Raw genomic sequence first — 72,089 nt, 5'->3', positions numbered from 1 at the left:
TCTGAGGCAGCTCCCCGCACCTGTACGCACAGCACTGGCCAGTTCTCCTCTCGCCGCCTCCAAGGACTACCGTTCTCTGGCTGTTGAAGCAGACAGGGTTTTCCTGGCCAACCGGCAACAGTTTGTGCATGCCCTGCTACCCCACCAGACCGCCCCACCACCACCTGTGTACGACTATATGGACACCGCGGCTGCGGTGACAGCCCGCCGCCAACCTGACGACGGGCTCTGTTATTACCATGCCAGGTTTGGGGCAAAAGCAAAACAGTGTCGCAAACCCTGCAGTTACAGGGTTCAGGGAAACGCCAAGGCCGGCGCTCGTTAACGGCTATGGGCGCCGGCCGTGACTGCAAGCTGTTGTTCATCAGAGACTCCTTGTCGGGCCGACGGCTGCTGGTTGACTCTGGCGCTCAACGCAGCATACTACCAGCACAAGCTGTGGACACGATGGCCGACAGTCAGGGCCCCCAGATGGACGCCGCCAACGGCACGTCCATTCGGACGTACGGTATCAGACATGTGGACGTGTGTTTTGGCGGCCGACGTTTCGGCTGGGACTTTGTGATGGCTGCTGTATCCACCCCGCTCCTAGGTGCGGATTTCCTCTGTGCTTTCAACCTGCTGGTGGATGTTAAAAACTGTCGCGTGATTGATGCCGTCTCTTTTGCGTCATACCCCTGCACGCTTGGGGGCGCTGGAGCGCTGTGCCTCGCTAACACACTCTCCACCGGGGATCCATACCAACGCCTGCTCGCAAATTTCCCCGAGCTCACCACACCCACCTTCTCCTCGGCGGTGGCCAAGCACGGCGTGGAACATCATATCACCACAGTGGGCCCCCCAGTTTACGCCCGGGCCCGACGCCTCGACTCGGCCAAGCTCGCAATAGCCAGGGAGGAGTTTTCGACTATGGAGCGCCTCGGCATTGTCCGCCGTTCTGACAGCCCGTGGGCTTCCCCTCTTCACATGGTTACTAAGGCCGACGGGGGTTGGCGCCCGTGCGGGGACTACCGTCGCCTAAACAATGCCACGACCCCCGACCGGTACCCCATACCGCACATACAAGATTTCTCTACCCATCTGGCGGGCGCTGCCATCTATTCCAAAATTGACTTAGTGCGGGGGTATCACCAAGTGCCGGTCCACCCACTGGATGTCCCAAAAACGGCTGTCATCACACCCTTTGGGCTCTTTGAGTTTTTACGTATGCCTTTCGGCCTTAAAGGGGCGGCGCAGACGTTTCAGCGCCTTATGGATTCTGTGCTCCGCGACATGCCATTTTTGTTTGTGTACTTAGACGACATCCTCGTGGCCAGCGCGTCGGCGGAGGAACACATGACGCACCTCACACAGCTGTTCGACAGGCTCAGCGAACACGGCCTCATCATCAACCCAGCTAAGTGTCAGTTCGGGGAGTCGTCCATCACCTTCCTCGGGCACCACATCACTCCACAGGGGGCCGTTCCCCTCCCTGCCAGGGTTGAGGCTGTCACCATGTTCCCCCGCCCCCGCACTGTACAGTCGCTGCAGGAATTCCTGGGCATGGTGAACTTTTATAACCGTTTCCTGCCCCGTGCCGCCCACATCATGCGTCCCCTGTATGAGGCCCTGCGGGGTAAGAAGTCTAAGGACGAGCTGGACTGGTCTTCGGGGATGGACGAGGCTTTTGTGGCCGCCAAGACCGCGCTGGCCAACGCTGCGCTGCTAGCTCACCCGTCGCCTGCCGCCCCCATAGCCCTTACAACGGATGCCTCCGACTACGCCGTGGGGGCCGTGTGTGAGCAGTGGGTGGGGGGGGGCTGGCAGCCGTTGGCGTTCTTCAGTAAACAACTCCGTGAGAGCGAGCGCAAATACAGCACCTTTGATAGGGAACTACTGGGTCTCTTCCTCGCAACCAGACACTTTAGGTTCCTATTGGAGGGCCGACAGTTCACCGCTTTCGTGGACCACAAACCGCTGACGTTCTGTATGGCCAAAACCTCAGAACCGTGGTCTGGGCGTCAGCAGCGCCATCTCGCGGCGGTTTCCGAGTTTACCACGGACATACAACACGTGTCGGGCAAGGATAACTTCGTCGCCGACTGCCTTTCACGGGCAGTTGTTAACGCCGTTCACTTGGGACTCGACTACGCCGCTATGGCAGCGGACCAAGCCAAGGACGCGACCGTTCAAGACTACCGGTCGACCCCTACGGCGCTACGGCTGGAGGAAGTGACGTTCGACGCGGCCAACACCACCCTCCTCTGTGACATCTCCACCGGTCAACCGCGCCCCCTGGTGCCTACTTCCTGGCGGCGCCGAGTTTTCGACACCGTCCATGGCCTTTCCCACCCGGGAGTGAAGGCCTCGACCAAGCTGGTGAGCGTCAAGTTCGTTTGGCCTGGGCTCCGTAAGGATGTTAGAGCCTGGGCCGGCTCGTGTGTGGCGTGCCAACGCGCCAAGGTGCACCGCCATACCAAGGCCCCTTTGGCGCCGTTTGTGGTTCCAGAGAGGCGGTTTGACCACGTCAATGTTGACCTGGTGGGTCCCCTGCCCCCCTCCCGTGGTTATACGTTCCTCCTCACTATTGTGGACAGGGCCACCAGGTGGCCAGAGGCTATTCCCTTGTCCTCCACGACGGCAGCAGAGGTAGCGCGGGCGTTCATCGGCTGCTGGGTGGCCCGTTTCGGCACGCCTGGTGACATCACGAGCGACCGGGGCTCCCAGTTTACCTCGGAGCTCTGGACGGCGGTCGCTGAGCACCTGGGGATGAAGATCCACCGCACTACGGCGTACAACCCGCAGAGCAACGGACTTTGTGAGCGGTTCCATCGGGACATGAAAGCCGCTCTGCGGGCAAGCCTCACTGGCTGCGACTGGATGGACCGGCTCCCGTGGGTCATGCTCGGCCTGCGTTCGGCCCCGAAGGAAGACCTCCAGACCTCCTCCGCTGAGCTGGTGTATGGCCAGCCCCTGCGGGTTCCGGGGGAGTTTCTTCCGGATGCTACGGCTCCCTGGTCGGCCGCCTCTCACCTCAGTGCGTCCCGGAGCGCTGCCGGTGCCTTCGCTCCCGTTCCGATGTCTCAACACTGCCTCCCCCGGTCCTACGTCCCCAAGGATCTGCCATCAGCGAGGTATGTCTTCATTAGGCACGACAGCCATCGGTCCCCGCTGCAGCCCCCATACGACGGGCCCTTCCGCGTCCTGGAGGCGGGGGATAAGAACTTTGTGGTGGACATGGAGGGCAGGCCGGAGCGGGTCGCTATAGACCGTCTCAAGCCCGCTCACTTGGACATTGGGGAGCCAATGCAATTGGCCCTACCCCCGCGGCGGGGGCGCCCTCCTAGGTCGGTCCCGGCACCTGCCTCTGTTCCTGCTTCGGCCCCGCCTATGGCCCGGGTTTCGGCCCCATCTGTTTCCCCTCCTGTGAAGCGCAGCCGTTATGGCCGCAGGGTCCGCCCTCCGACTCGTCACCTGTTTTCCCCGTGACTTTGCACTATGTCATTGACTGTTCTGTTGTAGAGTCTATTTTTATGTTCATGACTTGCACTTTTGCTGTTTTGCATTGTTTTGTTTAGGTGAATTCTGGGGGGGCCTGTGTGGTGACCCACATCTATATATCGAGAGACATTCACCTAAGAGGAAGGTGTACCTTTAAGGGAAGAGGCGAGGGGTCAGATAATGCACTTCCGCTTCCGGTTCACAGTCAGTTGAGTGTCGTTGTCGAACGTATGACATGTAAAGTTGGAGCTAGTAAACTACTTCGACTACGTCTACTCTCACGTCTCCTGTCTCGTTGTTTTCTAACTCCACAAAACTGAGCAAGGAGCGGAGACGCTTGCAGTTTGCTTGAATGCACCAAAGAGAAAGGAAAAACACTGACCGCAGAAACAATAATATTTACGAGCCTGTCAGTGGCGAAAACAAGCGGTTTCCTTTGACATGGATGTCCAATCCCATGGGATTATATTATATAATGTTAGCCGTTTAGCGGTTGCCTACATTTGCTTTCACAAGGCACTTCCCCCTCCATTTCTTTCGACATCACATCTCGCACCCAGCCACAAACCATTTTGTTTTATGCTTCTAAGGTGGATTGCTCCCTCTGGGTTGGGGATGAGTTTTTGCCCCAAGTCAAGGAATTCAAGTATCTTGGGGTCTTGTTCACGAGTGAGGGTAGGATGGAGCGGGAGTCTGACAGACGGATTGGTGAAGCATCAGCAGAAATGCGGACGTTGTATCGAACCGTTGTGGCGAAGAAGGAGTTTAGCCGGAAGGCAGAGCTCTCAATTTACACGTCAATCTTCGTTCCAATCCTCACCTATGGTCATGAGCTTTGGGTAGTGATCGAAAGGGTGAGATCGCAGATACAAGCAGCTGACATGAGTTTCCTCCGTAGGGTGTCTTGGCTCAGCTTTAGTACAGGGTTCGAATTACAAACTCAGCTTCGTGGGGGTCTCCAAAAACAGGGCAAAAAAAAAAATGTACGCATGCACTCAATTCATGCCCACACAGCGATGGGACTTTTTTGTATTACAGTGATGACTGGATATTATATAGGCCTATATATAAAATATATAACAATATTTTTATTTTACCCAAAACAAAACAAAAAACAGTTGCCATGTTAAAATCAACGATAATTAGTTGCTTACTTCCAGAGTCGAGATCACTAACACTCACTCACACACGTAAATGGCAAATGCATGGCACAGCGGCCAGTGACAAGGAAGTCCAACGTATCCATCTGTGGTCCCACAGATGGATACGTTGTTAGTAGTTGTACTAACATTAGAGCCCAGGCGAACCTATAGGAAGGCATAACTTTAGTTTATATAAACGCACATTGACGTATACTAGACACTGCTAACTAAACGGGAAATTCAAAATTAATCTGAAAGAGTGTTAGCTAGCCATGCTTTTCTGTAGAAAATGCAAAAAGACTTGATCAAGCCTTACCTCATTAACGTCAATGGTTGTAACAATAGGAACTATTGTTAGGGACCATTGTTTAGTTCCTTGTTTACACAGGGGTCGTTTAGGTTGTTGCACCTGGAATAACGGACCGAGCATGATGCATAACCTTACGTGCCGAAGTTATTATTAAAGTTTATAGCCCCGTGGGGTTGAAACGAGTTGTAACGTCTCATTAGTAGAAGGTAACAACACACTTTAACATGGTGGCAGCGGCGGACGACTCGGTTTGAAGTTTGGTGCGGAAAAGTTTCTAGGAGCGGGAGAGCGGTTAGTGTTCCTAAGCAACGTTCAGTATATGTTAGCATTAGCTGCTAGCGTGAGACTGCCGTGTGACATGGATGGGCTTAAACCACCGCAAACGTTATGTCTGGACTCAAGCAACCTTTCGAGGACATGGAAGGCCTGGAGGGACGAGTTTGCTCTGTATGTGGATTTAGCCATGGCTGACGCCGATGACAAACAGAGGGTGAAACTGTTCAGCTATCTTGTCGGGGAGAGCGGCAGGAAACTTATGGACACGTTACTGGGCGACACACCGAAGGATGCATGGACGTTAGATGACGTTATCGAGAAGTTTGATGATCACTGCGACCCCAGCGTTAACGAGACTGTGGAACGTTATCGTTTTTTTTACAAGAAACCAGGGCACCAGTGAAAATATAGACCATTATGTCATGGAACTGAGAGTGTTGGCAAGAACATGCAACTTTGGGACAGTGAGAGACTCGCTCATTCGGGATCGGATTGTGTGTGGAGGTAACAACACAATCGTAAGAGAAAGACTGCTCCGAGAGAAAAACTTGACACTGGACACATGTTTGCAGCTGTGCAGAGCCGCTGAGCTCTCAAAGGACAATGTGAAAACCATCTCGGGATCGATGGTGGAAGAGGTACATGCAGTGCAAGGAGCACAGTAACGGAAACAGACGAGCAACACTGTGGAGTGCAGATATTGTGGAAAAACGCATGAGAAAAGTAAACAAAAGTGCCCAGCGTTTGGGAAGAAGTGCACAAAGTGTGGAAGAGAGAACCACTTTGCAGCAAAATGCAGAGTAAAACCGGAACTAAGGAAAAAGAAATATGTGAGTAAAATAACAACTGAACCTGAGAGTGATGAATATGAAGATATTATCACCTGTGTAAAAGAAACTGAGAAAATGAAGAAAACTCACCTTCTCTATGCTGGCATGCTTCTAGGCAAGGACATGATCAAATTCCAAATAGACTGTGGTGCCAGTTGCAATATCATCCCAATTAACCTGCTGAATCCAGATGCCAAATTAGAACACACGAAGAGTGTACTAGTAATGTACAATTAAACCAAATTAAAACCACTGGGAAAATGTAAAGTGAAAATAAGAAACCCGAGAAACAACAAGCTATATCGCTTAGAGTTCCAGGTGGTGAATGCAGCTGGTACAGTGCCTCTGCTGGGTAGGAGAGCCAGTGAGGCCATGAAATTGATAAAAGTGCAATATGAAAACATCATGACAATAGACAGTATTGTCACAACAGAAACAACAACAGGACAGTGGATAATGGGACAAATTAAAGATGAGTATGCTGATGTGTTCATTGGCGATGGCTGCCTCGAGGGAAAATACAAAATAGAGGTGGACAGCACAGTGAAACCAGTACAGCTGCCAAAGAGGCGGGTCCCAGTCGCCATGATGAAACCACTGAAGGACGAGCTACAGGACCTACAGCAAAGAGGGATCATAACACCTGTGGAATGCAGTACAGATTGGATCAGTGCAATGGTGGTGGTACAGAAACCAAGTGGGAAACCAAGAGTGTGTATCGATCCCAAGCCTTTGAACAAAGCTCTAAAGCGCAGTCACTTCCCACTGCCAACCATTGAGGACATTTTACCGGACTTGTCAAAAGCAAAAGTGTTCACAGTGTGTGATGTCAAGAGTGGATTCTGGCATGTGCAGCTGGAGGAGGAGTCCAGCTATTTAACAACATTTGCCACTCCATTCGGACGTTACAGGTGGCTGAGGATGCCAATGGGGATAAGTCCGGCCCCAGAAATCTTTCAGAGAAAGCTCACACAAGCGCTGGACGGTGTACCGGGCTTGTACATTATAGCTGACGATGTACTGATCACAGGCCAAGGGGAAACACAGGAGGAAGATGAGCGTGACCATGATGGAAAACTGAGACTGTTTCTTGAAAGATGCAGACAAAAGAACATCAAGCTGAACAAAGACAAATTCAAGCTGAGACAAAAGGAGACCACATACATTGGACACCGCCTGACGGCTGATGGACTCAGGGCGGATCCAGAGAAAGTGCTTGCCGTTGAGAAGATGCCGGCACCGACTGATGTGAAAGGAGTGCAAAGGCTGCTAGGTATGGTAAATTATCTAGCCAAGTTTTGTCCCCACCTCTCAGACCAGTGCATAGTGTTGAGAGATTTGACACACAAAAACAGGGAGTGGAACTGGACAGCACAGCATGAGGAGGCTTTCCTCAAATTGAAAGAGACTATAGCAAAGGTCCCAGTACTGAAATATTACAACCCAGATGAGGAACTCACAGTGCAGTGTGACGCTTCAGACACAGGTTTAGGCGCAGCGCTCATGCAGATGGGTAAGCCAATAGCATTTGCAAGCAGAGCACTCACTCAAACAGAGCGTGGGTATGCACAAATAGAAAAGGAGTTCTTAGCAATGGTTTTTAGCATGGAAAGATTTCACCAGTACACATACGGCTGAAAAGTGACGGTGCAAAGTGATCACAAGCCGTTGGAAACAATAGTGAGAAAACCTCTACTAAGTGCACCCAAAAGGCTGCAGGGAATGATGCTGCGCATACAAAAGTATGATCTAGATGTAGTATATGTGCCAGGTAGAGACATGCTGCTAGCAGACACTCTGAGCAGAGCTTATCTTCCTGAGAGTGCACCGGATGCAGAACTAGAGACTGTCAACATGGCACAACACTTACCTATCGCAGCAGACAGGCTACATGATATACGATCTGCCACAAAAGAGGATGAAACACTGCAGCTTCTCATCAAAATGATGCAGCAAGGATGGCCTGACGATAAGTCAAAAACACCAAGGGAAATCAAGCCCTACTTCTCATTCCAGGAGGAGTTAAGCCACCAAGATGGAATAGTGTTCAGGAGTGAGCGTGCTGTCATCCCTGATGCATTGAGGAAAGACATCACTTGCCGCCTACACGCATCACATCTGGGTGTGGAAGGATGCCTACGGAGGGCTAGGGAGTGTGTCTATTGGCAGGGCATGAACGACCAAATAAAATCATATATAGCAAAGTGTGACATCTGCAGATCAATGGACATTAAACAACAAAAAGAAACACTAATGTCACATGATGTGCCAAGCAGGCCGTGGGCAAAGGTGGGCACGGATCTGTTCATGTTTGAAAACAAAGACTACCTCATAATTGTTGATTTTTTCTCAAATTTTTGGGAAATAGATTACCTGGCAGATACCAAGTCAACCACAGTGATACGGAAGCTGAAAGCTCATTTTGCCCGCCAAGGTATCCCAGATATTGTAATCTCGGACAATGGCCCACAGTATTCGTCACAAGAATTCCAGAAGTTCAGTCGACTGTGGGGATTTCAACATAAAACCTCATCACCAGGTTACCCGCAAAGCAACGGCAAAGCTGAGTCAGCTGTTAAGACAGCAAAAAGACTCTTGCTCAAAGCCAAGGCTGCTGGACGGGATCCTTATCTCGCCCTTCTGGACCACCGCAACACACCATCACAGGGTACTGATACCACACCAGCACAGCGGCTGCTCAGTCGCTGTACCAAAACACTACTTCCAACCAAGGCAAGCCTGTTACAGCCGAAAGTTGTGCAGGTGAAACAGGATTTACAAAATAACCAACAACGGCAGAGGGCATACTACGACAGGTCGGCTAAAGACTTGGACACGCTTGCCCCAGGTGAATGTGTGAGAGTTCAGCCTCTCGCACCCCACACTGGCTGGAGAGTGGGCAAGGTGCTGAGGCCGGTCGATAGGAGATCCTATGAGGTCCAGCTGCACACGGGTGGTGTCATCAGGAGAAATCGCAGACACCTCAGGCATGCACCAGGGGCAATCTTCACTGACACTATGGACATGGAGATCAGCAGCCCCAGTCAGCCAGAGAGTGTTGAACCCGGACATTCAGAGAGTGTTCCTTCTCGCAGTGTCTTAGCAGGAAACAAAACCAAGGACACTGGTGACAGGGCCAACCCTGTTACCACCAGATCAGGCCGCTCTGTTGTGCAGCCGCAGCGATACAAAGACTTTGTGACCTCACATAGATGAATGGATCTGTAGCACTAATGGACTTTGGGGGGGGCATGAATGAAAAAGAAAAAAAAGTGAATCACAAATGTTGTGCAAATGTATTAAAGGTTCTAAAAAAAAAAAGAAGAAACTGAAAAGAGAAAGGATGTAACAATAGGAACTATTGTCAGGAACCATTGTTTAGTTCCTTGTTTACACAGGGGTCGTTTAGGTTGTTGCACCTGGAATAACGGACCGAGCATGATGCATAACCTTACGTGCCGAAGTTATTATTAAAGTTTATAGCCCCGTGGGGTTGAAACGAGTTGTAACGTCTCATTAGTAGAAGGTAACAACACACTTTTACAGTGATGACTGGATATTATATAGGCCTATTATATATAAAATATATAACAATATTTTTATTTTACCCAAAACAAAACAAAAAACAGTTGCCATGTTAAAATCAACGATAATTAGTTGCTTACTTCCAGAGTCGAGATCACTAACACTCACTCACACACGTAAATGGCAAATGCATGGCACAGCGGCCAGTGACAAGGAAGTCCAACGTATCCATCTGTGGTCCCACAGATGGACAGATGGATACGTTGTTAGTAGTTGTACTAACATTAGAGCCCAGGCGAACCTATAGGAAGGCATAACTTTAGTTTATATAAACGCACATTAACGTATACTAAACACTACTAACTAAACGGGAAATTCAAAATTAATCTGAAAGAGTGTTAGCTAGCCATGCTTTTCTGTAGAAAATGCAAAAAGACTTGATCAAGCCTTACGTCATTAACGTCAATGGTTTTAACAATAGGAACTATTGTTAGGAACCATTGTTTAGTTCCTTGTTTACACAGGGGTCGTTTAGGTTGTTGCACCTGGAATAACGGACCGAGCATGATGCATAACCTTACGTGCCGAAGTTATTATTAAAGTTTATAGCCCCGTGGGGTTGAAACGAGTTGTAACGTCTCATTAGTAGAAGGTAACAACACACTTTAACATGGTGGCAGCGGCGGACGACTCGGTTTGAAGTTTGGTGCGGAAAAGTTTCTAGGAGCGGGAGAGCGGTTAGTGTTCCTAAGCAACGTTCAGTATATGTTAGCATTAGCTGCTAGCGTGAGACTGCCGTGTGACATGGATGGGCTTAAACCACCGCAAACGTTATGTCTGGACTCAAGCAACCTTTCGAGGACATGGAAGGCCTGGAGGGACGAGCTTGCTCTATGTGGATTTAGCCATGGCTGACGCCGATGACAAACAGAGGGTGAAACTGTTCAGCTATCTTGTCGGGGAGAGCGGCAGGAAACTTATGGACACGTTACTGGGCGACACACCGAAAGATGCATGGAAGTTAGATGACGTTATCAAGAAGTTTGATGATCACTGCGACCCCAGCGTTAACGAGACTGTGGAACGTTATCGTTTTTTTTTTACAAGAAACCAGGGCACCAGTGAAAATATAGACCATTATGTCATGGAACTGAGAGTGTTGGCAAGAACATGCAACTTTGGGACAGTGAGAGACTCGCTCATTCGGGATCGGATTGTGTGTGGAGGTAACAACACAATCGTAAGAGAAAGACTGCTCCGAGAGAAAAACTTGACACTGGACACATGTTTGCAGCTGTGCAGAGCCGCTGAGCTCTCAAAGGACAATGTGAAAACCATCTCGGGATCGATGGTGGAAGAGGTACATGCAGTGCAAGGAGCACAGTATCGGAAACAGACGAGCGACACTGTGGAGTGCAGATATTGTGGAAAAACGCATGAGAAAAGTAAACAAAAGTGCCCAGCGTTTGGGAAGAGGTGCACAAAGTGTGGAAGAGTGAACCACTTTGCAGCAAAATGCAGAGTAAAACCGGAACTAAGGAAAAAGAAATATGTGAGTAAAATAACAACTGAACCTGAGAGTGATGAATATGAAGATATTATCACCTGTGTAAAAGAAACTGAGAAAATGAAGAAAACTCACCTTCTCTATGCTGGCATGCTTCTAGGCAAGGACATGATCAAATTCCAAATAGACTGTGGTGCCAGTTGCAATATCATCCCAATTAACCTGCTGAATCCAGATGCCAAATTAGAACACACGAAGAGTGTACTAGTAATGTACAATTAAACCAAATTAAAACCACTGGGAAAATGTAAAGTGAAAATAAGAAACCCGAGAAACAACAAGCTATATCGCTTAGAGTTCCAGGTGGTGAATGCAGCTGGTACAGTGCCTCTGCTGGGTAGGAGAGCCAGTGAGGCCATGAAATTGATAAAAGTGCAATATGAAAACATCATGACAATAGACAGTATTGTCACAACAGAAACAACAACAGGACAGTGGATAATGGGACAAATTAAAGATGAGTATGCTGATGTGTTCATTGGCGATGGCTGCCTCGAGGGAAAATACAAAATAGAGGTGGACAGCACAGTGAAACCAGTACAGCTGCCAAAGAGGCGGGTCCCAGTCGCCATGATGAAACCACTGAAGGACGAGCTACAGGACCTACAGCAAAGAGGGATCATAACACCTGTGGAATGCAGTACAGATTGGATCAGTGCAATGGTGGTGGTACAGAAACCAAGTGGGAAACCAAGAGTGTGTATCGATCCCAAGCCTTTGAACAAAGCTCTAAAGCGCAGTCACTTCCCACTGCCAACCATTGAGGACATTTTACCGGACTTGTCAAAAGCAAAAGTGTTCACAGTGTGTGATGTCAAGAGTGGATTCTGGCATGTGCAGCTGGAGGAGGAGTCCAGCTATTTAACAACATTGCCACTCCATTCGGACGTTACAGGTGGCTGAGGATGCCTAAGGGGATAAGTCCGGCCCCAGAAATCTTTCAGAGAAAGCTCACACAAGCGCTGGACGGTGTACCGGGCTTGTACATTATAGCTGACGATGTACTGATCACAGGCCAAGGGGAAACACAGGAGGAAGATGAGCATGACCATGATGGAAAACTGAGACTGTTTCTTGAAAGATGCAGACAAAAGAACATCAAGCTGAACAAAGACAAATTCAAGCTGAGACAAAAGGAGACCACATACATTGGACACCGCCTGACGGCTGATGGACTCAGGGCGGATCCAGAGAAAGTGCTTGCCGTTGAGAAGATGCCGGCACCGACTGATGTGAAAGGAGTGCAAAGGCTGCTAGGTATGGTAAATTATCTAGCCAAGTTTTGTCCCCACCTCTCAGACCAGTGCATAGTGTTGAGAGATTTGACACACAAAAACAGGGAGTGGAACTGGACAGCACAGCACGAGGAGGCTTTCCTCAAATTGAAAGAGACTATAGCAAAGGTCCCAGTACTGAAATATTACAACCCAGATGAGGAACTCACAATGCAGTGTTACACTTCAGACACAGGCTTATGCGCAGCGCTCATGCAGATGGGTAAGCCAATAGCATTTGCAAGCAGAACACTCAGTCAAACAGAGCGTGGGTATGCACAAATAGAAAAGGAGTTCTTAGCAATGGTTTTTAGCATGGAAAGATTTCATCAGTACACATACGGCCGAAAAGTGACGGTGCAAAGTGATCACAAGCCGTTGGAAACAATAGTGAGAAAACCTCTACTAAGTGCACCCAAAAGGCTGCAGGGAATGATGCTGCGCATACAAAAGTATGATCTAGATGTAGTATATGTGCCAGGTAGAGACATGCTGCTAGCAGACACTCTGAGCAGAGCTTATCTTCCTGAGAGTGCACCGGATGCAGAACTAGAGACTGTCAACATGGCACAACACTTACCTATCGCAGCAGACAGGCTACATGATATACGATCTGCCACAAAAGAGGATGAAACACTGCAGCTTCTCATCAAAATGATGCAGCAAGGATGGCCTGACGATAAGTCAAAAACACCAAGGGAAATCAAGCCCTACTTCTCATTCCAAGAGGAGTTAAGCCACCAAGATGGAATAGTGTTCAGGAGTGAGCGTGCTGTCATCCCTGATGCATTGAGGAAAGACATCACTTGCCGCCTACACGCATCACATCTGGGTGTGGAAGGATGCCTACGGAGGGCTAGGGAGTGTGTCTATTGGCAGGGCATGAACGACCCCTGTGTAAACAAGGAACTAAACAATGGTTCCTAACAATAGTTCCTATTGTTACAGTGGTGGTCGAGTCCTCTTCAGAAATGTTGCTAGCAGCAGCTGAGCTAACGTTAACGTCGCTGACTTTTTCTGAATCAGCAACTTTTTTAGCTTTTGAGCTGTTAAAACCAAAGTCCAGCAGGCTTGCAGCGAGCTTTCTTTTTGGTGGCCGAGGAGGACGCATGGTGAAAAATATTGCACATTACCTGATGTGACTAGCTAAGACAACATTAAGACAACATTAATAACGTTCCATCTCCGCACCTTGGCGCCCTTGTCAACGTTTCAAGCATACCGAGTTTCCCAAAACCAAGGTTGCTTTACGCTATCCTACAGCGCCCCACAGTGTCTCGGTGGTGAAGTGCAGCCAAATGTCCTATTCACAGACGAATAATGGTGTGTAGTTCTTTTCGAAAACATATTTATTTAAAACAATTTATTTCACTAACATAAAGAATCCTAATAACATTGAAAGATACATTATCTGTGATCAAATAATGCTTTTTAAAATATTTTGTTAGAGACCCCCACAGATCTAGAGTTTTACAGCTTTCAAGGGAGCTAATGCCTCCTTCATGGGAGCTCAGCTCCCATTGGCTCCCGAAGTTATTCGAACACAGGCTTTAGAGATAGGGTGAGGAGCTCGGATATCCGGAGGGAGCTTGGAGTAGAGCCGCTGCTCCTTCGCATCGAAAGGAGCCAGTTGAGATGGTTCGGGCATCTGATTAGGATGCCTCCTGGGCACCTTCCTTTGGAAGTTTACCGGGCACGGCCAACTGAGAGGAGACCCCGGGGTAGACCCAGAACTTGCTGGTGGGACTACATGTCCAATCTGGCCTGGGAACGCTTTGGGATCCCCCAGGAGGAGCTGGAGGGCGTTGCTGGGGAGAGGGACGCCTGGAGTGCCCTACTTAGCTTGCTGCCACGGCGACCCGACCCCGAAAAAGCAGCTGAAGATGAGAGATGAGAGGGCCTCTAAGCCTTATATCATTTCGAATCTGCTGCAGTGTACGGGCTTGGTGAAAACACCAGATAATTGACGATATCTGGGTAACGTTAACTTAATTTACATTGTTGCTGGTATTGTTGGTAGGAAGCGCCAGTCACTTAACAAATCGTCCATCTCGTCAGGATCTTTTCTACCGACGAGCTTGATTTTTGAAGCACATCTTTCTCTAGGTTGTAAAGTTTTAAAATAACGTTAAATCTGTTCAGTGTCTTTGTTACCGGAAGTTAACAAGTCGCCATTACTGCGGTGGCGTTTCCCTACAATACGCGCTCGTTTGAATGCAAGCTGTGCTAAGAAGTGTACAATTTTCTACTTTTATCTTTTTAACATTATTCAGCGTTACATTTGACAACGATGTCTAGGAGGTCGGGAAGAAGCTGTGCAGTTCTCGGCTGCTCCAACAGTAAACTTCAAGTTTGGAAAAAGACTGAATGTGAAATACACAAGCCTTTACTTCATGAAGATTGCCCTTGTCTGAGACCATACAGTTTACATAGTTTCCCTGGCCGTGCAGAGGACCAAGATATTCGCCAGAAGTGGATTAAGAATACCAACAGAAAGGACGTTGTTCCCAATAAAAACAGCAGGGTAGGTTTTGGTTAACAGTCGACAATCTATAGTCAACTCACAATGACTAACGTTAGCATGCAGCTTCCTAGCCTAACATGGCGAAACACGTCTTTAAGCTAACACTGCTTAGCTTACGTTAAGTTAGCTAACGTTAGTGGGCTGCGGTGGTCGCACATAATTTTAAACACATAAACACACACTTTGTCAGTGCACGCTGTGCCTGTGAAGTCTTGGGTCACAGCATATTTGACCTTGTAAAGTAGCCCTGCTGTATGGCTGCAGTACTTCCCTCTGTTGGCCATACAGTCACAGTTCACACCTACAACTTTGCCATCCTTTCTCTGCAGTTAATTCAACATTATGATGGTTGTTAATGGACTGAGTATCGGGAGTGACGTGCAGTCAGGGGAGGCAGGGTAGGCAGTGCCTCACCCAGGCTAATAAGAAAAAAAATAAATGATAGTAATTTTTTTAAATTTATGTTAACTTTAATTTGTTAAGATTGTTGTAAAAAATAATTTTTAAAAAATCATGTAGAACTTGTTGTTTTATCAATAAAAGGCATGCCCAATTCAGGATGGCTTGCTCCCAAAGCTAGCATTCATGAATGCAGGGAGGGAGCAAACAGTATTTGACCCAAACAATATTTGAAACATAAAATTATTGACTAATACTACTTAACTATTTGGGTTGGGGATGAGTTGTTATTTCAACTGAAAGTTCAAGTATCCCGGGGTCTTGTTCACGAGTGAGGGTAGGATGGAGCGGGAGCTTGACAGGCGGATCGGTTCAGCATCAGCAGTAATGTGGACGTTGTGCCGGACCGTTGTGGTGAAGAGGGAGCTGAGCCGGAAGGCAAAGCTCTCAATTTATTAGTCAGTCTTCGTTCCAACCCTCACTTATGGTCACGAGCTTTGGGTAGTGACCGAAAGGGTGAGATCGCGGATACAAGCGGCTGAAATGAGTTTCCTCCGTAGGGTGTCTGGGCTCATAGAGATAGGGTGAGGAGCTCGGACATCCGGAGGGAGCTTGCCGCTGCTCTTCGTGTCGAAAGGAGCCAGCTGAGGTGGTTCGGGCGTATATATGTCTATGGGTTCGGGCATCTGATCAGGATGCCTCCTGGGCGCCTTGGGAGGTTTACCGGGCACAGCCAACTAGGAGACCCCTGGGTAGACCCAGAACTCGCTAGAAGGACAACATGTCCACTCTGGCCTGGGAACGCCTTGGGATCCCCCAGGAGGAGCTGGAGGGCGTTGCTGGGGAGAGGGACGTCTGGAGTGCCCTACTTAGCTTGCTTGCCACCGCGACCCGACCTCAGAGAAGCGGCTGATGAATGAATGAACTACTTAACTAGATGCATCTTAATTTATTTTTCCCTCCTCCTCCTCCTAATTTGCTTTTATTGATTGTAAAACGCTTCTTGCATTTATTTATTTTTAACAAATGAATTCCCTAGCAATTTGTTTTCCTCTTATTGTTCTTTAAACGTGTGTATATGTTGCTGTTGATAAAGTTTAACTAACTATCGTCAATAAAGTTGAAAACAAAAAAAACAGCGACGCACGATGACGCAACGGGTCCCAACTCATGTTTCTTTGCGGAAGGGGGAAGTTCCCGGTAATTCGTGCTTCCACTTACAGGCCTACTTCTGAAAGGAGCGGCGTATAAAACAAACAAAACACCCGTGTAAATTCCGAAGTCTAGGACATGAACGGTAGCTGAAGAGTTTTAAAGGACACTTATCGAGGATAAACTGAAACAGCGGGAAGAGTTGTCGCCCGCCGTCGACGATGACGGATTCAAATCTGCCGGTGAATTGTGTCACGGAACTCAAACATGACCAAGTACAAAAAGTGAGTATGTAACTTCATACCGTCGGGATTTAAACATTGTGAAGACTTCTGAATATTTAACATTGAACGTCCGTCTGTTTCACAAGTTCAGCTGTGAGATTGAGGCCTCGGGTGGCACAATGGAGACTCCATAAAGAAGCATCCATGTGATGTCATTGTTGGGTCATTGCGGTGAATCCGGTGTGTCAAATACTTTCCGGGAGGCGCGGGCGTGACTTAATCAAAATGGCATAAAGTATCCCTGACCTCTAAATGCAACCGTGCTCGGCGCCCCTATCTAGCGTGAATTAACCATTTCCGTTGTTTGCTTAGCTCGTTGTCAGTTTATACGCCTACTAGCATTGGTATTAAAACCATGTGTCATAGAGAGGTTTCGTGCAGGTTTTCTTTGCAACCTAACAATACACCGACAGCTTTCACTAATTAACGCACCTTCAATTGAGCAGGGTGAGACTAATTACTGAAATAAGTTGTGTAATGTTGGGTTGCGGTAATCTGATATAGAGCGATGTGAGAAACTTGTGTCGACCAATGTAGTCTCTAGTAGTTTTTCTGTGGGATGCCCCAGTCCAGGGACCTGTATCACAAAGCAGGACAATGAAGTTTGCCAGATAACTGCAATGAGTCAAACCCCAGAATAGCTCTTTTGACTTGAGTACTCAGCAAAGTTATCTCCAGTTATTTTCATTAATCCTGCTTTGTGATTACAGGTCCCTGATTTCAGCTCGAACGCCAATAGAAACATAAACTCCATGTTGGTACAGCGCGGCACACAGTTGCCTTGTTATGGCCTCTGTATGATAATGGACAAAAAGAGTCATGGCACATCGTTGAGTGCCATTAGTATACTAGAGGTTTAGTGGTAGTAAGGGGCGTGAGGGTGCAGGACTGTGATGGAGCAGACCACTAAATCTGTGAGCATCGATCATTATAGAAATTTGTGAATAGAATGTGGGGGGGAAACTTACTATGATCTCACTAGAACAGCGATTCTCAGTCCGGTCCTTTGATACCACCAGTATTGCTGGCTTTCTGCTCTAGTTAAAGACCAAGCCGGCACTCCTTTTCAGCCTGTCTGTACCTACTCATATTTGTAAAAAGATGTGTAGCAAGTATACCAAGAGGTTAGTTGGCTAACGCCGGCGTGTCACCTTTCTACTCTTTTCATATTTTATTCGTCTAATGTACTGGACACCCCCCCCCCTTGTGTCACCTTTGTGACATGGATCTCAGTGTCATTTAGGCCCCCCTGTGATGTAGGTGATTTTCGGGGTGGGGTGTGATCAAATGTGCAATTTCCCCTGAACATAAGAAAAAGTATAGGTTTGCTCTCTCAAAGCAGCAGTTTGATTCATCGTGTTTTTAAAGATTTTAACGAGGGAAATCACTTCTACCATCCTAGAACCATACCAACAGGGTTTCAGCTTGAAAATAAAAGGTTCACTTCTCCTTGAATTATGTTAATCTCTTCTCACCTATTGTTTCAGTTATTGCAGCCATTTTATGAGGGGAGCTGTGTCTGAAATTGTTCCCTGGTTCACTCATTCACTGTTCCCTACAGATGAAACACTCATAAGGTACTCTATGGAGTAATAAATAGAGATTTTGGATACTACTGAAAAATCATTTTGTGACTACTTCTCGTCCCGTCATGCAGTATTTGACTGTGAAGAGTTGCACGAGCAGAGAAGAGATGAAGCATTGATTTGTGGTATTTTTAACGAAGCTCTGTACTTGTGTTGGACACTAAATTTTCTGTTACATTGTGGGAATTTTTGAGGGCACTAGATAGTGAATAAATTTTGCAGGTAGAATTCAGACAGACTTAAACTGATCAAGATGAATAGGATGCGGTTTTGGACACAGCTGGGTTTTTGGACCAGGCATAACAGGCAAATTTACCTTGCAGACTTGGAAACCAGCAGTACTGGTGATACCTGAGGACCTGATTGAGAAACACTGCTTTAAAATTCAAAGACCTGCAGGTTTCTGCCCCCCCCCCTTTTTTTCTCCCCGACTGTACTTGGCCAATTACCCCAATCTCTATTGTACTTGGCCAGTTACCCCACAAGACCTGCAGGTTTTGACGGGAGGTGTAACAGATGATGTAGAACTTTGCTCAGAGGGGAGCATGCTGCACAGCTCCCACACTCCAGGCTATAGTCATCCTCAGTTGGGCTATTGCTGTGTACTTTTCACTTGTCTCCCAGCCTTTGGAATATAACTGCTGCTGCTGCTGCTGCAAAAAAAAAAAATCCAGAACAATGCTGCCTGCTTGATTTTACAACCTGCCAAGATACATGTCTTGCCATCCTCAGTATCTTCACACTGGTCCCGATTTGCTGCCCGCACAAAGTTCAAAATCTTGCAGTTTTCTTTCTGGACAGTTATGGGGACTGCACCGACTCACCTGCAAACCAATATGAAGTTATACACTCTTTCTCTCACCTTATTAATTCTAACGAGGCTATTGTCTTTGCCCACTTCAAGAAGACAAGAGCTGTAGCTACTAACTTTTCCCTCACCTGGCCCCGAAATGGTGGAATGAGCCCTTTTCTTCCATCAAAACTACATACAGGCTTATGTAATTTAAGAAAACCCTTTCCAAGCTTAACTTAGTTCACAGTCCATCCCCAGCCATGACTGTCATACTGATTTGTGGTACTGTCCACCTAGTTTATAATTCGAAACCCCTGTAACTAGTAGCTTATTACTTGCATCACTGTTGCTCTACCTATTGCACACTTACACAATTTGCAGTTGATATAATTAATATTAGCACTCCAAGATTCCTATGGGTCAACACACAAATGTATGTGCTGATAGGTGACACGCTTGTAAGTTGCTTTGGATAAAAACATCTGCTAAATGAGAATTTGTTAATGTTTTAGATAAAGATACACCATGTCTTGTTTTTTTTTAAAGGCTTAAATGATTGCCCCATTGTACTGTGTAGAAACCCACTGAGATGATTTGGCAAAGTGGCAAGTTTCTCAATACTGATGCAATCAGTGATTTTTTTTTTTTGTCTGTATGAATCTAAATGATGCCCAAAATTTGTTTACAAGGTCTGAGTTAAAAAAAATTGAATCAATCCCTTAAGATCCGTAAGAGCCGAGTGTTTCAGGGAAACTTGCTATACCCTTTGTGAGTAAGTGGAACCCCATAAAATTTTAGTAACATCACACTGATTACAATTGATACTCATTGGCAGCATCAAATTAGATGGGTAGAATATCGGCAATTTTAACTATTGGACCATCCACAGCTGCACTCTAACACAAAATTGCAGTCACACAGTCAAAGAGAGGAGTTCTGATATGAATGCCATTATGATGACCTTATCATTCAGTCTGTGAGAGGTGGTATTGTGACAGGGAGCACCTGTCATAAAAGGTCAGGGAGACAGTATGTCACTGTTGCATGATAACTGAAAATACAACATTTGTGAATCCCCTTGGGAAACTAAATGACGAATAGGCTGTTCAACATTTTAATTTTACTAGATAGTTGATTTGGGGCATAGATTGTGTAAGGTAGTGACAGGAAAGACATTTTTATAGATAACATTTTTTCTCGTCGTGGTAAATTTATGCTAACAGTAAAATTATAGATTTCCGATATTTTTCATTAAATGTTATGAAGGCCTTTGCTATCGGCGCCATGTTGCTGATGAAGACGTCATTGTCGGGTGACAGTTCATCTGATGACATGTTTTAAAATCTTCGACAATATTATTTTGCTTATTCAAGCCAGTCTGGACTGGAGAAAGACTCTTACTGTATTCTGGGTTCTTTTCATGAAAACTTCAGTACATTTGATCAGCTCTTTTCAAATGGGAATTCAACCACCAGACCACCCTATCACTGAGAATACCTGGGTCTAATCTGTGTGTGTGTATCATTGAATATATACATCTAGATTGATATTTTCCAAACTACGGTTTAGGTGGACAAATACCTGTGCCGCCTGCGGCTGTCTGATGAGAACCTTATGGATGTTTCGGTGAGGTTTCGGCGGGAGATGGACAAAGGCCTTTGTCGAGACACCAATCCTACCGCTGCCGTTAAGATGCTGCCCACATTTGTACGCTCCACTCCTGATGGAACAGGTGAGTGGGCTGTTAGACATCTTAAAAAAAAAAAAGTAACGTTTTAAATCTTTTTCGACCCACATGCTTTCAATGCAAGTGATTTTATTTTTCCACCACCGTTACGTGTTTGATGAGTGAGAAGCGAAGGAGAATTTGCATCCCATTCTGAAGCAAAGAAATGGTTTTTGTATACTTCGTGAAACAAACTTTTGTTGAAAACGGCAGTCGGCATTGACTTAACAATCATGTCTGAATGAGTGGGAAATTGTTTTTCCTTGAATATTGACCGACCCTCTGTTTGCTTTTCTTATTGACTCATATTGAAACAACTGAGCACAAGGCTATTGATAAATCTTTCAAACTGAGCAGCTGGACTAGCATTTCTAAGCTTTCTCTCTGCCTCTTCAACAATTTCATTTCTTTTATAAAAATTTGGGTCAGAAGATTGTGTATAGTGTGTTTGGGCCTCAACAAATATGTGAACTGAAAGCATGAGTGAGAGTATTGAAAATTGTTATTATTATTTATTTCACTTAATCCTTCCAAGAACAGTCTGATAACTCAAGGGTCCATAAGTTCAGTAATTAGTCGTCTCCTTGATTCTACTAAAACTCAAGTCACACACAAATGCAAAAGTCATTGGTTTTCAAAATGAGTGATCTATTTACTCACTAAAACACTATTACTGGCTGGACTGCGACACATTTAAAAAGCAGCTTTTTGACATCGGTTCCATGAACAGCGACTCTACTGAATAGCGGTTTTCAAACCCTGATTATTTATACAGTTAAACAGCCCGTATTTATTTTTTTATATAAGCTGGCTATAATCACTGCTGCCATGATCACTGGAAAGTCTGGGCGTGACACCACTTATAAATGCGCTTCAGTTACCACCAACTCTGAAGATGCCAATAATTTTCTCTCTAACTGCGTGTGGCTATTAGCGCTAGTATTTGTGAATTGGACTTTTTTTTCTTTTTTTTTTGCAATGAAGCGTTTCTGTAGTATCCAGGAGCAGCAATATATTGATTCATTACCATGTGAACTGCTGCGCTGATTCACGGCCAATAGGGAAACTCCCATTTCCGTGTCTTCCAGTGACGTCGTTGGTTGGCCGACCAATTGTGTAACTTCAATGACGTCGTTGGTCACTGCTAGCTGGAACTTGGCCGTACGACCAATGGTGAAACACTCAGGCACGCACTCAATGGAAAACTGCATGTGTAGGGCTGGCCCCGCTGTTGCCGTCCAGCCAAAAATGTGCAACACTTCATGAAACAATGCCCAAATGAACTGATGAATGGAAATAAAAGAAAGCAAAAATAAGAACTTGGGAAAATAGTGAAATATTAATAAAAATAAATGGATAAAGTAAATGAATAAGGGAATAGACGAACTGGGAAATGATTGACAAGGGAACAGCAATGATTGAGTACAAAAATATTAGACTGATGATATTGTCAGTATATGACCCACATGATCACAGTTCAATTACTATTAGTAGTAACAGGTCTTGGTTGTAATTAGTGTCTCAATTGCAAACCTGTTTTTAAATAAAGGCTGACGTATACACACAACAGAAAAGGAAATTGATAAACCTGATCTGAAAAACCATCACTTCATCACAATAGTGCCAAGTGCAGATTAAGTATGAGATTAGTTTACCAGTCAGTTAATGGTTGTCTAATGTTGAATGCATCATCTAAGCATCGGATCAGCTGATTCGGCTTCACTGACTGCCTGTTGTAGCCTAGATGATGTTCATATTCACTGAGGATCTATTCAGCTCTCAGCGATCCAAAAATATCGTGACATTTGATTTTGTCAATATCATTCAGCCCTACTTGAAGAAGAATTTTTTGCATATTTAGAAGGGATTATCTCTAACATCAGTATGTCAAATTGTCAAACCTCTCGGACCAGTAGCCTGCCATTCCAGAGGTAGAGTTGGATGAGAGCAAAGTTGCAAGACAGTTTCCCCATGTAAAGCCAGCCTCAGAGAAGTGAGCTGTTCCAAAGATGACGCATTTCTATAGGCAGATGTCTCCGGTGGGTGAGGAGACAATCAAGTTCAATTTCAACTTTATTGTCAAGTGTATTAGAATACAATGTGCTCTGGCTGTCTCTGCTTTAACACAAGAGACACAAGGACACAAGCACACAATACCCCCCCCCCCCAAAAAAAAGACAACACTACAGACCTACATAGACGATGTACACAAGGAATTCATACGTTATATACACAATAGACAGCACATAACACAACTTATAAAGTGCTTTTTTTCCCCTTTTTCATCAAAAACAAACAACAAAGCGAGAGCAGCTCGTAGCGAGTTGCCATAGTATGGTGCCATCTTTGATCTAAGGCTAAAAAAATACAAGCCCCCAAAAGAATACCGTTTGCATTTTGACAGCATTGTCATACACGATTTAAAGTTCAGTCTCGCGTCATCATCATCATTCTTTGATGGTATGTTTTTGTACTTTACAAATTTGTACTGGTCATGGATTTAGATCTCATCCAGTTTTGTTATGCTCAACATAGCATTTGAAATATGGCAGTAACGGTGTCTCTATTTGTGAGTCATACAATTCTGACAACATAGTAGGTTACATGATATACCAGAGTATGCGATTCAAGGTGTTGCAATTTGCATATAAAATACATGATTTTATATAAGATTGTAAGTCTTCAAAGAATCATTAGTTTCAAAATTGGTTGTTATTTTTCTGAGGAAAATTGCTTTTCTGAGGCTTTTAGGCAAGATTCTAAGTAAGCAGCGGTCAAGTAGGTTTGTTTGACCTCTGTTCTCAGAAGTCATCCAGTGTATTTTGAGTACAACAGCCTTTGCCATCTTTATTTCCATATCTAAAATTCCTTGTTTGTGTATCTTTGTCCTTAGCAAGATGGTATATGCCAAGTTACAAGCTATCTAATAATTTCATGTCTCGTTTGTTCAAATCAAATGCCGGTTCAGATGTTGCTAGCTAATATTATTGTACTGTTACCCAACATTATTTAAAATGAACAGAGATAATCAGAGAGATAATAATGTAAATTCACTCTTGGGTGAGAACATTTTAATTTTTGGTAAAACATTGCTTTTTGTGTATATATTCATGTGGGCCATTTGGTGTGTTTTCTTAAGAGGAGGGTGACTTCCTTGCCCTCGACCTAGGTGGGACTAACTTCAGAGTGCTCCTGGTGAGAGTGTCTGCTAATGGCAAGCAAAAAGTGGAGATGGAAAACCAGATCTATGCCATCCCTGAGCACCTTATGAGAGGCAGTGGCTCTGAGGCGAGATGCAAACATACACACAACTGGCCTATATATTTAAGATGAAATGTAACATAGAAAATTTTTTTCTTATGCTTGCAAGCTCAGTTCACTGTGGAGCACACTGAGAATGACATTGACCTCTTCTGTGTCTTGTAGCTTTTTGACCACATAGCAGATTGCCTGGCTAATTTCCTGGACAAATTGGGCATGAAGGATAAAAAACTCCCACTTGGTTTCACCTTCTCTTTCCCGTGTCAGCAGGCTAAATTAGATGAGGTGAGTGACATGTTTCATTGCTAGAATGCTGCGTTACTGCCTCAAGAGAATGGGTTTCAGTGACTACATGACTAGCTTCATAGCTTGAGGGTCAGTTTGCCATTTTCTGTATTTTTCTTTCTTTGCACCTCAGCAGGAAATATGATAAAATGCAAATCATTCACCCTGTTGGAATTGGAATGTCAACAGTAAAATGAGAACATAACCCCAAAAGACATGTTTGTATTATCAACATTGCTTTAATTTTGCATTGATAAGCAAATGTGCCCAGTAAAAGATATGCCCTCTTTTTCATGTGAATACATTTTTTTGGAAACTCGTGACACTGGTGAGCCTTTAGAGTGTATGTTTGTTTTATTTGTCAGAGTTGATCTGTATAATGTGTGTGTGTGTGTGTGTGTGTGTGTGTGTGTGTGTGTGTGTGTGTGTATATATATATATATATATACACTACCCGGCAAGAAAAAAAAACACTTTTGAAAACGGATGTGCTATTGTCCCTCTTTATAAAGAAGGCCAAAAAAGGTCAAGGTTTCATACAAGGGAGTGCAAAGCACCATTTTCAACAGTTCAAGCAGACTGGCAGTATAAAGGACAGGCCAAGAGCACGAAGACCTCAGGCAGCAACAAAATCAGAAGATAAGAGATTGACATTCACTAGTAAGAAGAATCAAAAGCTTACAGCATTTACGATGTGTGCAGATTTCAACATAAACAGAGATATTCTTGTGTCAGTGTCAACTGTAAAACGCCATCTAGAACAAGCTGTATTAAATGGGTGTGTGGCTGCCAGAAAACCAATATTAAGAGGTCAAAATGAAAAAAGGTTGGCCATGGCTTAGAGGCATCGACATTGGACCATATAAGACTGGAAAAAGGTAATCTTGACAGATAAATAGAAGTTTGAAATCTTGGGATCCAGCCATCGACTTTTTGTGAGAAGAACTCAAGAAAAGATGATGCCAACATGTGTAGTGCCCACTGTCAAGTGTGTTGGTGGTTCAGTCATAATCTGGGTTTGCTTTAGCTTTGCTGGAGTAGAAGACCTCTTCAAAATTGACAGGATTTTGAAAAAAGAAGGGTACAAACAGATTCTGTCCAAACATGCAGTACCCTGAGGACCAAGATTAAATGGCATAAACTTTGTGTTACAGCAAGAAAGCCACCCAAAACACAAAAGAGAACCTACTTATAGTATACGTGCCAATTGTAACTCTTAATTAATTTTCACGGCAGTTTGCATATGAAACCGATTAGTGGTTTCGGTTGTTATGCAACTGTGCTGTTTATAAGATTTGGAATACCTGCAGTCAGCTGACACTGAAGAAGTCACTTAGATGAGTGATGAAACATTTCTCTCACTAAACCTTGTGTCAAGACGAACTCATTCAACTTTCTGGGATTTCCTTACCTTGACTGTTGAGCATGCATCAAGACAAGTTGAGACAAACATTTTATTTATCCACCTGCAGTGTTGCACTCATCTGATTCAGCCTTTCACGAGTTGTCCGACTCCCTTTATGTATTGAGAGAATGTGAAGCTTATGCAGTCTGCAAGCTTTGTCGTCCAAAAGTATATTTCAATCAGCTGTTCTCCCATAACGTGAATTCTACATATTGTAAGATCGGATAAGTATAACATCTGTAAATCCTCCTCATTTAAGGTCTTGCTGTTTTATTATATCTCTGATGTTGGCCCTTTTTTCCATCTCTTGTTCAATGAACTCTTGTTGTCATGACAACTACACTGTACCCTGGTAAGATGACAACGCTGGTGGAATGTTCTCACAAAATGGAAGGAAATGAGCATTCTGTCTTATTAGGTGCCTAGGGGGACATAGTATATGGTAATTGAAACATAAGAAGAATTCAGTAAATGGTATTAAATTAACATTCATATCACATAAAAATGGTGCTAAACATGTAATTGTATTTTCATGTCATCTCAATTCTTTCAAACTTGTTTGAAAGAAGGATCCCAGATGGCAGTATTGTTTTGAAAAGAGGAAAAAAATATCTAGTGCCAATTCATGTATATTTTGCTTTTCTGTTTTTGGAATTTGATTGTAATAATGAAAAAAGAAAAAAAATATGTTTGTGTAATTTTTTTTCTTTATTTTCTTTTTATCCATCTTACTCAGCATTAGGGTGGCGCAGTGGTTAGTGCGGTCGCCTCAAAGCCAGAAGGTCCTGGGTTCGAACTCCGGGGTAGTCCAACCTTGGGGGTCATCCCCGGTCGTCCTATGTGTGGAGTTTGCATGTTCTCCCCGTGTCTGCGTAGGTTTCTTCCGGGTGCTCTGGTTTCCTCCCACAGTCCAAAGACATGTCGGTCAGGTGAATCAGCCATACTAAATTGTCCCGAGGTGTTTGTGTGTGTGTGTGTGTGTGTGTGTGTGTGTGGGTGGGCTGGTGGCCTGTCCAGGGTGTCTCCCCACCTGCTGCCGGATGACTGCTGGGAACAGGCTCCAGCCTCCCACGACCCGAATTCGGATAAGCGGCTTGGATAACGGATGGATGGATGAAATCCATCGAGGAACTTTTTTTTTTTTTGACACTGGCTGTTTAGCATGTTGGCATCCATTCTTTTGTTTAGCGAAAGTTGAATGTCATCTAGGCTTATGTGTTTTTCTGTCCTTTTCCGCTTTGTAGAGTATTCTGGTGTCTTGGACCAAAGGCTTCAAGGTGAGCGAAGTGGAAGGAAAGGATGTGGTCAGCCTTTTGAGGAAAGCCATCAAAAAACGAGGGGTGAGGTTAAAGGCTTTACTATACATAGCTGTGTATTCAGCAAGACAGACATTACGAGATACGAGTTTCTGGGAAGGTCTCAAAAGAATAAAATGTAGACCATTTGCCATCTTTGAAAGTTGGGATATTGTGCAAAATACCATGTGGATTAACAGCACAGTGTTTTACTGGTTAGCTGACATTGTGTTCAATACAGAGCCTTGAAAAGTTCTATTAAAAATTTGTTGAATCAATTCAGCTCTGTTTGCAGGACTTCGATATTGACATTGTGGCTGTTATCAACGACACAGTGGGCACCATGATGACTTGTGGCTATGATGATCATCACTGTGAAATAGGCCTCATTGTGGGTGAGTCTTGTATGAGTATGAAGTGTGGATATAGAGGATTATTGAATGTCCCTGGTAACCAAGATGCTTGCCACAAGCCATTTTAAGATGAACATTTATGATTAGGTCTCAGGCTGTCTTGTGGTCTGTGATCAACAGATTCATCATATACCAATAAAAATGATTGGGTCAATGGTAGAGCATTACATTTAGAATGCCAACATTAGAGGTTGCATTCAAATCACAGCTTCTGATACTAGAAATCTGTGAACACATAGCACAATAAGAGCCTTGCATTAAGGCATGAACCAAAACTGTATGTGGAACCTGGGAGAATTCTTTTTCAACTAAAATCAATGGGTCTAGCTAATTAAGATTCACATTTTTGGCGCTATTTAGATAAGGTTATTGTTAATGCTCCTTAAAATTTAGTTTCAAATATTAAACATTTCTTTTTTATAGGAAAGATGTGTTGCTTAAAAAGCGTTAATCAAGGCAAGAACAAAAACCATAAACTGTTAAGTGTGCTCAAAAAAACGGTTTATTAGCATAGTGTTTCATGTGGAGTGTGTTTGAATCCCCATGCACAGTCCACATTAATCTGGCTGATGTGGACTGTGTGGGTGTGATCTAATTACAAAATGGTCTGCAGTGGCATTTTCCTGACAACATAACGTACAACTGACACAGGGATGACAGCTAGTTAGTGTTCTGCTAAAAATTACATCAGGAAGGATCGGCATTGTTCAGCCATACATATTAGTACCTGTCAATCCTTTTTGCAATGTTTACAAGATTTGTGGAGCAGATATTAGTGTTGGTCACAGTTGAAACAGTGACGTTACCCAACATGCTGAATCTTTCAAACATAAATGATCTCTCTCTCACTCTTTCTCGCTCTTGCGCTCACATATATGTAAAATTTGTAAATAGGTTGTATTGTAACCCCAAATAACAATATTTTTACCCTTCCCCATTCCTCAGATTACAATTAACCTTTAATGATATATGTTATGTATATAATGTTGATAAGCTTTCCATGTGAGCTCTGAATGGCCTGCCCAGGGTGTCTTCCCCCCTGCCACCCAATAACTGCTGGGATAGGCTCCAGCACCCCCGTGACCCGAATTCGGATGAGCGGCTTGGATAATGGATGGAATGGATGTTATATAATTTTTTTCCTTTCCTTTCCTTTCCTTTCCTGTAAATAGGGAGATTGGCGATTGAAATCCTGTAGAAATCTGTGTAACCTGTGACCCAGGAAAAAATTGCAATAAGTATATCAGTAAATACAGGGAGTAAATTCAACTGTTAAATAAGGGAGGTCATATTATTTCATGGACATTTCATTTATACAGCACAGCTTTCTGTTGCTTTTGTTTGCTGTTTTGCACAGTTGAAGGCCCTTAGGCCTTTGCGCATCAGGGGGCTCACCTCTCATGTGCAGACTAATCTGCCCCATATGCAGCAAACAGTGCAGCTCGCACATTGGCCTGCAAAGTCACTTACAATGACACAAATGCAACATCCTACAATATTCCACTTCATATGAGCAGCGTCATTATTGGACAACCATAAGCAAGTGTGTGTGTATGTGTGAGCGTGTTTGTGTTGGGAAACAATGAAACCCCAAAAGCTGCAATCTTGATTGCGACTACAAATCCTGCAAGATTTGAACAGACTAGTTTAGTCTGTTCAAAGAACCCTCATTGCTGAGAATCTTCTGTGGTATTTTTTAGGCGTGCACCGAAATGAAAATTCTCGGCCGAAACCGAAAACCAAAAATGAGGAAACCAAGGCCGAAAACCGAAACACCGAAAGAAATGATTATGTCAATTATTAGAACCATTACATTTATGGCTATGACTGTGTACTAACCTCACTAAAATCAAGGCATTGCAATTCAAAGAATAAATCAATTACAAAAGTATGAAAATATTTATTTAGCACTGACATTACAACAATGCACAATATAAATTAAAATTCAAAACAAAATATTTAACTTGACCCCACTCATGACCCCATATGTCGGTCGTGAAACTGATGGCTGTAATATCTGATGCTATAAGCTCCTGGACATGAGTTGCAACAACATTAAACAGCTCAGGTAAACACACGTTTGAGAAATGCCATCTGCTTGGCATGGCATAACGGGGCTCAATGTGATCAATCAGCCTACGAAATCCCACATCTTCTATGACAGAACGGCTGATCATCTAAGGCAATAAACTCCATAATTTTTTGTGTTATGCCCTTTGCCTTAGCACCATCACTGGAAAACTTTCTTGCCTTTTCAAATAAGTCCGCTACAGACGGAGTGGGCGTGCTGGGATTGACTTTTCTTTTCTGCGCCGCATTCTTCTCATATTCAGAATGGCAATTGGGATGTTTGGATTTCAGGTGATAAATTAAACCTGACGTGGAGAAACTCTTTGCAGACACATCCCCTCTTGAAATTTCAGCATTGCATGTTTTGCAAATCGCTATCCTTGGGTCTTGCTCTGAGGTATTGAAATACGTCCACGCCGCAGACATGTTGGCTCTTATCCAGATAACCGTGTGCTGGCTGCGCTTTTTGCTTGCGTCATCACAATTCTGTTTTGGCCGTGTTGTTTCGGTGATTTAGGTCTTTCGGCCGAAAACCGAAAATGCACTTTTGGGCCATTTTCGGCCGAAAATTTTCGGTGGCCGAATTTTCGGTGCATCCCTAGTATTTTTCTGCCTTTTTGCTGGTGGCTGAGCATCCATTTTTGCTAGCTGCATTAATCTAGGGTGAGTAGTCTGAATCAACACACCAAAAAAGGTCATCATTCTGTCATTGCCCTGTCAGGACTGAACCTGGTCTTGCAGGTAACTGAATTAAAATGACACAATTTTTTCTCCTTTTTTATTTACGTTTTTATTGGGTTTTTAAGTAACGTTAATACAAGTGATGATGATAATAATAAACTTTACACAGCACCTTTCAAAACCATGTTACAAGGTTCTTTACAGTACAAGATAAAAGTACACAGTCAAGATAAAAAAGAAGGCAGAGCTAGAGGGCAGGCCCACATTGCATGGATAAAAGTGCTTTCGTGCCTTTTACATTTCCAGCACAAATTATTTCCATTTCATGAAGATGGGCAGGTGTAAAATAGTATCGATGAACTATCTTGTAGTGTGTAAAATGTCCCCAAGCTTCTCGTCTTCTTCTTTTTATGATAGTGTGATAATTGAGTGAGACTCCATGAGATTTTCACTTCATGGCCATGAGACAGAAAAAAAAAAGGGGAAAAACTAATAAGTAACCTTCAATGCCCTTTTCCCCCTCAATTTTGTTATCCAAGGAACTGGCACCAACGCTTGCTACATGGAGGAGATGCGCAACCTGGATCTAATAGAGGGGGATGAGGGCAGGATGTGTGTCAACATGGAGTGGGGAGCATTTGGCGACGATAACTCCCTGGAGGACCTGCGCACAGAGTTTGATCGGGAAATAGATGCAGCCTCTCTGAATCCTGGCAAACAGCTGTGAGTATCTCCTTGGTTACTCTGACCAGGGTCAGCATATGTTGGACAGCTGTTACCGAGTAAACAGACTGTCCATGCTCAGATTACGTGTTAATGTTTAAATTCTTATTAAAGCTGATTTCTCTCCATTAACAAATCATTATTTTATTCATTTGGACCATGGAGTCTGATTACCTAATGCTAACTGGTGTTTTTACCATGGTTTTTTTCATGTTTTTACCATGGTTGGAGACAGTCTCCATATACCCCTGTTGAAATAGTTTGACCGGGTTGCACAAACACTTTGAAACAACTCCAGAATGAAAAAAGATTGAAACATGATGCCAATGTGGCAATGCTTCTGTTGGACAGACAGAATAAGCTAATAAGCAATTACAATTTAAATGCCTAAGAGAAGAGTGTGGATGAGGCAGGCAGGATTTTGTTGATGCTTTGTGAGATCCAGGGTAATATTATCCTACTAGCAAATGTTTATGCTCCAAATATAGAAGATCCTGTGTTTTTTGGACTACTTGAGAAGAAACTGAATGATATGGGAGACTATCCAATTATCAAGGGGGAATTTTAATTAAGTAATGGACTCTGTTTTAGATTGTAGCTCTCCATACTTCTACAGTGCACCCAGTGCTCAAATATATGGTCAAGGCATGTGGTTTGGTGGATGTTTGGCAGCTGCAAAACTCATCATCAAGGGATTATATATTCTTCTCTTCACCGCATATTTCATTTTCAAGGATAGATTTCTTTCTGGTATCTCAGTCGTTGATATCCACTTTAGTATCAAGTGACATGGGAAATATAATTATTTCAGACCATAGCCCAATACTTTTCCATATTCTGTCCTTTAATAGGCCAGATAGATAAACTAGATGGTGATTAAATTCTAGCCTTTTATTAGACGAGACCTTCAGGGAATCACTTAGATCACAAATTAATCTCTACATAGAAATCAATTTACCAATGGCTCCATCGGCAGAAGTAGCTTGAGGGGCCTTGAAAGCCTTTTTTGAGTGGTCACATGATTCAACACTCTTCATTTAAGAAGAAGGAAAACTATGCTAAACTCCAGTTACTTGAAAAACAGTTCAGAATTGCACGGACAAACTTAAAAAAAATAAACACGTCCTGCAAAAGTCTTACTGGGCTGACTAGACTGAAACACGAGTTTAATTCAATTGTGACCCAAAGGGCAGAATTCTCTTTTGTGCTAGACAGAAATACTTTGAGGAGGGAGATAAGGTTGGTAGACTACTCACCAGATACATTAAATGAAAAGAAGCAATGAGCACTATTCCAGCCATTAGTGGGGATGATGGGCACCTTCTGCCTATCCCAAGGAGATTAATGGGGCTTTTTAGAAACTTTTATGTAAAACTCAAAGGCGGACAAAAAAGACCTTTTTTTTTTCCTTTCTGTCAGCTCTCAATTTTCCATTGTTGTCGAGAGGACTAGCTCTGATGTCTTGATTCATTCATTACTATTGAGGAGATAACTGACATTATCAAGCACATATCGTCAAGTAAAGCGCCAGGTTTAGACTTCTTCACAGCTGAGTTTTACAAGGCTTACATTGAGGAACTAGCATCATTACTCCTGGACACCTATAATTAAGCCCCAGAGAAGGGGAAGCTTCCTCCCTCTCTATCTTAGGCCATTATTACCCTTATTCTGAAAGCAGGGAAAGGACCCTTTAGATTGTAAAGATTTTAGACCCATTAGTTTGACTTCCTGTGACAGTGAGATATTATCTAAAATTTTGGCTAATTGTACTGAAAGGGTTATAACTTCTTTTATCCGTCCTGACCAGGTTGTCTTTATATGCTCCCGCTCCTCAGTCGACATTAGAAGACTTGTCAATATTATGTGGGTCCGGATAGCACTTTTCCTATGACTGCCATCTTGTTGGATGCCAAAAAGGCATTCGACAGGGTGGAGTGGCAATATTTGCTCTCCAGCCTGGAATGTTTTGGTTTCAGCAAGAACTTCATAGATTGGATTTGTCTCATATACACTCATTCAAGGGTGTCTGGCCTTACCAATGGCATCATCTCTCCTTCATTTAAACTGGGAAGAGGCACCAGATAAGGAGGCCTTCTGACCCCTCTGCTTTTTGCAGTTGCACTAGACCAGTTAGCAGTGGCTATCTGTAGAGAGCCTACATGTCCAGGCCTTCTCCTGGATCACCACCTTGTCATGGTGGAGAAGCTTGCATGTACTAATGATCCCAAGAGCTATGCTGTCCAGAGCTTGTCTCCTGGTAGATACTATAAGTCACATAGGCAGGTCAAGTTAAAGAATAGGTTACTTTCTTGTGCAGCACCTACATGGCTTTGTGTGTGCAGATTTGGCAATAGGGTTTGATTACTTAAATTAAGCCGCAAAGGTAAATTATCTCCAGCATAACTTTCCCAAGAGCCTTGAACTGATTGATGCAGTCGTAGGGGAGACTCTGCTTTAACTAAAGAGACCATCTGTTCACACTTCAGAGTGGCCTATTGTTGCCTCTCTGTCTTCATCTTGTTTTGGAAAGCAGGAAATATGATCTCATATGAGCTGACACAAAAGAGCCTGTAGTAGTAAGGTCTCGACAGCCAAGCTATCTTTCCCTCCATATTTGTTGATTAAGAGTGGAACCTTGTTTTCAGGTTGGCAATTTTATTGCCTCATCCCAACTGACGGAAAACATCTAGTTTGCATACTATTTCTTGTGGCATTTCTAACATTGACTCAAAATTCCTTTGAAATTTGGATGGAAACATGGTTGTGGGATCTAATGGTTGAGCAAAATGACCACAATCAGCATAGACAATCGTGATCAGGTGATCCTGTGATAATTGCGGTAGGTCTAGGCAGCAAGGAGTTGTTGGTGATAGGGGTCCTGAGAAGGTGGAAAGGCTCCGAGATGTAGCTTTGAGCAAATGGAGACAGGCAAGTACCATGCGATGTGACACCTTTCACTGGAGCCAGTCACAAGCAGTGATTGATTCCATGTTGATGTTTTGTTATTTCATGAGACCTTTGAAAAACTAAACAAAAAAAGCCACTTTTCCATTTGCTAAATAAATAGATAAGTAAACTAATTAATTAAATGATTATTTGTTTGGTTGGTTGGTTGTTTATTTATTTAGACTTAATATTTGCTCTTATGGGTGCAAGGAAAAATTGTTCCAAATAAAAGTGACTGGGCATTAGTTCTTTAAGAAATTATTTAGATGAAGAGAGGGGTGGCATGCGTGACCTGGTGTTGGAGAAATTAAAAAATTTTCTTTAAGCAGCCCCCTGAACTCAGTTAATTCAAGTGTAAATTAGCCCTGTTCAAAGGAAGCTTTTAGTCTGACCATCCAAATTTGGCACACTTTCCCACCTGTGACGATATGAGCAAAGATGTCCCCGAATGTGAGAAAGTATTTCTCAAGTACAGAGCAGACATAGAAACACTGCAGCAGCAGTTCAAGGAACGCTTTCAAGATTTGCTCACTTTTAAGGCTTTAAATGATATTGCTCCTTTATACATTTGTGATTTGCTGACTTGGTATGTCCCCCCTCAACCATTAAGGTCTGCAGATGGAGCCCTGCTAGTTATTCCCAGGTCTTGGTTGGTTACAAAGGGTGATCAGGCTTTTGCTGTTAGAGCCCCCACACTATGGAACTCTCTTCCTGCTGAGCTAAGACGAACCCAGTCTCTAGCTTCTTTTAAATCTTGTCTTAAAACTTTTCTTTTTATGAAAGCTTTTACAAATGTTTGATATTTGTTTTTTATTTTCACTGTTTTTATTCTTACTTGTATTTGATCTTACTCTTATTCCTGCCTTGTCTGATTTTATGTTGTTGTTTTTTTGTGAAGCACTTTGTAACATTGTTTTAGAAAGGTGCTATATAAATACAATTATTATTATTATTATTGTTATTGTTACTTCTTTGGAGCTCAGGCAGGAGTTAAGACAGGCACTGGGTGGTATTGAAGAGTTGCCAGATGGCTGGGCAACCACTGCAGAAATAGTGAGGGAGACAGGAAGGTACTTGGTGTGTCATCAGGACAGAGGAAGGAGGACAAGGAGACTTGGTGGTGGAATGAGGAAGTACAGCAAAGTATACAGAGGAAGAGGTTGGCAAAGAAGAAGTGGGATAGTCAGAGAGATGAAGAAAGTAGACAGGAGTACAAGGAGATGTAGCGTAAAGCGAAGAGAGAGGTGGCAAAGGAAAAGGCATATGGTGAGTTGTATGAGAGGTTAGACACTAAGGAAGGAGAAAAGGACTTGTACCGATTGGCTAGACAGAGGGACTGAGCTGCGAAGGATGTGCAGCAAGTTATGGCGATCAAGGATAGAGATGGAAATGTGCCGACAAGTGAGGAGAGTGTGCTGAGAAGGTGGAAGGAGTACTTTGAGGGGCTGATGAATGAAGAAAATGAGAGAGAGAGAGAAGGTTGGATGATGTGGGCATAGTGAATCAGAGAAGTGCAGTGGATTAGCGAGGAGGAAGTGAGGGCAGCTATGAAGAGGATGAAGAGTGGAAAGGCAGTTGGTCCTGATGACGTACGTGTGGAGGCATGGAGATGTTTAGGAGAGATGGCAGTGGGGTTTTTAACTAGATTGTTTAACACAATCTTGGAAAGTGAGAGGATGCCTGAGGAGTGAAGAAGAAGCATACTGGTACCGATTTTCAAGAACAAGGGCGACATGCAGAACTGTAGCAACTACAGAGGTATAAAGTTGATCAGCCGCAGCATGAAGATGTGGGAAAGAGTAATAGAAACTAGGTTAAGAGGAGAGGTGACGTTTAGCGAGCAGCAGTATGGTTTCATGCCACGAAAGAGCACCACAGATGCGTTGTTTGCTTTGAGAATGTTGATTGAGAAGTATAGAGAAGGCCAGAAAGAGTTGCATTGTGTCTTTGTAGATTTAGAGAAAGCATATGACAGGGTGCCGAGAGAGGAGGTGTGGTATTGTATGAGGAAGTCGGGAGTTGCAGAGAAGTATGTAGGAGTGGTGCAGGGTATGTATGAGGGAAGTGTGACAGTGGTGAGGTGTGCGGTTGGAAATACAGATGGGTTCAAGGTGGAGGTGGGATTACATCAAGGATTGGCTCTGAGCCCTTTCTTGTTTGCAATGGTGATGGACAGGTTGACGGACAAGATCAAGCAGGAGTCTCCATGGACGATGATGTTCCCGGATGACGTTGTGATCTGTAGCGAGAGTAGGGTGCAGGTTGAGGAGAGCCTGGAGAGGTGGAGGTATGCACTGGAAAGAAGAGGAATGAAAGTCAGTAGGAGCAAGACGGAATACCTGTGCGTGAATGAGAGGGAGGACAGTGGAATGGTCAGGATGCAAGGAGTGGAGGTGACGAAGGCATATGAGTTTAAATACTTCGGGTCAACTGTCCAAAGTAACGGGGAGTGAAGAAGAGAGTGCAGGCAGGGTGGAGTGGGTGGAGAAGAGTGTCAGGAGTGATTTGCGACAGAAGGGTACCAGTAAGAGTTAAAGGGAAGTTTTACAGGATGTTTGTGAGACCAGCTATGTTATATGGTTTGGAGACAGTGGCACTGACGAAAAGACAGGAAGCAGAGCTGGAGGTGGCAGAGTTGAAGATGCTAAGATTTTCACTGGGGGTGACGAAGAAGGACAGGATTAGGAATGATTATATTAGAGGGATTGCTCAAATTGGACGGTTTGGAGACAAAGCAAGAGAGGCAAGATTGAGATGGCTTGAACATGTGTGGAGGAGAGATGCTGGGTATATTGGGAAAAGGATGCAGAATATGGAGCTGCCAGGAAAGAGGAAAAGAGGAAGGCCAAAGAGGAGGTTTATGAATGTGGTGAGGGAGGACATGCAGGTGTAACAGATAAAGACGCAGAAGACAGGAAGAAATGGAAACGGATGATCCGCTGTGGCGACCCCTGACGGGAGCAGCCGAAAGTAGTAGTAGTAGATTATTATTTCTTTCACGTTTCCTGTTTTACATCCTGTAGAGCCGGGTCCAAACTACAGACCTGAGGAACTATAGGGTAGATGTCACTTGATTGACAGTACTCATCGTAATATGTGGGCTGTTGCGAGGAGGGCGATCTTCTGGACTGCACTGATGTTGATGTTTATTATTATTATTACTGATGTTGATGCTTATTATTATTATTATTATTGATGATAATAAACATCAACACTGATGTTGATTATTATTATTATCACTGATGTTGATGCTTCTTCTTCTTCTTCTTATTATTATTATTTACATGCCATAAAGCCACAAATTGCATTATTCACTGACCCCCTCTCTGCTGCTGTCAGTGAGCAACCCCCAGAGTTGCAGCTTGAACTTTGCGAACTACAGTCAGACCCCTTCTTTCAAGCAAAGCGCAATGAGACAGGAATTTCATTTTGGAGACTACTGCCTGAGTCCCGCTTTCCACTCCTCAGGGATTTTGCAAATTCAATGGCTAACATGTTTGGGAGCACATACATCTGCGAGAGCAGCTTCTCAACAATGAAGCACATCAAGTCAAAAGAGACTTTAAAATTAATACTCCTGCCTGTGCCCCTGACCAAGGCAATGGAAAGAATAGCTAGAGTTGATCCCTGGGTGCTGCAGCTGCCCACTGCTCCTATACAATAGGATGGGTTAAATGAAGAGAACAAATTTGTTTTAAGACTACAATGACAAAATAAAGTGACTCATTCATTCATTGGAGTTGATCAACAGCTTAGTAAGCAATGTGGACAAGAAGGTCAAACTCAGGCACCCTCCAAGGCACTGGTTAATCACCAAGAATAGCCATATGGTATGGATACAAAGAAAAAAAAATTGTGAGTCAAAGGGAGTTGAGGAAAGAACAACAGATCTCAGAAAGTTGCCATAATTAATTAGAACAAGATTCTGAGTGAACGCTCCTATCACAGACAACCTGACATGGCAGTAGCATTTGCTGAAAAATATTGTTCTCAGTTTATCCTTGACTGACGTGGGCTTTCTCGATCAGTGGACTTAAACATATTTCTTTGAACCTTCCTGTTAAAACTAATTATTCAGTAAGTGTTTTTATTTCTGTGATTTATTTTGTATTGTTGTAAATGTATACTTGAAATAGCTTCTAGAATATAATTTAAAATTTTTGAAATGCCTTAAAAGGTCATAGACAATTCCACTATAGCTGTGATATTGTCATAAATCCCCAATGAATATCCTTTACTTGAAGAATTGTTTATTTATCTTCTGTTGTTTAGTTTTTATATAGATCAAATATTTGGAGAAGGGTTGCTTACTTGTGGCTAAAAAGGTTACCCTTGATTTTTTTTCCTCCTTTTTTTTTCCTTTATGCACTTTTGTGCTCTAGGTATCGGTGGAGTAATATTTCTGTGTTCATTTGTATGTTGGTTTACAGGTTTGAAAAGATGATTAGCGGACTGTACATGGGGGAGTTAGTGCGCCAGATTCTGGTGAAGATGACTAAGGAGCAGCTGCTGTTTCATGGTCGGGGCACTCCAGACCTCCTCACCACTGGATGTTTCCACACCAGCTACATCTTCTCCATCGAGAACGAAAAGTTAGTGTGTTCGTTTGCTTTTTTTGTTTGTTTGTTTGAAAGGTGGCAACGTAGATCTGGCAATAGTGGCGGTAGCCACAATTTAAGAGAATTTTTTTTAATGCATGTTCAATAATCCAGGTAAGAAAATCAAACAATGTTGACTCAGTTCATCGGGACACAAGGTTGTGAATGGAGGGTTGCTGGAAAACTCTAGGATGGGACACGTGCAATAAGAATGCTCTGACATCCTCAACAATTGTAAGGAACATTTCCTTGCATTTTCCCTAGGACAGATAAGCTTTTAGCCCATATCTGTCCTAGGGGAACTGCTTCCTGGCAAGCAGAAGGGGACTGTGCATGCACTGGGTACATTTTGAGGAATTAATGTGTCCCTGTTTAAAAAGCTTTCCACCCCTACGATTGCCCCCTCAGCTGTTATTCCAAATGATATAATCTGTAAGCATTCAATGTCTCCCTTGGCCCATCTTTCTCCTCTACTCGTTCCTTTGCCCTGGATTACCATCAAAATCAGAATCATGTTTATTGGCCATGTAGGTTTGCACATACATGGAATTTGACTCCGGTTTCATGGCTCTCTGTGTACTTAACATAGAATAACAACACTACAACACAACAATCTTCAGATATATTTATTAAACTCCTTTGCTGTTTTTTTTTTTTTTTTTGGATGAACATTGATTAAGACCATCCCCTCAACACTCATTTCAAGCTTAAAAATCCATTGCCATTATCCAAATCCATTCATTTATTTTTAAAGTGTTAGAGACTAATGCACTAAAAAATTGTTGTAATAATAATAATAATGCTTTGTTCATAGGGAGGGTCGTATGAATGCTGAAAAGGTGCTGAAGGGCCTGGGTTTGGACCCATCTCCTGAGGACTGCATAGCCACTCAGAGGGTGTGTGAGATTGTATCTACACGAGCTGCCCACTTGTGCGCTGCCACTCTAGTGGCTGTCCTTCGTCAGATCCGGGACAACAAGGCGGCTGAAAGGCTGCGCACCACCATTGGAGTGGATGGCTCCATCTACAAAAACCACCCACAGTGCGTTACGCTCTACACTGACTCCTGGCTGTCTTGGCCTCCATCAAATTCTCTCAACACAAACATGCTCATGCTTGAACCAAGAATATTTTTCCTGTATTTTCATTTAATTTTCAATTGTTTTACTTTAGGAGCTCTCAGATGAGAGTGGGAGGCACTTTATTTGACAAGTTCTGTACACTAACAGCAATTTATCCTGGTGCCATTAGAGCAGAGAGATGTCTTTCACCAACTCAAGTAGGAAATATGCATATTGAAACAACTGCAACAGATCAAACAGACCCTGACATAAAGCAGTTTGAATGTTGTGATATATAGTCCAGCTGTGGCTCTCGAAGTGTGGCCTATAGTCGAGGTTATGCTGACATGAATGACGTACATGAAATTAATCTTTTTTCAGTAAAGCAGACGTACTGAACAGAAAGATTCAGGATTTTACAGTAACTGGTCCCATACATCCCTTACGAGTGCAGTATCAATAAACGTTTTTGATTAATCTATCCCTGTAGGTCTTGATTTCTCAATTTCCAGTATCAATTCATCATGAGGCACTCCACATTCACAAGACATTTTGGATGACAGAAATGAAAGTCCATCCTGGAATCAGAATTCCATCAGCAGAATGATTTTCAAAACAGTTTTTACAAAGGTTATATTGAGACTACCACTGTGTGTGCTTTTTTCCTTCACTCCTCCACAAGGTTTGCCAGAAAGCTCCACAAGATGGTGCGGCGTCTGGTGCCAGACTGCGACGTGCGCTTTCTGCTGTCAGAGGATGGCAGTGGTAAAGGTGCAGCGATGGTAACAGCGGTGGCCTATCGCTTGGCCACACAGCATGCTCAGCGCCAGCAAATCCTTGACACCTTGCGTCTAAATCGTGAGCAGCTGCTGGAAGTGAAGAGGAGGATGGCAGAAGAGATGGTGCGGGGTCTGACCAAGCAAAGCCACGAGCAGGCCAGTGTCAAGATGCTGCCCACCTACGTCAGGTCCACACCAGATGGAACAGGTACTGTAGCATACAAATTGCCTGTGCTATATACCAAGCCTGCTGACAGCACAGGTTTAAAAGAAAGAAAGGAAAGAAAAAAAACCCACAAGAATTGAGGTCACAGGATAAAATGTATGACCCGGCTATGTAAAGCTTGGTTAAATTGACAATATGGAGCTATATTGACCATAAGGAGTTATACTGAAAAGCAGTCCACACACTTAATGGGTAGATTTCTTGTGTGGATTGTGGATTTTTGTGTGAATGTCTCAGGAATGTCAGGAGGACTTAGTTTTTCTTTTTATCCCATTAGAGCAAGGTGACTTCTTGGCTCTGGACCTTGGCGGCTCGAATTTCCGTGTGCTCCTGGTTCGAGTGCAAAGTGGTAGCAGACGACGCATTGAGATGCACAATAAGATCTATAACATCCCCCAAGAATTCATGCAAGGCACTGGGGAGGAGGTAAATCACTACAAGTCCAGTTGCAGAGGGGGTGATATGAAGTTTTTTGCTCAAGTAAAAGCCCCTAGTTTCATTTAATAAAACACAAAATTTCACTACTACTACTACTTTTGGCTGCTACCATTAGGGGTCGCCACAGTGGATCATCCGTTTCCATTTCTTCCTGTCTTCTGCATCTTCCTCTGTCACACCAGCCACCTGCATGTCTTCCCTCACCACATCCATAAACCTCCTCTTTGGCCTTCCTCTTCCTTGGCAGGTCCATATTCAACATCTTTCTCCCAATATACCCAGCATCTCTTCTCCACACATGTCCAAGCCATCTCAATCTTGCCTCTGTTGCTTTGTCTCCAAACCATCCAACTTGAGTGGTCCCTCTAATATAATCATTCCTAATCCTGTCCTTCTTCGTCACCCCCAGTGAAAATCTTAGCATCAAAACACAAAATTTGTTTATTTGCACGTCAGTTTGTTTATTTTGTCATCTATCACTTGTTTTAAGTTCAGTTATGTCTTTATTTTTGAATATTTTTTTAAGTAGTGGTTTTATTATGTACAGACTTTTCAAACTATGTAGAGACATACACTACAGAGACATGCACTACATGGCCAAAAGTATGTGGACACCCACACATCACACCCATATGTGCTTGTTGAGCATCACATTCCAAAACCATGGGCATGAATATGGAGTTGCCCCCCCCCCCTTTGTTGCTGTAACAGCCTCCACTCTTCTGTGAAGGCTTTCCATTAGATTTTGGAACATGACTGTGAGGATTCGCTCACATTCACCCACAAGTAGGGATGGGTACCGAAATTCGGTACTTTTTAGGTTCCGACCGAATTAGGTCGGTACTACCGAGTACCTATTCAAATAAAGTGAAACAGTACCTAATTTCGGTAATTGTGTAATAAAGATTTAAAAAAAAACAACAATCGGGTATTATTTTGAAAATTGACCGGATGCTTTCACACACAGATTAGCGATGGCGTCTCGCAAGCAGTCTAAAGTATGGCCACACTTTACTCAAATCGACCAAGACAAAGCTTGATGCAATATATGTCACCAAACATGCAAGGCTGGCCATGGCAATACCTCGAACCTGAGGAAACACTTGGTGAAGCACAGAATTTATTTACATGCTGAAGAGTGTACCTACAGCTTTGATAAAGCTAAAGAAGCTAATGTTAGCACTAACGTTGTTACGGCTCACCCACCCCGCGCCGGCAGCCAATCAGCTCGTCAGGGCCGGGCTTAGTCGTTAGGGCTGGGCTTAAGTTTGCTGGTCTCCCAGCACCCGTTGCCAGTTCATGCCGTAACCGTCTCGGCGAGGTGGCCACCCTTCCCTCCATGTGTATTCTCTCCGAGTTTATCTCAGCCCGTGGATTTACCATTTTCTCTGTTGGGACTACCCGCGAAGCGGATTACTGGGCTCTTTTCGTTGCCGTGTGTGTTTTTCTCGGGGGACCTTAAAGGGACATTTCGGTTCATTTTGGGTTTCCTGTTTCCTAGTTCCTCCTTGTCCTTCCGTGTTGACCTTTGTATGAACTATTAATAAAGTACGCCAGTTTTCGGCGAACTCTACCTCTGCCTGGTGTCGCACACTTGGGGTCTCCCACAAACCCTAACAGTACGAACTGGCCATGACGACCCCAGCCGGCACAGAGAGCGTACCGACCAGTCCGGTTCAAGCAGCTCTCATCGAACAGGTCCAACTGACCAACTCCCACACCCGGCAGCTAGAGGCGGCCTCTGTCGCTGTGAGGGATCTCCGGACTCGGGTCCAGCCCCTCCAGGTCTCTGTGGATAACCTAACGGGCCAGCATGCTGCGTTGGCGAGCCAACAAGCAGAGATCCTGCGGCAGTAAATGTGTTAGATTAAGAAATTTTGACTTCTTTTTTTTTTTTACTAATGAAATTACAAAAAAGAAAAAGTACCGAAAAAAGGTACCGTTGCGTACCGGTACCGAATTCCAAGTACCGGTACTGGTACCGTATCGGTTCAAATGTGAACGGTACCCATCCCTACCCACAAGAGCATTAGTGAGGTTGGGCATTGATGTTGGTTGATAAGGCCTGGCTCACAGTTGGCCTTCAAATTCATCCCAAAGGTGCTGCATGGGGTTGAGGTCAGGTCTCTGTGCAGGCCAGTCAAGTTCTTCCACGCCAAACTCTGCAAACCAAACCATGTGTTTATGGACTCTGCTTTGTGCAGGGGGCATTGTCATGCTGAAATGGGGAGGGTCCTTCCCCAAACTGTTGGCACAAAGTTCTGTAGAATGTCATTGCGTACTGTAGCATTATGTTTTCACTTCACTGGAACTAAGGGGCCTAGCCCAAACCATAAAAAACAGCCCCAGACGATTATTCATCCTCCAGCAAACTTTACAATTGCCACTATGCATTTGGGTAGGTAATGTTCTCCTGGCATCCGCCAAACCCAGATTCATCCGTCAGACTGCCAGATAGTGAGGCTAATTCATCACTCCAGAGAGCCTTTCCACTGCTCCAGAGTCCAATGGTGGTGTGCTTTAAACCACTCCAGCTGATGCTTAACATTGTGCATGGTGATCTTAGGCTTGTGTGCGGTTGTTTGGCCATGGAAACCCATTCATGAAGCTCCCGACGAACAGTTATTGTGCTGATGTTGCTTGTAGAGGTAGTTGGAAACTCGGTGGTGAGTGTTGCAACTAAGGACAGACGATTTTTATGCACTATGCTCTTTGGTGCTCAGTGGTCCTGTTCTGTGAGCTTGTGTGGCCTACCACTTCACTGCTAAGTTATTGTTGCTCCAAGACGTTTCCACGTCACAATAAAAGCACTTACAGTTGACCAGGGCATAATTTTGACAAATTGACTTGTTGGCAAGGTAGCCTACTATGGCAGTGCCACGTTAAACTGTCACTGAGCTCTTCTGTACAACCCATTCTTCTGCCAATGTTTGTCTATGGAGTTTGCATGGCTGTATGCTTGATTTTATGCACCTTTTAGCAATGGATGTGGCTGAAATAGATGAACCAACTAATTAGAAGGGGTCTCCATGTACTTTTGGCCTTGTAGTATAAGTCATAAATCCAAATTTTAATAACTCAAGTCCTGGACTATCTTTCCAGACTGATATTGCACAACTTTGAGGTCGGGGGGTTACTTTTTACTCAGACCATCATAACACGTAAAATTTCCAGATTGGAACATCAAATACACCATAACAATGTTTCTGTCTGCGAAATGTAAAATACACTTTTCATTAACAGAGAAACGTTAAAAGGTACACCAGGGACAGGGGGAGCTCCCTTTCCTTGATGAAACTTTCAGGGTTTCATATAGCTTGGTACATCCATTAGGTGCTTCTTCATTTGGGTATGAACACTATTCAATCTGTCCTAAGTTAATTAGAATAACTCGACCCCACTCCACCACAAACTCACCAACTGGTAATTTGACAAAGGTGATTTCACAGCAGGTAGCTTATATTGTAAGAATTTGTGTGCGAGTGTATACTTTAAAAACTTTTGTGTGATTTTTCTAGCTATTCGACCATGTTGTCTGTTGCATGGCTGACTTTCTGGAATACATGAGTATGAAAGGAGCAACCTTACCTCTGGGCTTTACGTTCTCTTTCCCCTGTCATCAAAGCAAGCTCGATCAGGTAAGTTTATTTTGCTTTAACGCAGCATTTCTCAAAGTGTAGTGCTGAACTACTGTTTTGACATTGGAATCTTTTTCACGGTGGAACAATCAACAAAACGTGCTTTCATGAGCAGTATTTGCTATTTAACATAGTTGCCCTGTAATACAACAGGGTTCAGGTTAACTCGACAACGTATCTGTAATGTTAAGACAATAGCTTTAAAAGATGGAAGAATATGGTACAATAGTATGGTTAACAAATAATACAATAGTGAAGGTGAGAAAGGGAGGAATGACCTAAATTTGTATTCAGAAATTTAAATCAAAAGAATTTTCAAGTACATGATATACAAGTATGAACATTTAGGCTAAAACAAAAACACGGTTCGAATCCCCGTGTTACCTCCGGCTTGGTTGGGCGTCCCTACAGACACAATTTGCCGTGTCTGCGGGTGGGAAGCCGGATGTGGGTGCGTGTCCTGGTCGCTACACTAGCGCCTCCTCTGGTCGGTCGAGGCACCTGTTCAGGGGGAGGGGGAACTGGGGGGAATAGCGTGATCCTCCCACGCGCTACGTCCCCTTGGCGAAACTCCTCACTGTCAGGCGAAAAGAAGCGGCTGGTGACTCCACATGGGTCGGAGGAGGCATGTGGTAGTCTGCAGCCCTCCCCGGATCGGCGGGGGTGCATCAGCGACTGGAACGCTCAGAAGAGGAGTGGTAATTGGCCAAGTACAACTGGGGAGAAAAAGGGAGGAAAAATCCCCCCCCCCCCAAAAAAAAATATATATAGCGTTTTTTTCCAAAACTGTCAATGGTGTTGTTATAAGTGCTCAACTAATGAGGAGCTGAATATCTGTGTTGATATATATAATAATATAATATAAGAAATAACAGGTACAGCATAAATGATATTTATTTCGCCATTCAGTACTTTGCTGAATCAGGTAGAGTAATAATCAAATTCTGTCACCCTACCTGTCTTTATTCACACACAACTCTTTCGTTGTCACTTTAGGGGATCTTGCTGAAATGGACGAAGGGTTTCAAAGCCAGTGGATGTGAGGGGGAGGATGTTGTCAGGTTACTTAAAGATGCAGTTCACCGCAGACAGGTAGGTGATCAGACACACACACACGCCCAAAATTCGCATTCAGAAGCACTATTGTTTTGTATTCCACATTCTTTGTTTTCTAAGGTTGGGACTGTGTGATTAGGAATGTCTGTCAGAAGACAGCCTAATATCTCGCTGACAGTCTGACACATGGTGAATACATTGCACAGAAAACAAATATAAGTTACTATTAAGGCTGTACTATATGACGATATATATCGTGTGACGATATAAAACTGTCTGTCGTTTCATATTAGGCTCTATCGTTTATTTCTTTGTCACAAATCACACCGTTTATGGCAATGTTTTTCACCATTTGGATGAAAGTTGTTTTTCTGCTCATCTTTTGCACGGATTACATTAATAAATTACTCTTATTGGCCTTTCACTTGCGAAGCTTTTATTGCGCTTACATTAACATAACTAGTGTATGTCGGCAGCCTTACCAACATGTACCCTGGCTCTGCCAAATGACGGAAGCTAAGCAGGTATGGGCTTGGCTAGTACTTTGATGGGAGACTCCCAAAAAAACTGAGTCGCTGCCGAAAGTGGTGTTGGTGGACCAGTAGGAGGCAGTCTTACCTCTGGTCCGAATAAAAACAACAAATATCAAATCCCAATGCTCCAGTGCAGTGACGGAGACACTGTGCTGTAGGAGATGCCGTCCTTCGGATGAGACGTTAAACCGAGGTCCTGACTCACTGTGGCCATGAAAGATCCCATGGCACTTATCGCAAAGAGTAGGAGGTTCCTCGGTGTCCTGGCAAAATTCCCAGCCTGGCTGTCTCCATCTGGCCACCTAATCATCCCTCCATGTAATTGGCTCAATGATTCCTCCCTCTCCACCTCAAGCTGGCACAATGTGAAGCATTTTGGGTGTCTAGAAAAGTGCTATATAAATGTTATTATTATTATAGTGTAGTTGTCGTCAACTCTCCAACTCTCCACTGTTGCGTCTCTCCTCCACTCCGCTGAGCTCAGTGTGTAGCATGGCTGAGCCCTGCCTGCGGTGAAACAGAGAAGAGATGAGAAACTAATGTGACCATAAATGACAGCAAAACGCAGTAGAGACTGTTTATTAATGTTGTTTTTACCTAATTTGTGCACTCCTTTCATTTCAGCTCAGTGTGAGAGTTTCTACTATGTTTTGCTGTTATTTATGATCGCGCTACTCTCCTCTGCTGTCTGTGGTTCAGCGAGGATGGGGCTGCCCCTCCACACACACGCGCTGGGGGGGGGGGCACAGACCAGAAATGTGCACGCGCTGGGGGGGCACGGACCAGAAAATGCGCTATATAAGGATATGTATCGTTATCTGAATATGAAATGACCTTAATCGGGATATTAGATTTTGGTCATATCACACAGCCCTACTTACTATTAGCTTTCTCCCCACCAGTCCTTTGGCATCTCATGTCATGCAGGACATTTGGATGCAGACCCAACTTGTGGATGGTGTAGTAATGATCATGTTGGTTTTATCATACAGAAAATACTGCATCCTGGGTTGGATGCAGGCTTTCCAGTAGCCAGCAGTTTTACATGCATCCACCCGTGGAGAAACCTAACCCGGAGAGATGGGGGTATTTGATTACTGTTAGGGCGGCAGTGAGTCGAAAGGTCAAGCAGGTTGTCTGGTAACTTGAGAGTTGCCGGTTTGATCCTCGGCTGCTCCTGGCAAAATGTCAAAGTGTCCCTGAGCAAAACATCTAACCCCTATCTGCTCCTGATGAGCTGGTTTTTACCTTGCATGGTTGACACCGCCATCAATGTGTGTGTGTGTGTGGGGGGGGTGGTGAGGTATTCATTGATTGTCAAGTGCTTTGAGTTGGTGTTACAGCTAGAAAAGTGCTTTATAAAATGCAGTCCATTTACCATTTATTGTAACTAAAATTTTAAATACACATGTGACTCTCCAGAGTATGTTTTTGCAACATAAACAAAAGTTTGAAGTATTACCTAGGTATAATTTTCCTTTGTTTTTTTTGTTTTTTTTTACATTAGTAAGATTTTGTTGTAGTGAGTACAATCATGAAAACATATCAACCATATGGAAACTATGGCCTGTGTTGTCAATGGTTTCAGGAATTTGACTTGGATGTTGTGGCAGTGGTAAATGACACAGTAGGAACCATGATGACCTGTGGTTACAAGGACCCACTGTGTGAGGTGGGCCTCATTGTAGGTGAGTGCCACCAATTATCATCATTATCTATGATAGACACACAAATGAATGAACTGTACATACAAAACAATAGCTACAAAACGTCAGAGGACAGGAAGAAAAGGAAACGGATGATCCGCTGTGGCGAGCCCTAACGGGAGCAGCCCGAAAGTAGTAGTAGTAGAAAAACAGGCATTGTGGTTCTACAACAAATGTCCCTTTCCACCTTGCTTCCATATCTAAAAATCTGAAGACAAGCAGAGATTTTGTCCTTTTAAATGTATCCGTTTTGATCGGAAATTATTTGAAAACTGCTTTCAGTCATGACGTTTGAGAGCACTTGTACAAATATAAAAATTGTAATAAACCCTCTGAGTTGATGAAAGTCACTCACTTTGTATCATGAATTTAGAGAGCAAATGGAAAAATGTACAGATTTTGCTTTCACTTGCTAGCTGAGCCTTGATTTTGGTCTCTCTGAGGGTCAGTGTGGAAGAATGCAGAAAAAACTAAACAAAAATCAAATCCATCATTAACACTGACAGCATGTCTGTCCATAAAGCATAAAATCTTTCTTCTGCGACGAAAAAAAAGTCAATGAACCATTGAGCGTCAAGTTGACATTCACTAACGTTTACGTTACTTTTTGCACTTTTCATTTTTTTATTTTACACCATCCAAGTCCAAAGGGCTAACTGATTACATCCTCAACATTGCCACACAATCGCTTTGCACTCACTTCTGCCAAGCTGTTATTTGACATTTCCTGGTTTTGCTATGTCATATTTTTCTAAAACTTGGATGTCTATTGAAAAAAGCGACCCTATCCTTTTTATAACATAGGCTTTTTTCTGGTTTGTTTTGTTTTTGCACCCAAACCTCATTAAATTGTCCATCCATCCATCCATTATCCAAACCGCTTATCCTGCTGTCAGCATCGCAAGGATATTGTCATCAGGCATAATTTAGAATTGCACAGGGAAAAAAACCCCCATAACTTCACTGATCACTTCAGTAATGAGAAATTTGCCCTTTTGCTGAATCTCACTTATTTAGTGAATTCTCACTTGACTTCAACACAACACGGCAATCGTTCAAGCCTTCAAAATCCATGATGCATCTCAAATTTCTTAAAACGTCTTGATTTCAATATATTTTCTTGTTAATTTTACACAATTTCCTGGTAGAAAAATGCTGTAATTTCTGTTTCGTGAGGATATGATAAACAAATGTCTAGAAAGTCGGAATGGAAGAAATTACCTACCTGTGCCTATCAAATGTACAGAAGCCCTGAGAGGCAAGTGATCTTTTTTCTTTTTGGTCAGGGTCATTTTTCCAAGTGTTTGTTGTTGTAATACCCATTTCGGCCACAAGATGCGAAAGTACCGCTATCCCATGTTGTAAATATCCCAGTGAGCGCCAACAGGGATTTCAACGTTGATTTTCTAGTTGAAAACTGGGTGATATCTGGTCTAATTGTCTAAGACCTCTTTTCGCTCTCTTTTCAACCAGCTAAAATGTGGTTAAAACATCATGTCTCAAAACACATTTGTTTAATCATCCTCATAATTTGTTCAGTTGTAGGCTTGTGGTGTCATCGCAGACAGCATTGCTACTGCTGTATATCTATGAATATCAACAGATCATGTTCACAGTCTATTTTTGCTGAGAACCACATGCCTCATGCAGAGAAAATAAGCTTGACGCTAGGGCTGCACGATATTGGAGAAAACTCACATTGCGATATTTTTTTTCTGTGATCTGGATTGCAATATGAAGCAATGCAGGAATTTTCACCAGATGACTTGAATAGCTCTATTTTGGAAAGAACTAGTGCAGTGCCCGTTTGGTTATAATCCCCCCTCTGACCACAGTGTGGGTTGCAATGGAAGAGTGGCGGTGTTCTTCCAGTCGCCATGGGAAGAATGTCTGTCTGTTTGTATGTATGTATGTCTGTCCTTTGATTTTTCTCAACAACCGCTCATCCAAACATCTTCACTCTCGTCACTGCACTTCCTTGGGTCCCCAGCAATATACCAGCCAAGTGTGAAGTCGATTGGATGAACAGTTGTCAAGAAAATCAAAGGACAGACATACATACATACATACAGAATTACAGAAATTCCTTCCATTTTAGTTTGCTTTATCATTCTTGAATGATTGGGGTGGTTTCATAGGGGAGTGCATCTGCATAGAAAATAAAAATCTGAATTGAGAGATTTTGGTTTTTGTTGAAGCTTTAAAAATATATTTTAAGAGCTTCACTTTTAAAAAGCTCACATCTTAGAGATTAGACTTCTCTGTTTTCTGTTGAGTAAAGACTTTCAAAATTGCTGCCTACAGCATTGTTCCTAATACTTCCCTATAAATACAGGAACAGGAACAAATGCCTGCTACATGGAAGAAATGCAGAATGTGGACCTGGTGGAAGGTGATCTCGGCCGCATGTGCGTCAACATGGAGTGGGGGGGGTTTGGCGAACATGGTGAACTAGATGACTTCTGCACCGAGTTTGACTACACTGTGGATGATCAGTCCTCCACCCCAGGCAAACAGAGGTACTGACTGGGGAAATTAAAAAAAATAATAAAAATTAACCAATAATGGTGACAAATCTTGTGCCTTCCCATAGCAAAAGAGTGGTTAAAATCAAATGGTGAATACGGCTATACAAAAGCAGGACAATAGTCATGTTTATTTACATAGCCCTCAGTCACACGTAGTCCCAAAGGGCTTTATATGCCCATAGTGAAAACATGTCGATTTATTAAACAACACCCATAATCCTTGTCTTTATGCATGCTCAATAACCCAGGTAAGAAAATCACAGAAAGTTGAGTCAGTTCATCTGGACACAACGTTTATTGTTATTATTTATTATACAACTGTTATGTCCAGATGAACTGATTCAACTTTCTGTGATCCACAATACTTAACTCCTAGATTCAAATGACGAAAAACTCCACAGGAGATAAATGAGAGAAAACTCACGTATATACAATGAACAAGTATACAATGGGCGTCAAGTGGGCAGGGTAGAGAACGAGGTAGCAGATTTTTAAGATAAGACACTTAATGAAAACACTTGGGACGATAGTAAAAATAAAGAAGTAGCTGCACACATGAAGGCTGAATTGCTCCCACTTTTATTCCATCCAAGTGTAAGGTAAAAACATTTAATACACTGAATGATTACACCAAATGTAAAGCACAGGGCAAATAAGAAACTCATACAGAGAGACAATTCATAACAGAAACTCACATGTGGTACCTCTTCAGATGGTGAGGAAAAAGTCATGATCAAATGATGAAATAAAAAGGCAGATAAGCGTCAGGATAGGCTAGGGTCTGGATCCATGGTCACAGAGAATGCAACACAGGGTAGACCCGATTAAACAATAAAAGCTGGAACATGTTTCAATTGGCTGGAGCTAAAGACTTGTGCTAACTGAAGAGATCCATCTAAGCTTTAAATCTGTTGACTGGAGGATAGTTTTCAGTTTGAAAACTTTTCACTATGGCTTCTTCCGTTCTGATGCTGGTTGGAGTAACCTCACTATTTATCCCTGCTGTAGTGCCACACTTATCTTTTGAAAGAGGACTTGATTGGGGACAGACATTCGGAGCACACATTCTTTTGGGCATGCTCTGAACGTGACAACACTCATCCAGACTATCTCCACTTTCCCTGGAATGGGCCAGAGAGGTGTCCCAGGCTGTGACCGCTCCTTCTCCCCTTCCACCCCACTTGTCCAGGACTGGGCCAGGGTGGTGTGTCAGGGGAACCGCCAAGGCAATAATGTTATGGCATCATTATAAATGGCCACACCAATTATGCCATTTTGTTTTCTGTGGATCTTGTTGCTGTTTTGATGAAAGCCTAGTATGGGCTTTGAACCATTTCAGACAATCCGCAAGAATCACCAAGTTTCAAGTCTCTGTAGGATTTTCGTGATGTGCTGAAATGAATGGAGACCAAAGGCTGCCCCGAAGATTGGAGGCACATGTTCTGAAACATGGTATGTTTTAGAAAATGGCCAGGAGTAAAGTATGCACCATTTATAGTAAATGGGATGGGCTTGAATATGCATAAACACTGATATGTCCCTTGAACAATCCCTAAAACAAGGACACAGTGTCACTGATGCAAAGCACCACTTTGGAGTAGCACCCCTGGTGCTGTGCATGTGGTCATCTCCACAACCTAGCTTAAGTACATAGGTTTGGGTTGAATATTTCTAGATGGGATTATGTAAGCCTGTCCTTCAAGTGGAAGTTGTTCTGCTTTTAACAGCAGTGTTGTAATGGAAGTGGTTGCTGGCTACTTTGTGCAGCTATAATTACAATTTCATTTAGTGGACGCTTTTAGGGTTGTTAGGATTAATTATAATAAAGGAAGCTGTCAAAATATTTCTGTTTTACATAAAAACAACTGAAACACTTCCTAAGTTATATTCATTATGATAAAATGTCAATTATTTGTAATTGCCCAAATAAAAAGTAAGGGATAGCAAGTACATTTTCTTGCCTATTACATACACAATAAATTACTCATTTTTCAACTAGCGTGGCAAAAAGGTGCTATGCTGAAAAGTTGAAAAATAGGTTTTCTGCTGACGACCCATCATCAGTCTGGAGTGGTTTGAAAGACATTACCAACTACAGGAGACCATCCCCCCCACACACACACACACTGCAGGGAACCATCAACTGGCTGATGACCTAAATGTGTTTTACTGCAGGTTTGAAAAGCAAACGTTCACACCCCACACCCTTTCCAGCTACAATACACAACCAACTGCACTCCCTGCCAGCCACTCTCCCGTCCCCATCAAACCGCCACCCGCACTCAGGATCTGTGTTGAGGATGTACCCCAGCTCTTCCGGAGACAGAAGACCAGGAAGGTACCAGGCCCGGATGGCATGTCAGCCTCCTGTCTTAAAGTCTGTGCTGACCAGCTGGCCCCCATTTTCACAATTATCTCCAACAGATCACTGGAGCTGAAGTCCTCTCCTGCTTCAAGAGCTCTGCTATCATCCCGGTCCCCAAGAAACCCCGTATCACAGGATTAATTGACTGGGAAATCACAGGCCCCCTGCTCAACCCTCTGCAGTTTGCCTACCAAACAAACAGGTCAGTGGATGATGCAGTCAACATGGGATTGCACCACATCCTCCAACGCCTCAACTCCCCAGGGACATACGCAAGGGTCCTGTTTGTGGACTTCATCTCAGTGTTCAACACCATCATCCCAAATATTCTCCACTCTAAACTCACCCAGCTCACTGTACCAGCCCCCATCTGCCAGTGAATTAAAAACTTCCTGACAAGACAGGAGGCAGCTGATGAGGCTGGGGAAAATCACATCCAGCACCCAGACAATCAGCACTGGTGTCCCCCAAGGATGTGTGCTCTCCCCTCTACACAAGTGACTGCACCTCAGGTGACCCGTCTGTTAAACTCCTGAAGTTTGCAGACGACGCAATCATCATTGGCCTTATCAGGATGGTGACGAGTCTGTATATAGATGGGAGATTGATCAGCTGGCCCTCTGGTGTTTCCATAACAACCGGAGCTGAACAAACAGTGGCGATGACAGTTGACTTCAGGAGGAGTCCCCCACACTGTCCCCCCTCACCATACTGAACAGCACGATGTCTACGGTGAAAACCTATAGATTTCTGGGTTCCACAATCTCCCAGGACCTAAGCTGGCATCCAACATAGACACAATCATCAAAAAGGCCCAGCAGAGGATGTACTTTCTCCGCCAGCTCAGGAAATTCAACCTACCTCAGGAACTGTTGATTCAGTTTTACACTGCAATAATCCAGTCTGTCATCTGCACATCAATCACTGTCTGGTTTGGTTTGGCCTCCAAACAGGACAGGGACAGACTACAACGGACAGTTATGTCTGCAGAGGAAATTATTGGTGCCAACCTGTCTTCCATTTGGGACTTATACACTTTCAGACTCAGGAAATGGGCAGGCAACATTACTGTAGACCCATCACACCCTGGTCACAACCTGTTCCAACTCCTCCCCTCTGGCAGGCGGTACAGAGCACTGTACTCCAAAACAACCAGATATAAAAACAGTTTCTTTCCACGGGCTGTCATTCAAATGAATTCTTAACACTGTCAATAAATCCAACCATTTTTCATATATCATACTGTACTGTACATTGTACATACACTGATTTGCTCTGTCATATCCCCGTACCTCAGGCATGTATGCAAGTAACCTACTAACATCTATTTCAGCATCTCTGATATAATCTCTGCACCGTTGCACTTTATCTCCTCTTATTTTGCCTGTATAAGTCAATCCTTTTGTATATATCTGAAGATCGTTGTGTTGTAGTGTTGTTATTCTATGTTAAGTACACAGAGAGTCAAGAAACCACAGTCAAATGCCATGTAAGTGCAAACCTACATGGCCAATAAACATGATTCTGATCTTGTGCACAGTTTCTTGTGTTTACCCTGTTCTTTGCAAAGATGTTTTCTTTACCCCTGACAAGTAAGATTAGAGGCATTCTAACCTGAACCTCAACTGAAAGCATCTATGCCATTAATGGTCTGTTTCTCATTTCTTCTGAATTCCCAGGAAAAGCTTAATCTTAAACCTCAGACAAAGGATGTCGGACAAGGATGTCCGGATTCATTTGGTTACTGTATTACCACATACACTACTATTAAGATCCTGGACATACTTAAGTAATTTAGCTTTGCTAAAAGCATTATAAAAGTCCTGCATCCTTAAATTTTTCACTGTGTTGTGAAGTTCAACTTTTTTCAGTCTACACTTGGATGTTTGCACTGTTTGCATAGGATAAACATGTTTGAATAGAATGTGAGAAATAATGTCATATAATTGCGTGCATTCTGGAGTTTTCTTATTTTTTGTCTTTTTGCCCCAAGATATGAGAAGATGATCAGTGGCATGTACCTGGGGGAGATAGTGAGGAATGTGTTGCTGGAGTTTACTTCCAAGGGCCTGCTGTTCAGGGGGAAGCTGTCTGAGCGGCTCAAGACTCGAGGCATCTTTGAAACAAAATTCCTGACGCAGATTGAGAGGTGAGTATGACAAGACAGGGCGTTCTTGTGTCACTGTCTGTCCTCTGCTCATCTGCTCCTACAGTCAAGAGACTTGATTCAGCATGCGGGAACGTCCAAGGATTTGACGCTTGAAATGGCAAATAAGTTATCATGAGGCATGGACTCCTAAGAATGTTGTCAGACCTTTCTTGTATTTATGTTCCTATGAAGGATGTCACCCCCCAAATGTTCATTTTATTGAATATGGTATAGGCTAAGCTTTGCATGTTTCACAGCTAATTCACAATGAAGTTGGTTTTGGTATCATGGATTGCGACATATAATTGTTAGTGATGTTAATGATGGAATATCATCTAGTGTGTGCAAAGACTAAACTTCACAGCTTTATCACAGCTCTAAGCCTATAACTATAGCCTGTAGTCTGACTGATTATCATGTCCCAAACTGTTTTATCAAATTATCGTCAGCAAACATTGACTTCAATACACTGTCAAGAGTGAGGATCAGACATTTGAATAGCAACTGCAACATATCCTGTGGATCTATAGATTAGATATAGAATTGTGTGCTGTAATATTTATGACATACAATATTTATCATCTTCTTGTATCTCTCTCTGGTCTCAAAGTGACCGCCTGGCCCTGCGGCAGGTGCGCTCCATTCTACAGCACCTGGGTCTCACCAGCTCCACATGTGAAGACGGTATACTGGTGAAGGAGGTATGCAGCGTTGTGGCCCGCCGGGCAGCCCAGCTCTGTGGCGCTGGGCTGGCCGCCGTGGTGGATAAGATAAGACAGAACCGCAACCTGGAGCAGCTCTGCATCACCGTGGGCGTGGACGGCACACTCTACAAAATGCACCCACAGTAAGGCGTGTTCTGTATCATATATTGGTGCTTATATGTGGTTTGTGTATGTAGTCTTTTTTTTTTCAGTCTAGTCTGTTTGTAGTAACTTCAGTAGCTAGAATTTAGAAGTGGCAACAGACTTAACTCAGGTCCTGCTGATTGACCGAAGGACTTTTTTGTTAGGATGCAGAGACAACAACCAGTTAAGTGTATGTTGAGGTCTAGTTCACACACATTCTGTCTTGGGGAACTCAAGCATGGATTTCCAATCAGCAGACACATTTCACACGCTTTTTATATGATATTTGAACAAGTACTTTATTTATTGAGCTGGTTAATTTGCATCACTCCATCCAGCTCGTTTTTAATATGTCCTTACAAAGAAGGGTGTTTGTATGTGTATATCTGGGTCTACCCTGGTGTAGTGTAGGTAACATGAAAATAAAAATATTTTTAAAGAAAAAGAAAAACTTTTAAGCCATACATCTAAAAGCATCAAACAGAGTGCATTACGTGAACAGTTAGAAAGCTGATTAAAGAAATTACTTGAATCACTGGATTATTTTGCTCCTTGTTTGTTGAGCACTCTGTCCACCACTGAGGGTTTAATTTAAGAAGTAGTATATATGGCGCCTGGGTAGCGTAGCGGTCTATCCATTGCCTACCAACATGGAGACCACTGGTTCAAATCCTCGTGTTACTCTGGCATGGTCGGGCATCCCTACAGACACATCTGGCCACGTCTGCGGGTGGGAAGCTGGATGTGGGTATGTGTCCTGGTCGCTGCACTAGCGCCTCCTGTGGTCGGCCGGGGAGCCTGTTCGGGGGGAGGGGGAACTGGGGGGAGTAGCATGATCCTCCCACGCACTACGCCCCCCTGTTAAAACTCCTCACTGTCAGGTGAAAAGAAGCAGCTAGTGACTCCACATGTATCGGAGGAGGCATGTGATAGTCTGCAGCCCTCCCTGGATTGGCAGAGGGGGTGGAGCAGTGACTGGGACAACTCGGAAGCATGGGGTAATTGGACAGATACAATTGGGGAGAAAAGGGGGGAAAAGTCCAAAAAAAAAAGTTTTATATAACGTTTTCGGTGGGTGTCGGACTCCGCCAAGGTTGTTCTTTGTCTCCAATTCTGTTTGTGATATTCATGGACAGGATCTCAAAGCGCAGCCAAGGTGAGGAGTGCGTCCGTTTTGGGAACCTCAGAATTGCATCTCTGCTCTTCGCAGATGTGGTTTTGTTGGCTTCATCAGAACGCGACCTCCAGCGCGCTGGGGCGGTTTGCAGCTGTGTGTGAAATGGCCGGGATGAGAGTCAGCACCTCCAAGTCTGAGGCCATGGTTCTCCACCGGAAAATGGTGGATTGCTCCCTCGGGGTTGGGGATGAGTTGTTGCCTCAAGTGAAGGAGTTCAAGTATCTCAGGGTCTTGTTCACGAGTGAGGGTAGGATGGAGCGGGAGATTGACAGGCGGATTGGTGCAGCATCAGCAGTAATGCGGACGTTGTAGCGGACCGTTGTGGTGAAGAAGGAGCTGAGCCAGAAGGCAAAGCTCTCAATTTACCAGTCAGTCTTCGTTCCAACCCTCACCTATGGTTATGAGCTTTGGGTAGTGACCGAAAGGGTGAGATTGAGGATACAAGCAGCTGAAATGAGTTTTGTCTGTAGGGTGTCTGGGCTCAGCTTTAGAGATAGGGTGAGGAGCTTGGACATCTGGAGGGAGCTTGGAGTAGAGCCACTGCTCCTTCGCGTCGGAAGGAGCCAGTTGAGGTGGTTTGGGCACTTGATTAGGATGCCTCCTGGGCGCCTTCCTTTGGAAGTTTACCGGGCACAGCCAACTGGGAGGAGACCCCAGGGTAGACCCAGAACTTGCTGGAGGGACTACATGTCCAATCTGGCCTGGGAATGCCTTGAGATCCCCCAGGAGGAGCTGGAGGGCATTGCTGGGGAGAGGGACGTCTGGAGTGCCCTACTTAGCTTGCTGCCACCGCGGCCCTACCCTGGAGAAGCGGCTGATGATGAATGAATATATGTGGTTTCAGAAAGTATTAAGACCCCTTCACTTTTTGTACACTTTGTTTTATTGATTTAATAATTAATGGATAAAATTACAATGTATCTAAACTCAATAACCCATAATGAAAAAGTTAAAACATGTTTTTAGAAATTTTTGCAAATTTATTAAAATTCAAAATCTGAAATCTCCCATTTACACAAATATTCAGACCCTTTGCTGTGGCACTCCAAATTTGGTCAGGTGCATCCTGTTTGCTTTAATAATCTTTTTGAGATGTGTCAAGAACTTAATTGGAGTTCAACCGTCACAAATTGAATTGATTGGACATAGTTTAGAAAGGTACACACCTGTGGATATAAGCTCACAGTTTCGAAAGGTACATACCTTTGGATATAAGCTCACACAATTCACACTGTATGTCAGGCCAAAAAACCAAACCATGAAATCCAAGGACCTCTCCGTAGAACTCTACGATAAAATTGTGGCGAGGCATAGATCGAGGCAAGGTTATAAAACCATTCCTAAAGCTTTGAGTGGTCCCAAGAGCACAGTGGCCTCAATAATTGAGAAATGGAAGAAGTTTGGAACCACCAGGACTCTTCCTAGAGTTGGCTATACAGCCAAACTGAGTAACCAGACAAGAAGGACCTTGGTCAGGGACATGACCAAGAACCAAACAGTTACTCTTAACAGAGCTTTTTGAGGTCCTCTGCAGAGATGGGAGAACCTGCCAGGACAACCATCTCAGTAGCATTCCATCAGTCAGGTCTTTATGGTAGAGTGGCTAGGTGGAAACCACTCTTGAGTGAAAAGCGTATGACAGCCCGCTTGGAATTTGTCAAACAGCACTCGCCACTGAGAGCATGAGGAAAAAAAACATCTGGTCTGAAGAGACAAAAATTGAACTCTTTGGGCAGAACTCTGAGCATGATGTCTGGCCAACACAAGGCACCACTTATCACCTTGCTAATGCCATCCCTATGGTGAAGCAGGGTGGTGGCAGCATCATGCTTCCCAGTGGCAGGGTACGGGGGTCAGAATTGAGGAAAAGATGAATGGAGCCAAATACAGAAAGGTCCTTGAAGAAAGCTGGCTGCAGAGTGCACACAACCTCAGACTGGGGCGAAAGTTAATCTTTCAGCGTGACAATGACCTGAAACATACAGCCAAGACAGTGCAAAGCTTGTAGAGACTTTCCAAAGAAGACTCAAAGCTGTAATTGCTGCAAAACGGGCTTCTACAAAGTACTAAATTAAGGGTCTGAATACTTGTATAAATGAGAGATTTCAGTTTTTGATTTTTGATAAATTTGCAAACATTTCTAAACATGTTTTCTCTTTGTCATTATGGGTTATTTATCCATTTATAATTAAATCTACAACACAAAGTGCAAAAAGTGCAGAGCTGGACAGATATAGGCCCCAATTCAATAAACCTACTGCCAAAATTGTGTAATGGCACAAAGAGCATTGGTACCTCATTTTCACCACTGGCTCTTATTTGAGCACATCTCCTTTGGTGCTGTGCTATAATACCGCCTGTTCAGACAAGGTGGTAAAGTTTTCAACTTATGATCATCTACGTTAAAATGTCATCAATAACCAATATCTGTAAAATAAAAGTTTGGCCAATTTGTGTGGTTTTTATTAATGAGGTTTGTGGGCCATTACTGAATTTAATTACATACATGTAACATAACTAGCAGGAGGTCAGGCTTCCTTCCTAGTTTTCAGGACCTAGGGAAATGGAGTAAAATCAAGCAACATACAAGAAAACATCACAGACAAAGTCTCCCAAATATGTTCATAGAGATACAATTGTAACCGCCATGCAAATAATTCTGCAAAAGGTTAGAGATGTCATTTATCTATGCAGTACTAAATTGGAGAAAGTGTTAAAAGTAATGCACTACAGTCTCTCTCTAGTCATACCTGTGGATGACGCAGTACTGTATATTTTTAGGTATGAATGTGTGGTTTTTCTATGCCCCAATATAACAATAATTTAACTCACTTGTAGATGAGTGAGAATATATACTGGAAATGGATTATGTATACAATTGAATTTTTATTCTTTGAAAAGTAACATTTATATTTAGCTGTCTCGAGATTTGACCAAAGCTAGTCGGGATGGTGAAAAAGAGTCTTATTCTGCACAGCACTTATTGACAAAAAATATATATTTTCCTCTTTCACTGTCCAACCCATCCATCCAAAGTTTCTCCAGCATCATGCGTGAGACTGTGCAGGATTTGGCACCACAGTGTGAGGTGACTTTCCTTCAGTCTGAAGATGGAAGTGGGAAGGGAGCAGCATTGATCACAGCAGTGGCCTGCAGGATCAGAGAGTCGGAGCAGCACTGAACCTTTAGCACCATCAGGATGCTGAACACAAAGCACAGTTCCTGGAACAAATTGCTGGGCCATGTCACCAAGGACAAGCAAAGGTTTATATTTGGTGTATTTTTGTTCCTTTGTGTAGATCTATTTTGGCTGAGTTTATTTCTGTGTTGTAGAGGTCTGGCACAGATATATCTGTGTAAGAAGAGTGTTTGGTAGGTCTGTGGAATAGGTAGGTGCATATCTACAGTGGTGCTTGAAAGTTTGTGAACCCTTTAGAACTTTCTATATTTCTGCATAAATGGAGATGGTTTTGCAACCTTTTCCAGCCTGATGAGCATCAACAATGCATTTTCTGAGGTCCTCAGAAATCTCCTTTGTTCTTGCCATGATACACTTCCACAAACATATTGTGAAGATCAGACTTTCATAGAGCCCTGTTCTTTAAATAAAACAGGGTGCCCACTCACACCTGATTGTCATCCCATTGATTGAATTCACCTTCAAATTAACTGCCAATCCTAGAGGTTCACATACTTTTGCCACTCAGATATAATAATAATAAAAATAATAAATCAATCTTATATAGCACTTTTCTAAACCTCAAAGTCGCTTTACAATAAACGGTGTGAAACAAGACAACAGATATGTAGTATTGGATCATTTTCCTCAATAAATAAATGACCAAGTATAATATTTTTGTCTCATTTGTTTAATTGGGTTCTCTTTATCTACTTTTAGGACTTGTGTGAAAATCTGATGTTTTAGGTCATATTTATGCAGAAATATAGAAAATTCTTAAGGGTTCACAAACTTTGAAGCACCACTGTATTTAAGAAATCTGATCATTAGAAAGAGATCTGCAAAGCTAATTTATAATGCTAATTTCAGCTTTAGCGGTACAGTAAAGCCTGCATGCCTTGGAAGAGATAATATTTGTCTGTCTGAAATGTGACTGTAAAACTATTTTGGAAGTTGCACCAAAAGCATAAAATTCTTCTGGAAACAGTGAAACCATGTTGCTTAATTTTTACAACTGTGTGCTGCTTTAAATAAGCAAGCGTTAAGTAGATTTCATCAGTAACTAGATGAACTTATCCACATGCATATGTTTGCTTACTTTTTTAGGACCGTCTTGTTTTAAATCTTTATCTCCATTAGGCGTGGACGATATATCGAATATACTCTGCTGTATTGCAGCTTGTTCAACGTGGGATGCAGTAAATGACTATATCGCCAACTACAAGTACAAATTGTCACTTTAACTCACTTTGGCGTTTTGCTTCTCTCATTTTCTCCTATGGGTCTCTCCCTGTCACACACACAAAAAGAAAAAAACTCACATTCATTGCATACACTCGCCCACCTATCCAGACCACTGTCCTGGGCGAGTGTATGTGATGTATATAGGTGAGGCTTGTGTATTTATACCTGGAGGGAACAGGGAAAGAGCCTGGAGAGAGCGAAAGAAGTGAAGTGCCAAAGCGAGTTTATACGCGTTGAATTCGGAAACAGTAAGAGAAGAGGGCGGCAGATAGATTGGTTCCAAAAAGAAACAGCACTGGGTTTGTTACTTTGAGCTCTGTTTTTCCCACAACATGCGCAACTGCCGCTGTGGACTATGTGTCCCAAATTGTGGTCACTCACTCACTCATGGAAAACCTGAGGGTGACGTTTAGTAGGACGCGCTCAGAACTGATGTGTGGAGACACAGAGGACAACAAATAACGCCGTGGGTCTGGATGGTTTCATGCTTGTTGTTAAGGGTCTTTGTCGAGCTTGGGTTCTATAGAACTAGGCTACAGTGTATAGAAGACACTTTATTATTTGTCATTGTACATACATACAGCGAAATTCATTTTCTGCATTCAACCCGTCCTATGCAAGGAGCAGTAGGCAGCCGCAGTATAGCGTCTGGGGACCAACTCCAGTTCTTTTTTTCTATTTCTTTTTTTTCCCTATTGCCTTGGTCAGGGGTACAGACAGGAGTATTAACCCTAACATGCATGTCTTTGATGGTGGGAGGAAACCGGAGAACCCGAAGGAAACCCACACAGACACGGGGATTACATGCAAACTCCACACAGAAAGGACCTGGGACACCCTGGGCTTCGAACCCCAGTGCGTAGGCCTATATCATTCCATTATTTATTTTCATTTAACAGCTGTTAAAAGCCTATGTGTTGCCTGGTTTGAATAAATACTGTTTTGTTAAATTTAACTTGGTTGTGATTTCCCCCTTTTTGCATGCAAGTTTAAAATTGTTCCAATAGAAACCACTAATGAATATAAACAAAAATGTTTTAATGTAGACATATGTTGCAGGGACTACTAGAATCATCATACTGGTGTGACTGTATGCATTAAAAGGTTAAATCGAATATTTATGGAGTGCTTTAGAGGAGATTTCAAAATAGAGATATATAGCCTAAAAATATTGCAGTATTGTTTATAGACCATATCGCCCAGCCCCAATCCCCACACAGTGTCTGAGAGTGCCAGTTTTATTACTAAACTTGTCAATTTGGCTTTTTTACTTTTCGCTGCAGTTCAAGACTTGTGATTTTAGTGTCGTGCCCCACAACAGCCTATATGTCCATAAATACTTCATGTTGTGTTTCCATGGCGTCAGTTGTTGACATTGCAACCTGCATTGCAAATTAACATGGTTGAAATTTGTTTGTACTTCGAGTGCTCATTTTCTCAGTTCGCCATGTACTCCCTACCATTCACACTATCTGTACTAACTTCACAACACACGACAGGCAAGGTCTGAAATTAATACTTGCCAAGGACCAAATGCAGGTAGATTTTCCATTTGGCGAGTAAATCTCCGAATGATATGACGAGTAACACATGGCGGGCTGGGCTGAGCTCCTACACAAACACACATTCACATATACTGTCACTTGCCGCCAGCCTCTTATTTTCACCCGACAGTGAGGAGCTTCGCCAGGGGGACGTAGCACGTGGGAGGATCACGCTATTCCCCCCAGTTCCCCCTCCCCCCTGAACAGGCGCCCGGACCGACCAGAGGAGGCGCTAGTGCAGCGACCAGGACACATACCCACATCCGGCTTCCCTTCCGCAGACATGGCCAATTGTGTCTGCAGAGACGGCCGACCAAACCGGAAGTAACACGGGGATTCGAACCGAAGATCCCCGTATTGGTAGGCAGTGGAATAGACCGCTACACTACCCGGACAGAGCAGCTACAATTTTAAGCTCAAATACATCCCACCGTTAAATACTGACTGCCAGCAAATCAACAAACATAGCAGAAAACGAAACATCACCTGGTACAACCACCCTACAGTGATACCGTGGCCACAAACATCGGTAAGTAGTTTTTTGAACTTTTGGATGAGTGCTTTACCCCGGACCATCAACTGAGGAAGATAGTCAGTAGGAACATCATCAAAATTAGTTACAGCTGCATGCTTAACATTCAATAATATCGTCCCAAAACACAAGACAAATACATATATATATAAACATACAATTATGTGACACAAAACGCAATTTATTATTTTGGCAGTAAAAGATATGTTTGGCCGGTGGATTTTCTCATCTACCAGCGAACTTAACCGGTGAGTCAAAAAGTTAATTTTGGACGCTGACAGCAGGTGTTTTGTTTTGAGTGTTCTTGCCATGTTTCAGCCATGTATTGCACTCTTACATAGACATCAAAGACCATATGCAGCTCTTGTGTCCTGTAAAGGAAGCCATACTGTGAAAGGACATGTGAAGATGGTGCTCGACTTCGCCCACTGTTGTGAAAATATGACTTAAGCCCATTGAGAAACTATCCTACTATCCTGGTTGTGTATATGATTAAAACATTTTTGTAAACTAATTTGCTTCTGATAATAAATTACATAACTTGATAACCTGATTTGATTGGACAATCAAGGAATTGTCATCTGTCAGTCAGTTGGTCTTTTTTCGAATAGTTGCCTAGCAACTATTCGAGCAGTGATTGGCAATGTCCAACTAGAAAGAGCATATGAAAATAAATTTCTAGGTGTGATACTAGACCACAAAATCTGCTGGAAACCTCACATAACATGTGTGAGCAAAGCTGGCAAGAAGCATTTGCAGTCATGGGAAAAGCAAGGCACATTCTGGATCATAAATCATTGTACACTCTGTATTGTTCATTTATTTTACCATATCTGATCTATTGTGTGGAGGTATGGGGTAACACATGCAAAACCAACCTACAACCATTATGTATACTACAAAAAAAGAGCCATAAGGATAAGTCAACAATGTAGGATGTCGTGAACACACCAACAAGCTATTTTTAAAGTCAAGTTCCTTGAAATTCAGGGATTTAGTAGAATTTAACACAGCACAAATAATGTTCAAAGCAAGAAACAATCTACTACCATGCAATATTCCAAATATATTCTCAGGGGCGTTCGGGTGGCGTGGCAGTCTATTCCGTTACCTACCAACTTGGGGATTGCCCGTTCGAATCCCCATGTTACCTCCAGCTTGATCAGGCATCCCTACAGACACTATTAAGTTTAGAAATCACGTCAGGACACAGCGCTGTCGCTCGACACAACCTCTCCGTGGCATTCTTTATTTAGACTGACACAGCATCAAAGGCAGACCCGATCAAACAACCCAGAGCCCGCAGGCATCACCAATCGATCCCAGCACAATAGAACAGCACCAAATCAAATGCAGCACTGTCGATGTGTGCGTACATAACATTCCCCCCCCCCCCCCGGCAGGATTTCAAACATGAAAGGTTGACACAAAGTCCTCTAGGTGGCCAGGGCGTAAACGTGTGCGAACAGGTCGCGGGGCGGCCTGAGGCTGGGCAGGCCGAGGTGGGGAGGGAGATGGCAGGGGGAGCTGAGGCCCAGGAATGTCTGGGGCCCGTGTAGGAGCTGCATGAAGCCCCGGGGCGTCTCGCCATGCTGAGGGAATGGCTATGGTTGTGTCACCAGCTGTGTGTGGCGGAGCTGACACCTTCCGTAGACGACTGGAGTGCCACCGAGTGCCATCGCTGAGGAGGTAAGTGGCTGGGCCCAGCTGACGGGTGACTTGGAGAGGAGAGGACCAGTATCAAGCCATTTTATTGTCCCTGTGGGGCCTGCGGACCCTGACCCAGTCTGACACATTGATGTCTGGCACCCTGGTTCGTTTTGACTGGTCAAACCGTTGCTTCATCCGCGTCTGCTGACGAGTGACTGAGGCTCTGACCCCAGAGGGAGGTGCCTGAGGTGTGGAGGGGCGGAGCCTGTCAAGGGGCATGCACAGTTCCCGGCCTAGCATGAGAGAGGCTGGGGAGACGCCTGTGGTCGAGTGCTGTGTGGCCCGATAGTGTAGCAGAGTGTGACGGATGGCCTGCGTGAAAGAGCACCCTTGGGCCATGTGTGCTCTGAGGCCGTTCTTCAGTGACTGGTGAAAACGTTCAACGCCGCCATTGGCCTGGGGGTGGTAGTACGCAGTGCGTATATGACGGATGCCCTTGCTTTCGAGATAAGCAGTGAACTCAGCAGAGACCAGCTGAGGGCCGTTGTCAGTGGTGATGGCCTTTGGGAGGCCCCAGCGAGAGAAAAGAGTCCAGGAAGTCGATGATGATCTGTGAGGTCACAGTGCCGGAAGTGGTGAGTTCAGGCCATTTTGAGTGTAGATCGTAGGCGACCACCATGAAGCGTTGGTGGTGGGGAACTCCATGGATCTCACCACAAATGTCCAACTGCAGGTGTTCCCAGGGCTGAGAGGGCCAGGCGAGAGGTTGCAGGGGTGGGGGAGCCTGGTGGCCGGTCTTGCCACTCACAAGGCAGGCAGAACAGTCCTTCACCAGAGCCTCAATATCTCTGTCTATCCCCGGCCACCACACCAGGTCTCGGCAGCGCTGTTTCAGTTTCACAATGCCCAGGTGGCCTTCATGCGCCGTATTCAAAACACGTGCACGGAGAGCAGCTGGGACCACTGTGCAAAACCCACGTGCCACGCAGGTGTCGTTCCAGCAGGAGAGCTCCTGTCTGACTCGGGCGAACGCAGCCAGCTCCTCTGGGACCTTGTGAGGCCAGCCGTTCTGGATGTAGGTGCGGAGCTGGGAGAGGACAGGGTCCTGTTCGGAGGCTGCCCTCAGCTCCTGCAGAGAGACAGTGGCCTGGAGGGGTGTGTGTAGCATTTGGACAATGTCCTTTTCCACACAGTCAGTGTCCGTCTGTGGAGCTGGGGTGGAGACAGAGCGAGAGAGCAGGTCGGCGACAACATTGTCTCTGCCTGGGGTGAACTGCAGGCTGAAGTTGTACTGGCGGAGGCGGTCAGACCAGCGGTGCAGCCTCAGGGGTTTGTGGCCTGTCCCAGATGTGGACAGCAGCTGTCAGGGCCTGGTGATCTGTCCTGAGGGTGAAGGAGCGGCCATAGAGGTAGAGGTGCCACCTTTCACAAGCCCAGATGCAGGCTAACTCCTCACGCTCACCCACGGAGTACCGCTGCTCGGTCAGGTTGAGGGCACGGGAGGCGAAGGCGATGGGCTTCTCCACCCCGTTCTGGGTTTGAGACAGCACGGCCCCTATCGCTGTGGCTGATGCGTCACAGGTCACAAAGGTGGAGCTGGAGATGTTGAAGCGAGCCAACACTGGTGGTGAAGTCAGTTGAGTCTTGAGATCACGCACAGCGTCACTGCATGCCTTTGACCACACCCATGGCTCGTCCGTACGCAGCAGCTGGCGCAGGGGGGCTGTGGTCGCAGAGTACTGGGGAAGAAACCTCAGGTAGTAACTTGTCATACCCAGGAAGGAGGCGACCTGGGCGGCCGAGCTGGGCTCAGGGATGGCCTGAATGGCGTCCACGTTGGATTGTAGTGGAGTTACACCGCTCGCTGACAGCCGGAACCCCACGAAGTCGATGGCTGGCACAGAGAGGACACATTTCTCAGCATTGAGAGTTAGCTTGTGCTTGGACAGGGCTGCGAAGACCATGTTAAGGCGCTTGTCGTGGATTTCACTGGTGGGCCCGTGTACCACTATATCGTCCAGATAAATGGCCACGCCCAGTATGCCAGCCAGCACGGAGACCATGATTTTCTGGAAGCAGCTAGGGGCGGAGCTGAGACCGAAAGGCATCCTGGTGTAGCGAAACACTCCTGCATGTGTCACAAAGGCTGTGAGGTTTCGGCTGCTGGGGTGGAGGGGCACCTGTAAGTACCCCTGTCTGAGGTCGAGCTTGGAGAACACCTCAGAGCCATAGAACTGAGCAGTGAGTTCTTCTGAGGTGGGCAGTGGATACTTATCAGGGACCACTGCCTTATTTACTGCACGTAGATCGACGCAGACATGCAGGCCCCCCGACTTCTTCTTAGCCACCACGAGGTTTGAGACCCAAGGTGACGCGTCCACCGGTTCAATGATGCCAGCTTCCAGCAGTTGTTGCAGCTCGGCGGAGAGCCAACGGGATGCGGCGCAGTGGTTGGATGACAGATTTCACAGCAGGGTTGAGGAGAGGTTGATGGGTGAAGGCGGAGAGGCAGCCCAGCCCCATAAACAGCGATGGCCACTTCTGCTGCCAAGGTGTGGCGACAGTCAGGATTGCTGCCCCCCTTGTGTCTAAGAGGGAGAACCCCAGAGCGGAGAACAGGTCCAGGCCCATCAGGTTGGCCCCACGGCGTGCCACATGAAAAACTGCATTAGGCACCAGCTTGGTTCCATAGCGGACAGTCAGTTGGAGAGAGCCAACCAGATCGATTTTGGAGTCACCATACCCACAGAGGACAGCTGAGGGTGCGGACAGTGGCAGTGAACCGAAAAATTGACTGTAGGTATCAACATTCAGGAGAGACACACTTGCACCGGTGTCCAACAGCAGGGGGATGCACACATCATTAATGTTGACTGTGCATGATTTGAATGACACTGGCGCAGAGCTCACCTTGTGAATGACGGCGGTTGAAGACTGGGGGGTGTGGCCCTCTGACCCAGCCGGGGAAGATCGACAGACGTTGGCAAAGTGATTGTGCTTACCGCAGCTACGGCATGTCTGGCCACGGGCAGGGCAGTTCTGAGCCCTTGAAACATGAGACCGAGATCCACAGTTACCACAGGACTGTTGAGGGCGGGGCCGAGAACGCCGTCGTTGCAGTTGCAAGACGTCCCCAGTGGAGTCGGCGCCCGCCTCGCTCTGGCTGGGTTGCGTCCCGAGGGGCAGCCGTGAGTAGAGGGAGGAGTCGTTGGCAGCTTGACTGGAGGTGGCCACTTGCTGTGTATTTAGCATAGCAGCACACTCAGCTGCTACCTCAACCTGTAGTGCGATGGTAATTGCTCTGGACAGCAGCAGATCGTCTTTTTCCAGCAGGAGAGTCTCACGCACCTTTGCGTTGTTGGTGTGTTCGATTAGCTGGTCGCGAACCATCTCGTCCTGAAGCGCACCAAACTTGCATGAGCTAGCAAGCCCTCGCAAATTAGCTACGTACTGCCGCACAGACTCACCAGGCAGTTGGTGTCGCTGACGGAATATAAATCGCCGAAGGAGGGCACTCTGTGGAGCAGCGAAATGGGTGCTCATAAGTCCCACAGCTTCGGCAAAGCTTGTGACGTTCCCCAGAGACCCGAGTACACGATGACCCTCTGCTCCCAAGCAGTGTAGCAACAGAGCCGTCTTCCTAGCCTGGCTCACGTCGTCGAGCCCTGAGGCGATGATGTAATTTTCAAAACTATGTAGCCAGCGAGTCCATGGTACCGGAGGCTCGCCAGGTAATGCCAGGAAGGGGGCAGGTGGTGGGAGGGAGATATCAGCCATCCTCGTCGCCAATATTAAGTTTAGAAATCACGTCAGGACACAGCGCTGTCGCTCGACACAACCTCTCCGTGGCATTCTTTATTTAGACTGACACAGCATCAAAGGCAGACCCGATCAAACAACCCAGAGCCCGCAGGCATCACCAATCGATCCCAGCACAATAGAACAGCACCAAATCAAATGCAGCACTGTCGATGTGTGCATACATAACAGACACAACTGGCCGTGTCTGCGGGTGGGAAGCAGGATTTGGGTATGTGTCCTGGTTGCTGCACTAGCACCTCCTCTGGTCCATTGGGGCACCTGTTCAGGGGGGAGGGGGAACTGGAGGGGAATAGCGTGATCCTCCCATGTGCTACACCCCCCTGGTGAAACTCCTCACTGTCAGGTGAAAAGAAGTGGCTGGTGACTCCACATGTATCGGAGGAGGCATGTGGTAGTCTGCAGCCCTCCCCGGATCGGCAGAGGGGATGGAGCAGTGATCAGGACAGCTCGGAAGAGTGGATAAATTGGCCATGTACAATTGGGCAGAAAAGGGCAGAAAAGGTGGGGTTGGGGGGTGGGGTCAAAAAATATTCTCAGATGGAGAAGGGGAATATAATTTCAGAGGGAAATTAAACTTCCAGAAAGCACGTGTTCATACAACTTTGAAGAGAACGGGCATTTCAATCTGTGGGGTGAAATCGTGGAACAGTCTGAGCATGGAACTCAAACAAAGTACAAACATTACGCGTTTCAAGAAAAGGAAGAAAGGACTGATGATCAATCAAGAGATATAGGGATGGCGAAGAGTTGTGTTAATTATTTAAGTTTTATTTATCTCTAAACATTTCTTATTACTTTTTTTTCTTCATTTTTCTTTCTATGACACCGAGTGGACATTTGAGTTGTATGTAGCATTAAGATCTGTTTATTCTTGGTACATGACATTAGGATGTATTTTTCTTTCTCTTTCTCTCATGTGTTTGATGTGGGTTTTTTTTCTTTCCTCCTCTGTCTTTGAGAAGTGTGTTTATTGTGGAAACGAGAGCCTTGGGGTTGATGGAGCCAGTGTATGAGGTGTGAGTAGTAGGTGGCCCAGGCTGCATCTTTGTATTGTTGAAGGCAGTCTGTGTAGGCTTGGAGATGCACTGTTACACCGGTTTTCTTGAAAAGTTTGTGAATTTTCTTGTAAATTTTGTGTGGTCTCTTTAGCAACACATTTTTTTTTTGCATAGACTACACACAAAATTCTTACTTAATCTAAAAAAGGCAACTTGTTTCTTTGAGATTCAACAGTATTAGAAAGTTTCAACTTGGAAAATATCGGCAACATGTCAAATTGGTGAAATCATAATATCGACTGATTCACATAATACACTGCCCATCCTTCAGGGCCCTCATACATGAACTTTTAATAGGTACAAACTGAAGTGCAGCACTTCCCACACAGATGTCAGGATATATAAAACATATATGAAAAAATGCCTTCTGTCACAGAAACTTGGACTAATTCATGCTCATATTCTGCAAACTGGGAAATCGTGATTCCCGTCAAAGCAGTGAAATGAAACGCAGCGTTCAAATTACTTTTTCACTCAATTTTGCTCTGTCAAAGCAGCACCCTTTTAAAATAGGTTGAATAGGGTATCAGATAAAGACTACATTCAGACAAAAGTAATTTGTTTTGATCAGTCTATGGAAAGCAGGATTATTTGGCCTTACCGAACAAAATTATGCAAAGGTTTTGTTATTTGTGTTAATTATGTCTAGGTTTCCTCAATTAGATTAAATTGTCATCAGGCTATAGTGGGACACATTAAGCTGGTAATGCAAACCAACTAGCTCATTCAACAGCGAGACGGATAATTTGACTGCATAAAGGTCGTTGGCGATGACACTGGTTGTTTCTATAGCAGTCCACAACAGGTCTGCTGGAACAATGTGGCACAGAAAAAAGGATTCACTCTTCTTTCTGAAAGATGGATGGATGAAGACCTTGGCCCACCTAACATGCTGCCAAATGCTGCTGTGATTCAAATACAGCGCACAGCTGTGCTTATGTGTAGGAATATGGAGGTTCTATGATTGAGAAAATGTAATGCCAAAAAAAGGGCTGTCTGACGGCAAGGTAAAGCAGTGAAAATAATTTAAATATAGTGTACACTTAAACTGATATTGATTTTTTTTATATATATATATATGTGCATTTTTTTAGGTAGCTAAAATATGTTTTGTTTCTGGTCCCTTCCACAGCAATACGTTGCTTGCTAACCCTGCCTATACTCCTACCTGCTTCTCCAAACTGCAGACACACAGACCGCCATCTGCTGTAAGTCATACCCTGACTATGGATAAGTACCTCATATAACCCCACTTCAAAAAAAATCAGAACTAACCCTTTAACTTTACTAAGTGAGGGTGTTCTTTGTTCAACTTGTAAACATGTTAACTCGATATACTGGATATATTTTATATGTCCATTGTGTATTTTCATAAGACATAATTGTCCCACACAAAGTTCATATTGACAAACACTCAAATGTGCTTAAGATATCATCCATACAATGAAAAAAATAAAATAAACAAGTTATCTCTAGATTAATAAAGTTTTAACCATTAATTTGTCCCTTTTATGAATATTTATCAGTATTATATAAAAATAGAATATGACCAAAAGCTGTTTCTATTCAATATTGCATGATATGTGATTGAATAAAAAACAGTGATGATATGACACTGTTAGGGTCAATATTCTAGTCAAAATAGTGAGCCTGCATATTTTTATGCACTACAGGGAGTCATATAGGAACATTGTGTGTGTAACAGTAGATGTATCTGAACATATATGATATCTGAACATTGTACATCACCATAAGCCACACACTGGCTCAGTATTGGCTTGGACACTGTACATATCCACAAAATGGGTGGGTGTCTGAGGCCTACTGCTCTAGGGAAGAGGCTGTTTTTGTGGCATGGGGTTCTAGTTTTATAGACCTTAGCCTCTTGCCAGAGGGGAGTGTTTTGAAAAAACCATGGCCAGGGTGGGAAGGGTCAGTCAATCTTTCCTGCTTGCCTCAGTGTCCTGGAGGTGTACAGGTCCTGGAGGGACAACAGGTGGCAGCCAAGACT

General features: G+C 44.1%; 1 protein-coding gene across 5 annotated transcripts; it reads left to right on the top strand.

Moving 5' to 3' along the window:
- Window positions 1–16,519: 16,519 nt before the first annotated feature.
- On the top strand, window positions 16,520–62,427 carry hk2 (hexokinase 2). Of its 5 annotated transcripts, XR_008811402.1 has the most exons (19): window positions 16,520–16,763; window positions 20,712–20,874; window positions 24,008–24,156; window positions 24,295–24,414; window positions 27,064–27,159; window positions 27,398–27,509; window positions 30,818–31,001; window positions 38,378–38,539; window positions 39,360–39,587; window positions 40,289–40,593; window positions 40,889–41,037; window positions 44,568–44,687; window positions 45,684–45,779; window positions 47,865–47,964; window positions 50,318–50,501; window positions 54,869–55,024; window positions 55,635–55,871; window positions 60,086–60,313; window positions 62,181–62,427. XR_008811402.1 is itself a non-coding variant. In XM_056294166.1 (18 exons), the coding sequence occupies exons 1-18, from the start codon at window positions 16,701–16,703 to the stop codon at window positions 60,228–60,230; spliced, it is 2,739 nt and encodes a 912-aa protein (XP_056150141.1). In that variant the 5' UTR covers window positions 16,520–16,700; the 3' UTR covers window positions 60,231–62,427. The 5 variants fall into 5 exon arrangements, 4 of the variants coding, with proteins under 4 accessions (XP_056150141.1, XP_056150134.1, XP_056150125.1 ...); XM_056294166.1 differs by having other exon boundaries at window positions 24,038–24,156; window positions 60,086–62,427; XM_056294159.1 differs by having other exon boundaries at window positions 27,410–27,509; window positions 60,086–62,427.
- The last annotated feature ends 9,662 nt before the right edge of the window (window positions 62,428–72,089 follow it).

Source organism: Lampris incognitus, chromosome 1 (genome assembly GCF_029633865.1).
Source record: "Lampris incognitus isolate fLamInc1 chromosome 1, fLamInc1.hap2, whole genome shotgun sequence".
In the NCBI taxonomy this organism is placed as follows: Eukaryota; Metazoa; Chordata; class Actinopteri; order Lampriformes; family Lampridae; genus Lampris; species Lampris incognitus.
Note: the sequence above shows the minus strand (reverse complement) of the source record. Positions and strands in the feature narration are given on the sequence as shown.

What these genes read in the sequence shown, in the direction of transcription:
- hk2 (XM_056294150.1), top strand. Translation starts at nt 16,701, where the DNA reads ATGACGGATTCAAATCTGCCGGTGAATTGTGTCACGGAACTCAAACAT. An exon ending in TTCTCCATCGAGAACGAAAA is followed by an intron (nt 38,540 to 39,359) that starts GTTAGTGTGTTC and finishes CTTTGTTCATAG; the next exon opens with GGAGGGTCGTATGAATGCTG. An exon ending in GTCCACACCAGATGGAACAG is followed by an intron (nt 40,594 to 40,888) that starts GTACTGTAGCAT and finishes TTATCCCATTAG; the next exon opens with AGCAAGGTGACTTCTTGGCT.